The 72,089-nt window shown below is 38.3% G+C and overlaps 2 protein-coding genes across 2 annotated transcripts; both read left to right on the top strand.

Moving 5' to 3' along the window:
- Window positions 1–37,244: 37,244 nt before the first annotated feature.
- Window positions 37,245–52,953, top strand: LOC136609958 (protocadherin alpha-5-like). The gene is made up of 4 exons (XM_066589236.1): window positions 37,245–37,411; window positions 38,416–38,560; window positions 50,094–52,475; window positions 52,840–52,953. Exons 1-4 carry the CDS (start codon window positions 37,245–37,247, stop codon window positions 52,951–52,953), a joined length of 2,808 nt encoding a protein of 935 aa, XP_066445333.1.
- An 8,333-nt stretch (window positions 52,954–61,286) lies between these two features.
- LOC136609957 (protocadherin alpha-13-like) lies at window positions 61,287–63,362 on the top strand. The gene has a single exon (XM_066589235.1). It carries the CDS (start codon window positions 61,287–61,289, stop codon window positions 63,360–63,362), a length of 2,076 nt encoding a protein of 691 aa, XP_066445332.1.
- Window positions 63,363–72,089: the final 8,727 nt, after the last annotated feature.

The raw sequence follows: 72,089 nt of genomic DNA, 5'->3' as shown, positions 1-72,089 counted from the left end.
ATTGTTCATTAAGGAGAACAACCCACCAGGATCTCATATTTATACAGCATCCGCCTCTGACCCAGATATTGGGCAAAATTCTTTCATTACTTACTCAATCAGGGAGCGCACAATTGATGGGATCCCCATTTCTTCTTACATTTCTATTAATCCGGAGAATGGGAAGGTCTTTGCTTTAGTGTCATTTGACCATGAACAGATTGCATATTTCCAATGTCACATAAAAGCCACCGATGCTGGCCTACGAGCACTCAGCTCTAACCTTACCCTAAATATCTTTATTGAGGATATTAATGATAATGCTCCTACATTCACTCCACTTCATTCTGCATTAACAATTAAAGCTTCAAGGTCAGCAGAACCCGGACACCTGATAACTAAAGTAAAGGCCGTAGATCTGGATTCTGGATACAATGCTTGGACATTTTATAAGTTAAAGGATTTTGGAGGATCTGGAAAATCACCATTTACCATTGCACATCAAACGGGAGAAATTACTTTAAAGCGGTCATTTACAGACTCAGATAATGATGAGTACAGATTGCATGTTGTAGCTCAAGATCATGGTGAACCAGCCATGACAACAGAGGCACAAATTGTCATATATGTGGTGGAGTCTGGCGAAGAATTAAAGTTTGATAATCAAGAAACTAAAACGAATAGTTTTGAGTTTTCTGATGCAAATGTTTACTTGGTTGTTGCAATCTGCGTCATATCAAGTATTTTTCTGATCACCCTTATTGTGTTCAGTGTTTTAAGATGGCAAAAATACAGAGATGAAGTCAATGAACTGAAAGAAAATTACAAAATCTGCTCCAACACTGGAGGGAGCTGGATGTATTCCCAACACACTCAGTATCAAATAAGTTCCAATTCACTGCGACCTAAAAGTGACTTAATTGTTTTCACGCCAAATAACTCCCAGACACCAGGGACTGAAGAGCAGGTCAATCCACATGCGCTCTTATTAAACTCAGCCTATAAGGTAAGAATAAATAAATGTAACAAAAAAATTGATATCATGTATGAATCATCAAATACATAAACCATTTTATGAAATGTTAGCTGTGTTTGAAAACAAAACAAAACAAAAGTAAAATGTATAAGCTAAATAATACGAAAATAGATAAAGGACTAAGTCAATAAATACAAGGCTCGAAAATCTAAAAAAATCGATTTTTTAAAAATAATTTTTTACAAAAACAGTGTGGATATCATCAAGCAAAATCAACTTTGATTAAAGCCTTACGTATATGACAGTCAGCTCATATGGTTCTATGTTGTACTGTACTCTGTGCTATGTTCTTCTGTCTGTATTTTAGTACTGATTTTAAGGAATATGGCTTCTGATGGAATATAGCACATTTTTCTTTCGGATTCTGAATGATTCAAGTAGAGACTTATATTCTGCTGATAAATTTGCAGATCATCAATGGGGAATTTGATTTCGCCACTGATGTCTTAGTATTTTATTTGGTCACTCTCATAAATGGAGTCATTTTGATAATAGCAGTTTTTTAGATAACAATTTACGGGGTTAGCACAAAAACAGTGCTTGATTTTGTTTCTAGAATTAGAGTTTTTGTGCTCACCCGTTGCATGTAAAGACCTATGTGTGAATGCTCACTATTGACTCCCTAAATAATGTTCTATGATTTAAAAACCAGTGCCCAGAAAGCACCAGTTTTATATCATAACATCAGCAAATGTGGAGCCAGATTTATCAAAAATGTCCAATATTTTTCATTTTTCTAAAACAATTATCCAGAAATCAGCTTTGATTTCTTAAACTTTTGTGAATATGAAAGCTGTACTGTGATTTATTTCTATAGACACCATAATCAATCTTTCTTTTAGACAGGTTTGGGACTCAGAGGTGTTCCCAGCCAAAATAATGGTACCAAATTATTTACATATTTTATGGTGGTTTATAAAATGTTAAAATACATAGTGGAGAAAAGCAAACACAATCTGACAATGCTAGGTTGTTTCCTCCCTGGCATTGTAGTTTGCATTTTTTCACAGGCCATGATTAATATGATGAACTGATTATTAGCTGTTTTATAATGGTTTTTGTCTTAGGGCTTAGTCACATGGGCACCGATGCGCCCGTGTGACTGAGCCCTTACTGCAGGAAGAAGACTGCCGCACTTCAGGATGGACGACTCCCCGCAGCGCCGAAGAAAGAACACATGACCGTCAATGAAGCTGGTTATATGTATTTTATCTGGCGCTGCAGAGAGATGTCCATCCTGAAGTGCGGCTGTCTCCTTCCTCCAGTAACATGAGCGCCAATGCGCCCATGTGACTAAGCCCTTAGGCTGTGGTCAGACGAGTGATTTTTGTCACGGATGTATACGCATGATAAAAATCGGCTCTATTAGAACCAATGCTTTCCAATAGAAGTGGTCACATGTCCATTTTTTGAAGCGTAAAAAAACCACACCTGCAAAAGATAGGTCTTGTGAGTGCAAATGCACCTGATCACGCAATTTTTCTACATGCAACGTGTGATTTATTTTTTCCACGCCTATACATTACGTAAAAAACTCACTCGTCTGTCCAAGGCCTTACTGTTTTTTTTTTGTTTTGTTTCTTTTTTTCTAATGGAAAAATTGGTCAATTAATCTGTTCCATTCTGGCAATTAAATAGTAATAGAATCCAGATATACATCTTAGGCCTCATTCATACGAGCGTTGTTTTGCAAAAACATATACTCACCTCTCCAGCACTGTCAGGGCTGGGTGCGTCTTGATGCTTGGCTCACCGGCACTGTACTGAAGTTCTTTCAGCAGGCGGGGATTTTAAATCAGAGTCTTTTTTTATTAATTTTAATGAAAGGCTGAGCACTGCCTCTGATTGGCTGAGCGCTGTGACCAATCAAAGGCAGCAATCAGCTGTCATTCAATAAATGGCTGAGCGCTCAGCCAATCAGACACAGCCCTTTCAGGAGTTGGGGATTTAAAATCCCCGCCTACTAAAAGAGCTTCAGTACAGTGTCGGGGAGCCAAGGGTCAAGATGCACTGAGCCCCGACAGCGCTGGACAAGTGAGTATATATTTTTTTATTTTTTACACAAACTAGGGAATGGATGCTTTTATCATATTATTTATATTTAAAGTCCTTCCCTGAAAATCACTGTGGGGTTTGCCAGCATCCCATTGTTTTCAATGGGGATGCTGGCAGCACTGACAGCCCTATTGAAAGCAATGGGAGAACATTGTGGTCCTCTACCACAGCTGTCACAGTTGTGGCAGGGAATTCTTTACTCTCCACAGGAAGTCCCTTGTTACTGAACACTGTGACAGTGCTGTCACAGTGTTAAGTGATGAAGAAACTCAGCAGAAACTGCAGCATGGAACTTCCCTGTGCGCTGATGCCCTTTCTTCCACAGTTGCATGAATTTGCATGCATGCAAAAGACAGACATGTGAACACACCATTGGGAACCAATGGTTGTAATAGATGCGCTGTTTTGTGTGCACATAGGTGCGTGCAAAATAACACTCGTGTGAAAGAGGCCTTATAGATATATAGCGTGGCTAAGTGATAAAAGTTGCTTCTTGAATTTTCCCTGAGTGATGCCCAGTTGCTCATAGGACCCATAAATATTGAATGCAGTTTTTCATAAACTTCCATTATTTAATGTTTTAACTGCTATGGTTATGATTTTTCTGTTTTGATAACATGATTAACTATCATAGCATTTATTTTATTCGCTTGTATGAACATATATCTTTTCATCTCATCCTACTACTACTACCAATAGGTTTTATTTGAATAGTGCCAACATATTACCCAGAACTTTACAATTTAGTGTACACCTATACTATACAGTCAAAATCACGTACTACATAGTAACAAGAGCCCTGCTCAACAGAGCTGATATATGAGGGAACATAGTAACATAGTAGGTAAGGCAAAAAAAAGACATATGTCCATCCAATTCTGCCTATTAAACACCCCAATGTTGATCCAGAGGAAGGCAAAAAAAAAGCCCAAATGAGGTAGAAGCCAATTTTTTTTTTATTGAAGGGAAAAAATTTCTTCCTGATTTAAATCTGGCAATCGAAATAATCCTTGGATCAAAAACCCTATTGGTACAATTATAAATAGCGTGTGAAAGATTTTTAAATAATTTTTATCACTGGTTGAGTAATTGCCCTCTTACTTTTTTGAAGAGGACTGTACAGCTTTGAGTTAATGTGCCAGTTGTCTGCACAGCTGGGTGGCTGAAAGTGCTGTCCAGAAAAAACATAGAACGGGCCATAAACCTAAATTAGTGCTGTAGCCCCTTAATTCTTAAGACTTATGAAAGATCCAGAGATCAGACCCTCACTGATGATAAAGTGAAGGGATATTTTATTGATATGCTATCACTTCCAAAATAGGAATAACCCTTAAAATCTGCTGTTTTGAAGCAACTTATAGGATGTTGGTTTTAATGGGAGAAAGCTTCAGAATTTCTTGTAAGTAATGTGTGTTCTCTAAACAATAATTATTCTTATGTCTCAGCTGTATCAATTTAATTGATCATTATTTTGACAGGCTTCAAGGGTTTCATAATTATTTGAAATCTTTCCTGTGAAGATCCAACCTCTCAATATCTATGTTGTTAAATGCTGTACAATTTCTCCAGCTCTTGATGGAAAAAAGCTTTAGACTGAGCAAATCATTTCTAATGGGTACTTTTCAGGAACCCTTAAACAGTCTAAATAATATAGATAACCTGCTGATTTTAGGCCCAAAATAGAGCAATTTTCCCTGGTGTAAATCTAATCTTTCTTATAGTAATTTCTTAACAACTATCAGCACCTGAGGACCTGCTGAGGTTGGATGGGACTGCTGCCCTGTTTCTACTATAACTGTATACATTTTGTGGTAAACTAAACACATGGAAAAATCTGTAATTATAAAAAGACAACTAAAATATTTTATCAAATTGTGGATTTATAGTTCTGAAAAAAGGCTGAATCTTCTCTGCAGCATGAGTGCAAAATGAATGAGAAAAAATTGATCGGAGAAATCCATCAAAATTGTAGCTGAGGGCTAAGGTTTCATTCTCCAATCTTCAATACATCAAAGCTGCTATTAATCTCATAACCACCTGGTTAACACCATTACTTCATTACAATACAAATAGAAAATTTTCTAAAGAAAAAGTAGAAAGACAGGCTAAACTACATAAATGAACAAGCTGCCCAAAAGTGTAGTATGCAATTTTAGTGAATTTCAAATAGTATAGTATGGCTTTTCTAATATTACTGTACAGTAGTGTCCTGGGAAAGTTGGGAGATCAACTTAGAAATTGCCCTCTCTTAACCTCAAAGTAACATACAGTATATTAGACACCACATTTTAAATGTGACAGTCAAGCAATAAGAAAATGTATATTTATTTATTTAATGTAAGAAATTGGAGAATTAGGGTGATGCAAAAACATAAAATTTTAAAAATCTGAAGATATCAAAAATAGACGCAAGCAATCTATTTCCACATCACAAAAAGATAATTCTATCTTAGCCTCTGATGCTTATAGAGACTCAGTAAAATAGGTGTGAATACTTGTAAATCAGTTTTAAAAATATAAATATCATAGTACAGAATCTGCATCCTTAATTATAAGACTTGCAACAACAGAAGCAGAAGGGCAAAACATATTGCCTTAATTCAAAAAAGGGAAAGCATTTTGCTTAAGATTAAAATAAATACATAACATTAATAGAGCAAACTATGCGAAAGCAATCTGGTAATAGCTGGCATTGACAAATTATAATTATAATCATGAACATGCAATATCATCCAAACGAGTGATTTATCCTGACTGAACTTAAAAAGTGTCCAAAAATGTTTAGAAATGTTCCATGTGAATAAATCTTCTGGCCCTGATGTTTCCTTTCTTGAGTTCTTCAAGAACTTAGTTAGAACTTAGATATGTTGTTGTCAAATCACTGTGTATGCCAATGAAATAACTTCTAACTTTCAATGTATTGATGGCTAAAGAGCTAATGTTACTGTTTTTCTAAAAGGTGTAAAGGCAAAGTCTGACAACTTTAGGCCAGTAAGTTTAACAGACATACAGTAGCTAGAGATTAGTATGTTTTACAAAATGAAATACTGTTGTCACCATCAACCATCAAGGCTTTATGAAACAGAGATCTGTATAAACAGTTTACTACCTTTTTATGAGAGCAGAAATCTGCACATTAGGATTACAGAACATACTGTAGATGTTTCTAAAGTGATGCAGAAATGAAGGCATTCTTTGTAAAAGCAGATAATTTCAAGCTCTGTAGTGTTCATATGAGGACTTTGACAAAATTGCTGAATGGTCAGTTAAATGGCAAAAGAAGTTCACAGTTGACAGATGTAAGGTTCTATATTGTAAAGGAAAACATATGAATTCTGTTTCCTGAATGAATCATAACTGAATGGGTCTATAATAAGGGGGGAATTTAGGTGTAATTCACTGTAAACTTATTGATGCACAGTAGTTAAATAGGTTGTACAGTTGTAAATTATTGATGGCCTAACCATTAGCAGATCTGTGGGAGTCTGCCATTTGAGACCTCCAAAATCCAGCTATTCTTTGTGCAACGCACGTGTGCACTGAGCTTATTTCTGCAGTAAGCAGATAGCTTTATTCATACTGCTGTGTCCAGACCTTGTATTACAGGCAAAGTTGCCATTGAAGTGAATGGCCAGGAATACCAAACCTGGACACTGCAGTGAGAATGGAACTGTCTGCTTAGTACAGAAATCAAGTCAGTGTACAAGCAAATTGAACCAGTGAATAGTTGAAAGGTGGGGGCTTTTATTTAATTTTAGTTTACAAATCAGTGATATGACCAGTTCTTGAGTTATGATATATACATGTAAATATTGACATACATAAAAACATATGAAAAATACCCAACATTTTTGTGATAACCTATTGTACTTGCAGAGCACACAAACAGCACAAAGTAATTCATCCATTAAAAAAATTGCAATTTAAGAAAGAACTTATATTCTTAACGAGAAAGTGGCAGGGACAAGCAGAATATGGATTTAGGGATCGCTCATTTTTATTACAAATGTCAAGGAGGATTTTTTCCCTCTAAAGCAAAGTGTAACATAGTATTTTGGGCCAAAAAAAGACATAAGTTCATCTAGTTCAGCCTATTACCCCCTGCACCCCCATTTGATCCAGAGTAAGGCAAAAAAACCCAAATGAGGTAGAAGCCAATTTTCCTCATTTAAGGGATAAAATTCCTTCCTGACTCCAAGTCTGGCAATCAGTAAAATCCCTGAATCAACAACCCTTGTGAAGTAATTAGTGACTATAACATGTATTATTATTACACTCAAGAAAGGCATCCAGGACCTTTTAAAACTCTTATCGAATTCATCATCACCATGTTCTCAGACAAAAAGTTCATAGTCTCACTTCTCTTACAGTAAAGAACATCAATCTATGTTGGTTTAGAAATCCTCTGTTGCAACAGATTGTTGCCGGATTGACTAAGTCTGATGTGGGTTATAGATTTGGTTCTGCACCTTTTAGCTCAGTAGCTGTGATGTAAGGTAGTCACATCTGTGAGTAATTAGCCTGGTATTTACCTGGGCTGATACTGAGCTAAAGTGCTGTATATTCTCAGTTGCTCCCTGTCAGTCTTGACAGTGAGAACTACCTGAACATCTAAAGCTAAGTCCTGCGACCTTGTCATGTGACCTTTTTTCTCTTTTGATGCACCTCATTTTCCTATTTGCCTTGGCAGCAGCTGCCTGACACTGGTTGCTCCAGTTAAGTTTGCAGTTAACTAAAATCTAGTTAACTAAAGTTATTTTCCATGACAGTTTTTCCCAGTAGTCTAAGTAGGCTTTATTGCTCATTAATCTTTATTGTCTTTCATTTGATGTTATAAAGTTGAAGTGATTTGAAACAAAAGCACTGAATGTCTGTGATCCTCCAAAGTACTGCATGAGAAAATGTATAAAAAATAATAATACTTAATCTGCTGCATCAAATTTGTTGAGTAACAACTTTGTTTTAATTGCAAAGACATTGTATCACAGGAAAACTTAAAAGGCAGAGTCAGCTCAAGTTGTACATGAACACTTAGGTTATAGTTCTACAGTTGATTTGACAAGCCTAAAACATGCTCACAAAGACCTCCATGGACTTCTAAAGTTAAGTGAGCAATGATCTAACCAGCAGAAAACTAATGAATTCCATACAGAAATGATTAACTTTGAGTTATTTTTTTAAAGAGCAGCTCTTGTCAGAAATATAATATGTTTACTCCAATATATTTCCATGGTTCTCGTAAGGAAATTGTAGAATTCATTTTAAACCATTTACATGACTGGCAATCTTGGTTCAGAACTCTTTTTAAAATTCTGAGTTATAAAAAAGTATAAGTATAGTATGCATTATTGGTAAATGAACATAAAAAAAAGCAAAGTGATATATAAAATAAAAAATAAATTAGATAAATATATGAAGTTTCTAAGAATGATTTAAGGATGTTCAAAATACCATTAGATAGTGCTAGTCATAGTGATATTTAATAATACTATTCACATTTATATCAATAACTTGTTAAACTTTTAGGCTAACTTCACATGAGCGAGTGCGATAGCGGGCTGTGAATCACGGCGTGACATCACGCTCCCCAACATGTGATTTCCCTGTGGATGCAACGCGTTTTTAAGCTCACAATGGAGAAATAGTGAAGTAGGTATTCGATTGTTTTCAATGGGAAAACCTCGAATCGTGCCGTGTGCACTTAGCAGGTGGTGGGATGCTGCTGCCAGGCCCTATTGAAAACAATGGGAGATATGATGCGTTAGTACTCTCTAAGGTAAGATGTGCTACAATTTGTTTCACGAATTTGGTTTGAATAGGATGGCTATTCGTGCATTTCACATCGTACAAGTCACACATAATTAACTCGGCTGTGTGAAAATGGCCTTATGTGTACTTTGTTAAATGAGTGTGCTTATCATAATTGAAGTTGTTAGGGTTTGACTCTTAATTAATTTCAGTATAGTTTCTATATTTTTAGAGTGCAGTATACTTAAATATTATTATATTTTTATCCAACATAATATAAAATAATTTCAAAATTTGAAAATTTTAAATGTCTACGATTAAGAATTGATAATGTTGATAATGATGATGCTGTTGTTGTTGATGATGATTTAGCTTTTTCTTTTGCGATTCACTTGAAACTGTTAGGTTTGTTTTCTCCCCATAGCAATTTTTTCAGTTACTGTTCCTTAACAGATTTAGTAAAAGTTTGGTTTTTATTTTTATGAAAATAGTATTTATAATTCCTCTATATAGGTATGAATGAAATCAACAATAAGAAATGTAAAATGTTTGCTAATGAGCCATAAAACATATGTGGAGTTTCATATCTTTTATTTCTACTTAAAAAGTTGTATTTCCCAACTGACAAAGGTTTAATTTAAAGTTTTACACACTGTATGGTATATAAAAAATATTCAGTAATCCCTTGCCGCTGATCTTCACTTGTGTGTTTGCACTGTCATATTTTGATTTAATGACCTATACTGTGTTTTATGAATGAAAATGTTTCATGTATTTAGATGTTTAAGATTACTTTCACTAATTGCCCATTTTGCTAAACTAATGGCTTAGTTATTCATATTTAATGTCATACTGTTATTTCTGTAAACAGCTCACCAATCCTTGCTGTCTTTACTGTATACTTATAATCCAATCTAAAATCGAGCTGCAGATTATGGTAAAACAAGATGTCTGAAGATATTCTATAGCTAAAGTGTACTTTTAGATCATAGCTCTTCATGGAATTAAACTGTAGCCATCACCGAAAAATAATGGAATGTTGAGAGACTTATGATTTTAAAATAAGAAAGGGTCAAAAAATGTGCTTTTATGCATGGTTTGGAAAAAATTGAAAAAGCATTTTTTTTAATGTGCAGAAATTGCTATATTTAGAAAAGTATTTTATAATATTATATTACAATGAAAGATTATATAAGCCAAAATTGTAATATACATTTTGCAAGTTTTGGCATGAATTTTCTATAGTGACATATATAAATCCCAGAGTTAACATTACTGCAAATGATAATGAAATTGAAAAGAAAAAAAAAGCTTGATTATATTCCTCTGTAGCAGTATGCTGTGAGATTGGGCATGATAGATTTTTTTTTAACAAGTCCTGGATCTTCAGTCGGTGTTAGTGCCTTATTTTCTGGGAACATTATCATTTTAAGCCTTCATAAGTTTAAGCACTCCAAGTTTTTCAAAACATTATATGCAGCATTAAATAGTATAATTGAAGAATACAACTTGTCCCACAAAAGAAAAGCCCTCAGACAGCTATGTTGATGAATAAAAAAGCAGGATGTTTTGAAAGTGGGAAGGGAAAACATAAATGAAAGAAAAGAAAGGGCCGTATTCTTAAGGAGTTAAATGGTGCCTTTAAAAAATACAACTTCCAAAAACAAATCCTTATATTGCTATTTTGATGGCAAAAATAGAAAAATACTGAGTATAGAAAGAAGTAAAAATCACGAAAATGATATACTGAAAAATGAACAATCCTTAAGTGGCTATGGACTTCCAATATATATGGTACCAATGGCCTGGCAAAAGCTTTATTTCAATGATTGTGCTTAACAACTACAAGCGAGTATGTTTAAAAGTTAAAGTTGGACATTTATTTGAAAGTTTGATGTGAGATTATTGAACAATATATTTTAAAAAGTGATATACTTCCCAGCAGCCACCATAGCTTCATGAATAAGAGATCTTGGGAAATAAATGTAATTACTTTCTATTAAGTCTTGAGCAGCAATCTGGACGTTTCATACAGTAGATGTAATTTTTTGGACTTTTCTTTTTGTCATCAAAGGGTGACAAACATACAAGTTTTGCACACATTTGGATCCATTTGTCTGGTTCGCACTATTTTGTTATTGAACACAGCTAAAAAAGTGTCCAAGCATTATCATGAAAGCAAGGCCAACTTCAGATTCATGCAGGGCGTTGAGCAGCAAAGTCACAGTGGACTCTCTTATCCTCCTCTTTTTTTACTACCCAATATGCAACAGATCAGTATTGGTAACAGTGACATTTTCATCACTCTTTATGCTGAATATTTGAAAGCAGAGGGGATATGTTTATTTTATAAACATGACGTAAGTAAATTTCCTTTCATTTCTATTAACACAAAAAAGCACCATGTATAAACAGTGTTTTATTGGCTTAGTGGTTATCACTGTTTTCTTCAGCAAAGGAGTCCTGTATTCAATTATGACCAAGGGCAACATCTGCATAGAGTTTGTATGTTCTCATTTGGTATATGTGGGTTTTTTGCTACACTCTACTGATTAGTGAAATTGGGCAAACAGAACATGTGTTTGAGTAGATTATTTAGATTATGAACCTCATTTGCAGGGCTGGTCTGGGACTAAAAAGCAGCACAGGTGCATAAACCACACCAGCTCACATGCAAAATTTCCCAGACTATCAAAAAATAGCAGTGCACTATGCTTGCTGCAGCAAATTTTGAATTACTTGGTTAAGCCCCTTACAGCACTCTTAAAGGGGTTTCTCCTCTTTATCATTTTCAAAAAATACAGGAAACATTAATGTATTAGTGACTGTTTAAAAACACCTAAACCATACTATAAACACTAGAAGGAAACAAATATTGGAACATATAAACACCTTATCACAAAGTCAGGGACAAATATACACTACTATTATATCAATATAACCAATCATACTGCCATACAATGAACATATAGTGTTTAGATATCTACATATTGTTACTGAATAAAATGTGCTATTGAAAGCCCAACATTACCATTATACAAGACCCAAATATAACCACCACACTATGATCACATATTAACACCACATAGTGACTGAATTATATTACCATTATTTTGCTGGAACAAAAACACTGTTTACAGACCAACATTACCACTTAACAGCTACCATATAGTTGTAGATATCAGCTCTACACAGGCGCTTTGCAGATACAGTTATATTTAGTAACTCACCAGTGATGCCCTTTCTGGAACTATTCACTTTTCTCCATCTTATCCATCCAGCTATAATGACTTCTAGACATGATGAGCATCTACAAAGTTTGCAAAAGAGACATTATTGTTCCTTTCATTTTTCAATGTGTTTTTATTAAGCCACTTCTCATGGCTAAATTTTCAATTTGCAACAATGAGACTCAAACAGAACCTCAATATAGATTAGATAATAATCACAAGACATTGTAAGTCACATAAAGTCCCATAGCTACAATGTATGATAGAGTAGGTAGGACTAAATCAGTGGGATTTGATGGGGAAGTCCATAAAATGCATAAGAAGTGTCATGGATGTGTACTATATATTTACAGACAAAGGAAGCCATATTATTAACTCTAACATCACTTGAATAACTGAAGGAAAAAGCAGGAACACATTTGAGCATACATCAAAAGATATAGATAGAGAAGAAGAAGAGAAAAGAAGTGAAACAGAGCAAAATTTTCTGTGGATTTCTTAACCCTCCAAAAAACGTAAGCGCTAGTAAGGTATCAAACAGGGAGGGTTATCTCCAATTTGTTGTTTAAAGTATCAAAGAGTATCTTGGAAGTGGGATTTGATTCTAGTCTGTACTTTAGAAAGGGGAATGACAATAATGTTTTCCAATCTGTTAACTCAATTTTTCAGCCGTTTTTTCAAAATAGTGGTTTCAGCCCAATCCATTCTGAAAAGTTAAAGCAGTTTCTCCAAAATAATTTGTGAGCAGGAACTTGTGTGGAGATCCAAGTCTGAAGGATTACTTTTTCTTCAGCAGAAATCAGATGAAAGAGCTTTCTGGCCCCTAATCAACATTTTTTGAGTCTATCCAACCTAAAATGGCCCATTGCACATCATAGAGAACAAAGGTAGTAAAATGGCCAAGTGTAAAATGTTGAACAACCCTCCAGAATGTCTGACTTACCCCACAGTCAGTGAGCTATATCTGCCCTTATCTCCCTACATTTAAAACAGTGATTAGAGGAATAGGTGCTGCCAATCCTTTGGACTTTTGTCGGTGATATATGACATGCATTTACTGAGGCACAGGAATTAGTTATTTACTAAACAAATTCACTGATCTGATCCCTTTGGAATAGGAAGAATGTAAAAATAAAAAATAACTTTTTAAAATTATTGTTAAAAATTAGGAAACATCCCAGGGGGACAGACTAAGGGCTTAGTCACACGGGCGTTTATTGCCGCGATTTGCGCATGCGCATGCGTCCGTCGATTTTTTAAAACCATTGCTTTGCAATGGTATCGGACACATGAGCGCTTTTTATGCGCTCGTCCGATAAATTAGAGAACAGAAATCGCAGATCGCACCTATCTGCGATCTGCGATTCCTGTTCTCTTCTCTATATGCGCTCAATGGGGCCGGCGGCAGCAGCGCCGACCCCAATTAGAACATATAGAAGATAAATCATTCTTCTCTGCCACAGCTGGAACAGCTGTGGCAGAGAAGAACGATGTTTGCCCATTGAATTCAATGGAGCGGCAATACAGCCGCTCCATTGAAAGCAATGGGCTGCCGGCGTGCGCGGGGTTAATTGTCGGGAAGGGGTTAAATATATAACCCCTTTCCTGCAATGCATCCTGAAAAGTGAAAAAATAAAAAAAATGTATGTACTTACCTGCTCCCGGCAGCTGGAGATCCCGGCGGCCGGCCTGCAGTGGGTGTGAAGGGGGTGTGACTCAGGCTTGCCCCTGATTGGCTCAGCCTGAGCCAATCAGAGGCTGATCTCAGTCACACCCATTCATGAATTAATGAATGGGTGTGACTGAGACTTGCTTCTGATTGGCTCAGCGCTGAGCCAATCAGGGGCAAGCCTGAGTCACACCCCCTTCACACCCACTGCAGGCCGGCCGCCGGGATCTCCAGCTGCCGGAAGCAGGTAAGTACATACATTTTTTTTATTTTTTCACTTTTCAGGATGCATTGCAGGAAAGGGGTTATATATTTAACCCCTTCCCGACAATTCATCCCACACTCGCCCGCAGCGCTTGCATTCAATGGAGCCGCTGTATTGCCGTCTCCATTGAATGCAATGCGCTGGACAGCTCCGGCCCGTTTCTAATGAAACGCGGCTAGGAGCAGATTTTCGGGCGATTTTTGGGCCGATTTTTCGGCGCCGGTCACGCGATTTGCGCATGCGCATCCGTCATGCGATGCGCAAATCGCGTGAAAAAACGCCCGTGTGACTAAGGCCTAACACAACTAAATTTAAACCCACCGCCAGGTTACTCATAACCTAACTACGTAAGTTATATTTTCAACAATAATTAATAAAAGTTATTTTTTATTTTCTTCCTATTCTGAAGAGATCAGATCGGTGAACTTGTCAGTAATATATGAGATCTGTGTATGACTCTTAATGACATCTCCATTTATCTGAAGGAAGGGCTTTGAGGGCATACACTTTCATATTTAGAAAGTCTAAGGTAATGATATCCAATATAATTGCCTTCCAGCCCATGTGACATGTGGCCATAGTGTCATAGTTAAGTAAGGTGAAAAGGAAGTTGTCAGTATTTGGCCCTTGCTAGAGATTGAGGAACAAAGGGCAGTATGAAATGTTTGGTTTCACTCTGAAGGTTTTATTTTGTGAAGGCATCTATGACCATAATTCACAGTCTCCAGATATGCAAATATGGGAAATAAAGTATTAGAATGTTGGGCTTCCAGGGATTGTAATATACAGAGGATATACCATCTGTATGCTACTTTTTAAAGATAGGAGCCGGTTGTCTATCTTGAAAATTAGGATTTCCCAGTAGTGTTTTGTACAATAAATTAGCAGAGTGCAGACCTTTAATGGCTCTAATTTTCTTTTTACCAAGAGCACTAGGTGGACATGTGCAATATGTTGCCACGCAATTGGGTTGGGAGTACCGAATATAGAGTGTAGGGAAGAAAAAAAAATCACTGAGGCAGAACGAACACCAGTTGGCGAGTTAGGTTTGTCACTGTAGGGTTCGAGACATAACTAAAACATAACTTTTATTAAGTACCAATAAAAAAGAAACTTTGTAAAGCAAGTTTCAAAAAGGACACACACGTAATATAAAAGAATGCTCCTCATGCGGTAATCCCAGAACTGATCTATACAAGGAAATGGCCGTAGTACTGGGAGACACTATGAGAGTTTTAGGTAAAATACAGAACTTCAAGATGGTTCAATTGATCAAACAGCCGACCATAAGATTAGATAGTACAGCTGTGACCGTTTAATTGAAGGGTCAGCCAGACAGGAACGTTCAGATGGTTTAGAGGCATTAACCACCATATAGTTCCTGGTAATTGTGTTCTGAGGATAAAGAACTTTACATATTACCCCAGCCTAATTTTGTGCATGGGATGAATATCAATCCCGAATAGCACGCTCTGATAGAAGGCTAGAGGGCAATTTGGTGAACTTAATCTAATCCTCACGAGATTGATGCATGGGATATAAATCAATCCCTATATTGCATAATCTGCTAGTAATCGAAAGGCCCCTTAGAGAGAAAGGGGGTTTAGAGCCTTTCAAAAGTATGAACAGGATCGATAATGCAAAATTCGTGTCAAGCAAATTCAGCAGAACTTTGCTTCCAAGAATAGCGTGGATCGATAATGTATATTTCGTGTCGAGCAAATTCAACAGAACTTTGCTTCCAAAAATAGCGTGGTTCAACGCGTTTCTGCCACAAATAGCGTAGCGTCATCAGGAACCTAAATTTCATAGCAAAGCGTCAAGAAATTGACGTAACGATCCTCAACGAAAGATAGCAATCAATAAGCTGTAGCTAAAGCTCTAGACTTCAGAGGAGAGACAGACAATACTATCACTCAGAAGGATTTTAGAAACCCCAGAGATTCCCCCCATAAAGAAAAATATCAGAACAGAAAAGGTAGCAGCACCAGCCCCTGTGGTAGGCTGGCGGCTTATCAAAGTGTAGGGAAGGTTTGACAGAGACAGGATTGGTAAAAATACATGGCCAATGATGGGTTTGTGTGCTAGGAACTGTTGGGCTCCAGCCTTTTATAAGCTTAATTGCACCACCAGATACAGCATTTTTATATCAGGGAAGTTTAAACCTCCTCAGTATCTAGGTTGTTATAGGACACTAAACAATAGTCCGGACTGTTTCCGACCCCACATATATTGTCTGTAATGGAAATTAATTTTCCAGTTGTCTCTAGGGTGAAGCTAAATTGGTAATATGCACAGTAGATATAGAAATTTAGTTATTTCAATAGACTCTCAATATTCAGTAGACTCTCTTTACCCATGTAAGTAAGAAAAAGTTTTTTTCCAAGTTATTCAGCTTTTACTAATTTGTAATATAGCACAAAACATTTGTTGACTACACAGCTGTAGGTAATTTTGTACGTTCTACTCCTAGGTATTCAATACAGGATTTTCTTAATGTTAGGGGTGAGCAAAATGCCTAAATCAATGCCTTACATTTGGAGGAGCCAAGAAAGTAGCCACTTCTTCCTTGCTTTTCCAGAGCCCCAGCAGCCTTTTACCAACTTTTACAAACTGCCCATCCTGCTATTGTCCCCAATTATGTGCCTGTTACTGCCTTATCTGTCCCACTTCTATACCTGCTGTGTGATATGATATCCCCAAATATTGTATATCAGAAATAATGATGCTATAACTATAATTACTCCACAAAAGTAGTGCCACATAGACAGCTTCCCGGAAAACAATACTACTAGATAGTGCCAATAACAATAATAATTCCACACAGATAGCTCCACATATTAATGCTAATAGTGTGCCCCAGAGTAAAAGTGCCACCTTTCGCATCCCAAACAGTAATAGATCACTTCATAGTGGCCCACACAACAATACTGCAAATAGTGGTATAATATGCAGAATACACATAATAAGCCCCCACATAGTGATAATACCCATGGTAGTGAACCTATTAAGATAATAATGACCCTATGTGCTCCTAGAAAATAATTAACTCAATGTGCCCCCTAGACAGTGATAATGCCACATAGGTGCCCCGTTAAGAAGTTATAACTGCCTTGAGTGCCCCTTAATAATTAACACTGGCTGCTCCCAGCCTCATTGATGATTAACAGTGGCCCTTCATAGTGCCTTAACCATTATCAGTGGCCTATCACAGCCCTCTTAGTCATTAACAGTGGCTCGTCACAGCCCCCTTAACCATTAATTTTGGCCCCTCACAGCCCCACTAATATTAATACTGGCCCCTCGCAGTGTCCCACCGAAAAACAACATGTACTCACCCAACAGTTCTTCCTGGATGATGAGCATCTCTCTTCCTCCACTGTGTTCATGCGGTGCAGGCAACTTTATGTAGTAGCATTATTGCACCGGGACACAAATATCCTATCTGTGTGCAGCCTATGTCACTAAAGAATAGAGAGTGGTATTACAGGGAACGTCATCCTATGACTCTTTGCTCTACATGTTTCTCCACTGTGTTGATGTTCTGTAAATGCTTATACAGTTGATAGCAACCCACTGCAACGTGATCCACCCGGCATTTGCCTGGTTGGGCAGATTGTCAGTTCAGGCCTGTTTATGTGAGATAAAAGATTGATGTGAGTGATTTAAATATTTGTATAGCATTGCATAAAAAAGCTAGTGCTATATAATTCATATAAATAAATAATACTGAAATAGGAGAGCTAAGCTGTAAGCCTCAAAGATTGTTATTTAATCCTTTTACTATTTGATGTTGTACTTGTTCAGATGAAGAATTTTTGTTAATGTTGCCTTCCCACAGCCATTGTTTTAACAGCCAGAATGTACTTTAATTTTTGAGCCAACATACAGCAGTGAATGCTCTCTATCTCTCTCATTTGGCCTTGGCTCAAATTCTCTAGATTGTAAACCAAATAAGAAAAAGTGCTTAGTAAAGCTGCGTCCTGTACTCTAAACTGGGGAGGCTTATTTATGAAGATCTCCAGGCTAGAGTATCGAACCTATTAACACAGGCTATAATGATAACTAACCCAAGCCTTTATACCAAGCGAGTCCTCTAGTAGTAGCTCCCGGATGGGACACTTAGTCCTTATGCTTGATTTAAATATCACTGATCGCAGCTGTGACTCTACCGCTGAATAGGCCTCGACAAGAATCCACCAAGAACCATTTACATTAGACACTGTGTTGAATGTCTCCAGCACAGTAAGTGGTTTTCATTCTAGGCTTCTGCCAAAGATTCTGTGTTAGTGGAGCACGTACTTTACCATCATAGCCATAGGTTCTTACTTGCAGTTCGAGAGTTCCTGAGGAACTGCTAAATATGCAGGGAAACGCGTTGAACTTTGAATCTGAGCTTTTATAAATCATGAACCCCAATTTTGGCTCTGAATTAAAAACCATAATCCTCTGTCTCTCTGGTTGCAATCAGAGGATTTAATGGTATACCAAAAAATTGTACTTACATCAGCCTCATAATTGGTGAAAACCTAGTACTGTATGCACCAATATTTGGATATACAATGTCTGGGTAATCAGCTATTAAGTTCCAATTCTACATGTGGTTAAGGGCAAGTCACAACAGGCTGGCAATATTAGACACTCTCGTCCTTTCCCCCACCCCTTTGAAAGGATAGCTTTGATTCCGCTTGCCTGTGTTTAATTATACATGTGTCTATCTTAGACTACGTGTACCAAAACTCTAACCAAGATACAAAACATCTAAGTCTATTCATGTGCCCTGGTTTTTTAACAAGTTCATTAAAATGTATAGTTTTATATTACACGTCTATTCTGTGAAGGGCCCTCAAGATTTAATACACTTTCTCTGCCTCTGTGACGAGGACCCTACTATATAGGACTAAAAGTAGAGATATTCAAAATACTGATTTTATTGAATTATCATTTCATATGTTTATACTATTTATTTAGTACCTTGTTTCATAGCTAATCCTAATAGATTTTAAACTATTAAGGTTTGCCTTTTTTTATTATGGCATGATTCCCATATCTTTACCTCTAATATTTGGACCTTCTGGATGATTTTGGATTAAAGATAGATGTGAGCTTATTTTTATTAGATAGCAGATTATTGTCTTTTTCCAGTTTAGTCTTGCTCTATGTGGAAAAATAAACTAAATGTGAAATTATCTCATAAATATTCTAAATCAAACTGGTAGAGCAGAATTACATAAAGATTAAAAATGGCCTGCAATGATTTCACTAGGTTATAATGAGTACATTTTTGGGGGGAAAACTGGAAAGTTATGTAATTTTCTACATGCTTAGTCCAATGATGACATAAATACTGGGAGACTCCACTTCGAAATACCATCTAGCAATGTACATGATTAAAGTACAAAGAAATGTCTATGAAACAAACATTCAAAATCTAGAGGGTAGTCCACTTAAAGAAGTAGGGCTAATTCAAAGGTCTTGAAAAATTTCACATAAACATCTGTTCTAACTAGTAATATGTTACAAAGATGAAAGTGAATGATTTTTTTTAAACTGCAATATACGTTTTGTTAGATAATTATACATAGTGCATGCTAAAAGATAAACAATTTAAGCAAGGCTAGTACCAAGTATAATACAATTTTTCAATGTAGGTTATAATTATATGTCTAAAGATATACCTAAATATTTTAAATTTTAATATTGTTTCATAAAACTGGATTGTGAATTTAACATTTTAAAAACCTATATAAAATATTGCATAAATGATAAAATACATGAATACATTCCTGACCTGCAATCTCGAAATTGAGCACAAGATGGCAATCCACAACAACTAATAACAGCAAGGAAAGAAGAACTGCATTACTCCACCATTACATGAAATTTTTGCTGTAGGGATTCTGACCAGGATAGATTTTTCTATTTTTCTTATTCTTCCATCAGCTTGATTGTTTTACTTGGCAAATCTGCACCTTTATCTTCAGTATTCTGAGGAGATGCTTTATCAAAGACAGGATTATAAAGCAAGGAGAAGGCTGGTGCATTTCTTTCTGTTACAAATGTGTTGGGATGTGGTCCTGAGTCAGCTGCATTATCTCATCCCGGAGGAATCCAAGCATGGCACCTTTGTTGGGAAAATTGCTCAGGATCTTGGACTGGATATAGGTGAGATTAATTCCAGAATGTTACATATTGTCTCTAGAGATGAGAAGGAATATTTCCAGGTTAATCTGCAGAATGGAATCTTGTTTGTTAAGGAGACAATAGACAGAGAAGTGCAGTGTCCAAATACACCCTTCTGTATTATTCCTCTGCAGGTTATTGTAGATAGGCCTGTGCAGATGTATCGTGTAGATGTAGAAATAGAAGATATAAATGACAATAGTCCATTGTTCTCCTCCAGTGTCACTAATCTGGTTATATCAGAAGTCAGACCTGCAGGATCTCGTTTCAGACTAAAGGGAGCTGTAGATCCAGATCTTGGAACAAATTCTATAACAAACTATGAGCTCAGTGCAAGTGATTATTTTACTTTGGATTTCCAAAAATATGTAAATCAAATCAGATCACTGGAACTTGTGCTAAAGAAATCCTTAGACAGAGAGAAGCAGTCTGTTCACAATCTGACCCTTACAGCTTATGATGGAGGCAAACCAAGACTGAGTGGCACTACACATATTATTGTTAATGTGGAAGATTTTAATGACAATGCTCCTGTGTTTGATCAGCCATTCTACCAATGCAGTGTTAATGAAAATGCTGTGAATGGAACTTTGGTATTCAAGCTAAATGCCACAGATTTAGATGAAGGAAGAAATGGAGAAATTCTCTATGAATTTAGCAATATGGCTCTGACTGAGGCAAACAAACTTTTTAGCTTAAACCAGAACACAGGCGAAATTAAAGTAAATGGAGTGCTAGATTTTGAAACTAAACATATTTATGAAATTCAGGTTGATGCTATTGATAATGGAGATCTCAAGCTTGTGGGACATTGTAAAGTTTTAGTAACTGTTGTAGATGTCAATGACAATCCTCCAGAAATGATGGTGACTTCATTATCAGTTCCTGTATCAGAGGATGCCCCCCAAGGAACAACAGTAGCCATTATTAGTGTCCATGATAAAGATTCAGGATTAAATGGAAAAGTCCATTGCTCTATTTCTGAGCCTTCACCTTTTAAAGTAAATCCAGCTTTCATGGGTGATTTTTCTTTGACTGTGAATGGGCCTTTGGATCGAGAAATGAAAGATGAATATGAAGTTATAATTACTGCAAAAGATGAAGGTTCTCCATCCCTATCTACCTCAAAAACTCTGAAGATTGATATAAGTGATGCCAATGACAACGCTCCAAGATTTATCCAATCAGTAGAAACAATATTCATTAAGGAGAACAACCCACCAGGGTCCCATATTTATACAGCATCCGCCTCTGACCCAGATAGTGGGCAAAATTCTTTCATTACTTACTCAATCAGGGAGCGCACAATTGATGGGATCCCCATTTCTTCTTACATTTCTATTAATCCGGAGAATGGGAAGGTCTTTGCTTTAGTATCATTTGACCATGAACAGATTGCATATTTCCAATGTCACATAAAAGCCACCGATGCTGGCCTACGAGCACTCAGCTCTAACCTTACCCTAAATGTATTCATAGAAGATATTAATGATAATGCTCCTACATTCACCCCACTTCATTCTGCATTAACAATTAAAGCTTCAAGGTCAGCAGAACCCGGACACCTGATTACTAAAGTAAAGGCCGTAGATCTGGATTCTGGATACAATGCTTGGACATTTTATAAGTTAAAGGATTTTGGTGGATCTGGAAAATCTCCATTTACCATTGCACATCAAACGGGAGAAATTACTTTAAAGCGGTCATTTACAGACTCAGATAATGATGAGTACAGATTGCATGTTGTAGCTCAAGATCACGGGGAACCAGCCATGACAACGGAGGCACAAATTGTCATATATGTGGTGGAGTCTGGAGAAGAATTAAAGTTTGATAATCAAGAAACAAAAACGAATAGTTATGAGTTTTCTGATGCAAATGTTTACTTGGTTGTTGCAATCTGCGTCATATCAAGTATTTTTCTGATCACTCTAATTGTGTTCAGTGTTTTAAGATGGCAAAAATACAGAGATGAAGTCAATGAACTGAAAGAAAATTACAAAATCTGCTCCAACACTGGAGGGAGCTGGATGTATTCCCAACACACTCAGTATCAAATAAGTTCCAATTCACTGCGACCTAAAAGTGACTTAATTGTCTTCACTCCAAATAATTCCCAGGTAGCAGGGACTGAAGAGCAGGTCATTCCTCAAGGGGTTATATTAAACTCTGCATATAAGGTAAGAATAAATAAAAGTAAATAAAAAATTGTTATTCTGTATGAATCATCAAATACATAAACCATTTTATGAAATGTTAACTGTGTTTGAAAGCAAAACATAAGTAAAATGAATAAGCTCGAAAACCAAAAAATATATATATTTTAAAATAATTTTTTACAAAAACATTGTGAATATCATCAAGCAAAATCAACATTGATTAAAGACTTACATATATGACAACCAGCTCATATGGTTCTTTATTGTACTGTACTCCCTGTGCTGTTTTATATCTCCTGTTTGTATTTTAGTACTGATTTTAAGGAATATGGTTTCTGCTGGAATATAGCACATTTTTATTTCACTTTCTGAATGATTCAAGTAGAGACTTATATGCTGCTGATAAATTTGCAGATCATCAATGGGGAATTTAATTTCCCACTGATGTCTTAGTATTTTATTTGGTCACTCTCATAAATGAAGTCATTTTGATAATAACAGTTTCTTAGATAACTATTATGCAAGGTGAGCACAAAAACAGTTCTTGATTTTGATTTTATAACAACTTGAAACCAAGGGTTGTTTTGTGCTCACCCTTAAAGGGGTTGTCTTGCGAAAGCAAGTGGGGTTAAGCACTTCTGTATGGCCATATTAATGCACTTTGTAATATACATCATGCATTAAATATGAGCCATACAGAAGTTATTCACTTACCTTCCCTGCGCTGGCGTCCCCATCTCCATGGCTCCGTCTAACTTCAGCGTCTAATCGCCTGATTAGACGCGCTTGCGCAGAAGGGTCTTCTGCCTTCGGCTCGGTCTGGCACGAGCGGCGTTCTGGCTCCGCCCCCTTCTATGCATCATCGCGTAGCTCCGCCCCATCACGTGTGCCGATTCCAGCCAATCAGGAGGCTGGAATCGGCACATGTGACAGGGTGGGGCTACGCGATGACGCGTAGAAGGGGGTGGAGCCAGAACGCTGCTGCTGCCGGACTGACCCGAAGGCAGGAGACCCTTCTGCGCAAGCGCATCTAATCGGGCGATTGGACGCTGAAGTTAGACGGAGCCATTGAGACGGGGACGCCAGCGCAGGGAAGGTAAGTGAATAACTTCTGTATGGCTCATATTTAATGCACGATGTATATTACAAAGTGCATTAATATGGCCATACAGAAGTGCTGAACCCCACTTGCTTTCGCGAGACAACCCCTTTAATATGTAAAGTCCTATCTGTGTATGCTCACTATTAACTCCCTAAATAATGTTCTATGTTTTAAAAAACAGTGCCCAGAAATAACTAGTTTTATATCATAACATCAGCAAATGAAGAGCAACATTTATCAAAAGTGTCTAATATTTTTTCTTTTTTTCTATAAAAATTACCCAGAATTCAGCTTTAATTTTTTAAACTTTTGTGGAACTAATAAAGCTGTGCTGTGGTTTATTTCTATGGACAGTATAATCAATCTTTCTCTTAGATAGTTTAGGGACTCAAAGGTGTTTCCAGCAAAAATAATGGTACCAAATCATTTACATATTTCATGACTGTTTATATAAAGTTAAAATACATGGTGGAGAAAAGCAAACACAATATCTCAATGCTAGGTTGCTTTCTCCCTGGTATTGTAGCTTGTATTTTTTTACAGACCGTGAGTTGATTGAGCATGGATATTTTAGAGAGCATAAGTTTTTGTTTTCAAGCTACTTACAGGATGTTGATTTTAAAGGAAAAAAAGCTTCTAAACTTCTTGGAAACAATGTGTTTTGTTTTAAGTTCTGTTTTTATTACATGTACAGTAATGTAACAGATCAATGCATGTTTAAAACATTTACCATAACGTTTTGCATTATATTAAATAAACACTAGACTGCTCTTAGTGGGAAGTGGGGAAGGGAGTAGGAAGGGTTCACGTGTTAAAGCAGAAAGGATTAGATTTTCTAGGAAGGAATCCTACTATGGGGTACACCTTGATGAATCAATACGTATAATGTACACAGGACTGCATGTATACGAACTTAGAGATTGTTTACCAAAAAGCCTTTTTTTTACTTCTAAAAAATTATACAGGAATAGATTAGTTTAGACCATGGGTCCCAGGTAACTCTGAATTTTTCATGGGTTCAATTAGCCCAACTTGTTATTTCTTCAGGTCTCCTAATTTCATTTACTTTAGCCTCCCACTGGTTATTTGTAGTTGCTTCTGTCTGCTTCCACATGATAGGGATCACGGATATTGCAGCAAAGATTCAGTGGGTTACAAGATTAGACTTTGAGGGTATATAATTTGAAGAGGGTTTAGATAATATCACATATTCTGGGAAAAGCCTGAAGGTATCATTTGATATGTTATGTATGGCTTTTTCGATCTGTTCCCAGAGTGGCTGCGTGATTGGAAAGTGCTTTTTAAGGGTTTTATAATTATTCAAAGTCTCTATTGTGGAAATTCAACCTTTCAATATCCATGTTCTTAAATGCTGTACAATTTCTCCAGCTCTTGATAGAAAAAGCTTTTGACTGAGCAAATCATGTCTTATAGGTACTTTTCAGAAACCCTAAACAGTCAGGACCTGCTGATTTAGGCCCAACATAGAGCAATTTTCCCTAGTGTAAGTCTAATCCTATTTCATTTTTTAACAACTATCTGCAACTGAGGACCTGCTGAAGTTGGACAGGAGTGCTGTCCTTTTTCAACCATAAGGCCTCGGTCACACGGGCGTTTTTTGCCACGATTTGCGGATCACATGACGGATGCGCATCCGCAAATCGCGTGACCTGGGCCGAAAAATTGCCCGAAAAATCTGCTCCTAGCTGCGTTTCATTAGAAACGGGCCAGAGCAGTGCAGCGCTGTCCAGCATATTGAATTCAATGGAGCCGGCAATACAGCCGGCTCCATTGAAAGCAATGGGCTGCGGGCGATCTCAGGATGAATTTTCGGGAAGGGCTTAAAAATATAAGCCCTTCCCTGAAAATCATCCAAAACTGTGTAAAAAGTAAAAAAAAAAATATACTCACCTTGTCCCGGCAGACGGAGTTCAGCCGCGGCCGGCCGGCAGTTCTCCTGTCATTCAGCTGAGAGCTGCCCCTGATTGGTCCCTGCGCTGAGCCAAATCAGAGGCAGCACTCACTCACCCATTCATGAATTCATGAATGGGTGAGTGAGAGCTGCCTCTGATTGGTGAGGGCTGTGATCAATCAGAGGCAGCTCATTCAGCAGGCGGGGATTTTAAATCCCCGGCCGCTGAATACTACTCAGAGCAGTTCAGGAGAACTGCCGGCCGGCCGCGGCTGAACTCCGTCTGCCGGGACAAGGTGAGTATATTTTTTTTTTTACTTTTTACACAGTTTTGGATGATTTTCAGGGAAGGGCTTATATTTTTAAGCCCTTCCCGAAAATTCATCCCGCGCTCGCCGGCAGCCCATTGCTTTCAATGGAGCCGGCTGTATTGCCGGCTCCATTGAATTCAATAGGCAAACATCATTCTTCTCTGCCACAGCTGTTACAGCTGTGGCTGAGGAGAATGATGTGCTTAGTATATGTTCTCAATGGGGTCGGCGCTGCTGCCGCCGGCCCCATTGAGCGCATATAGAGAACAGGAATTGCAGATAGGTGCGATCTGCGATTTCTGTTCTATAATTAATCAGACGAGCGCATAAAAAGCGCTCATGTGTCCGATACCATTGCAAAGCAATGGTTCTATAAAATCGCCGGACGCATACGCATGCGCAAATCGCGCGAAAAAACGCCCGTCTGACCGAGACCTAACTCTATACATTTTGTGGTAAACTAACCACATGGAAGAATCTATAAGTATAAAAAGAAAACTAGAATTTGGTGGTCAAATTGCTGTTTCATAGTTGTGAAAAAAAAGCTGAATCTTCTCTGTAACATGAGTGCATAATGAATGAGAAAAATCTTAAATATCAAAGCTTCTACTAATCTCATCCATCTGGTTAGCACCATTAGGCTTTGGTCAACTGAGTGATTTTTTAGCGCATGAACAGCTGCATTAAAAAAAATGTGAACATCGTGTCTAGAAAAATATGGGTGAGTTTGCAACGCATGTCCTATCTTTTGCAGCTGCAATTTTTTAGCACTTCTAAAAAACGTACATGTGAACGCTTTCATTGTCAAGCATTGGTTCTAATAGAGCTGCTTTTTTAAGCGCTGCTATTCATGCACTAAAAAAAAATCACTTGTCTGACCGAGCCCTTACTTTACTAAGAATTCCCATTAAAAGTTTTCTGAAGAGAAAGTGGAAAGATAAAGGTTAAACCACAAAAATAAAAATGAACAAACTACTCAAAAGTGTAGTGCGCAATTTTAGGTTATTTCAAATGCCATAATTTTCAGTAGAAAAGGATGTTACTAGTACAGTATGCTCTTTTCTAAAATGATTGTACAGTAGTGTCCTGGAAAGTTAGTAGAAGATCCACCTAGAAATTGCCATTTCTTAACCTCAGAGTAACACACAGTCAAGAAATAATAAAACATATACTTATTTGATGTAAGAAATTAGAGAATCTTGGTTTTTGCAGAAACATAACATTTAAAAAATCTGAAGATATCAAAAACAGACACAAGCAATTTATTCCGGCAACACTAAAAGATAATTCAATATTAGGCTATGAGGCATATAGAGAGTTTTAAAAATATTAATATAATACTAAATAATCTGTATCTTTTAATTACAAGACGTGCAAACACAGAAGCAGAAGGACAAAACATATTGACTAATATAACAAAAAAGGGGAAGAATTTTGCTTAAGATTAAAATAAATACATAACACCAATAGAGCAAACTATGCGAAAGGCAATCTGGTAACAGCTGACATTGACAAATCATAATTATAATCATAACACTGGGGAACAAAAATTTTGTTGCATCCATAAAAACACTTGTTCTTACTTAATTTGAGTGTGCTGATCTCAAATCTGAAATTATTTTTCTTGCTGAGCATATAATAATTTATATAATACAGTAAATACACTTATACACTAAAGCATATGATTGCATCAGAATTTCTCTACAATTTTGAAATAGAACAAATTAAAAACAATTATTTTAAGCATAAAATTTGCGCAAAACTCACTCAGATTCTATTTAGGGAAGAATTTGCATTTGTAGCTCTTGTGTTTGTGTACTTGCTGAGGACAATCTTGTTTGATGCTTCAGCAGTAGTCTGCCATCATATTCCTGTCCCATCGCCCCTGATAACGCTCTTCCATCGTCTTCAGGTCTTGATGAAATCGTTCTCCCTGCTCATTACTAACAGCTCCAAGGTGACTGTTCAGGAAGTGAATCTTGATGCTCATGTTACATCCAACATCGCGGAAAGCCAACAGCATCCTTTGAACCAGAAGTTCATAGTTTTCTGCTTTTTTGTTGCCAAGGAAGTTCTTTGTAACTGTCACAAAAAACAGCCATGCTACTTTCTCCTCCTTATTCATCTTCCTGGCAAATTTTTATCACGTATGAGGGTTCAATTTTGAGGTCCATCGAAGACACCTGCTTTTATCTTCTCGAAAGATAAGGCAGGAAAAGCAGAAACAATATGTTGAAAGCACTCACTTTCTCTATTCAAAACTTTAACAAACTGCTTCATTAAGCCAAGTTTAATGTGAAGCAGGGGAAAATGATCCTGTCTCGACTTACTATAGGTTCATTCACAATATTTGGCATCCCTACTTCAAGAGCTTTACATTTTGACCACTCCTTCTGTGTCCAGTGTTTCTCCTGAGCTGTCCCACAAAAACAGAAAGCAAGGATACTTTGTGAAACCTCTCTATTGTCCAAGGAGGAAATTTACCATTTTAAAATTCACACAAATGATCCAGTTATGATCCTGATAGTTCCGTAAGTCAAGGACAATTTTTATGTCATTATAATCTTCTCACGGATAAACTAAATGATCAAATGGAACTGCAGCATAACCATTCCAATTGTGTAAGAGAACACGTTTCAGACTCAGTTTAGAGCTATCAACAAATAGCCACCATTCTGTTGGACTATTAGTGGTAACACCTAACTGGCTGAGAAGACTACTGATATCATGACCATAAACAAGGTGTTTGTCTTTGGGAAAGAAGTCCACAAAAATGTGTTCACGCGTCCTCAAATGGGATACTTTAGCTGACCGGTGAAGTACATTCTTTTCTTGAAGCCTGGAGGCTAATAACTCAGCTGCTTTCTTTGATAGGCCCAAATCCCTTACTAAGTCATTCAATTCTGGTTGGCTTAACTGCTGAGAGGGTAATGATTGCTTGGCATCAGAAGAAGATCCTTCAGATTCTACAACCATTTCCTCATGCATCTTATCAAAATCCCCTCGATTACCATATTCACTTTCTTCATCCATAGAATAGATAAAACCATTGAAAACTGGTTCTGGGAGTGTCTCAGAGTGTGGGATAGGTCGTATTGCTGAAGGAATGTTAGGATATGTAATCATATGCAATTTTTTCTTGCCGATGCCCTTTGTATTGGTCAGGCAGAAATAACAGTCTATGGTCCTTGGGTTCACGCCACACCATGGGAATACCAAATGGCATGCCTTTGCATTTTCCTTTTGTCCAGTCACAAAGCATTTTCTCACAATTATGACACACAATATAAGGAGTCCAATTCTTGTCTTGATCGCCAAGGGGAACTTGAAAATAGGCAATATATGCACGTGTCACAAATGATGAAATATTGCGCCTTTGACATAGAAATGTGTAGCAGCCACATATAGAACAGAAGGTGCCAGGCCTACTCTTAAATTTATGCCTACTCAAAGAAGCCATGATCTAAAAAAAAAAAAATAACAGGGTGCTTTTATCAGATAATAATTTTTTACATTTAAAAACAACTACAATTATGTAAAAGTGATATTTGTAAAACATTAATTACATTGTAGTTATGTTCAATCTAAGCCTTGTTGCCCTTTAACTCCAATTTAAAAACCATTGAGTGCCAATAACTGTAACAAAAAGAAATTAAAACTGCATGAAAACGAGAGCAGGCACAAAAAAATGGATTTCAGATTTGGAATCACCAATGTAGAAATATATACAAATAGTTCTAAAACCTCATGCAACTAAGGCCTTAGTCAGACGGGTGTTTTTTCGCGCGATTTGCGGATCGCATGACTGATGCGCATCTGCAAATCGCGTGACTGGTGCCCAAAAATCTGCTCCTAGCAGCGTTTCATTAGAAACGGGCCGGAGCTGTCCAGCGCATTGCATTCAATGGAGCCGGCAATACAGCCGGCTCCATTGAAAGCAATGCGCTGCGGGCGAGTGTGGGATGAATTGTCGGGAAGGGCTTAAATATATAAGCCCTTCCCTGCAATTCATCCAGAAAAGTGTTAAAATAAAAAAAATATATATGCTTACCTTGTCCCGGCAGCCGGAGTTCAGCGCGGCCGACCTGCACTGGGTGTGAAGGGGGTGTGAGTTAGACCTGCCCCCTTATTGGCTCAGCCTGAGGCAATCAGAGGCAGGACTCACTCACACCCATTCATGAATTCACTGCACCCACTGCAGGCCGGCCGCGCTGAACTCCGGCTGCCGGGACAAGGTAACTATATATATTTTTTATTTTAACACATTTCTGGATGAATTGCAGGGAAGGGCTTATATATTTAAGCCCTTCCCGACAATTCATCCCACACTCGCCCGCAGCGCATTGCTTTCAATGGAGCCGGCTGTATTGCTGGCTCCATTGAATGCAATGCGCTGGACAGCTCCGGCCCGTTTCTAATGAAACGCGGCTAGGAGCAGATTTTCGGGCGATTTTTGGGCACCGGTCACGCGATTTGCGGATGCACATCCGTCATGCGATCCGCAAATCGCGCGAAAAAACGCCCGTCTGACTAAGGCCTAAAAATGAAAAAAAAATGTTCCCCAATAATCCAATATCATCCAAATAAGTGATTTTTCCTGACTGAATTTAATAAGTCTCCAAAAATGTTTAGAAATAATCCATGTGAATAGATCCTCTGGCCCTGATGTTCCTTCCTTGAGTTCTTCGAGAACCTGTTTAGAACATAAATATGTTGTTGTCAAACTGCTGTTTATGTCAATTAAATAACTTCTAACTTTCAATGTACTGATGGTATGGCTAAAAAGCTAATGTTACTGCTTTTTCTAAAAGGCGTAAAGGCAAAGCCTGACAATATTGGGGCAGTATGTTTAACAAACATACAGTAGCTAGAGATTTAATTGTAAGGCTAGCCAATTGATTAGTATGTTTTACATAATGAAATACTGTAGTCAACATCAACCATCAAGGCTTGATGAAACAGAGATCTGTATAAATAGGTTACTAGCTTTTTATGAAAGAGCAGAAATCTAGACAGAAGGATTACAGTACATACTGTACACTTTTCTAAAGTGGTGCAGAAACCAAGGCATTTTTTTGTAAAAGCAGATAATGTCAAGCTCAGTAGTCATATAGTGTTCATATCCCAATGGGAGGACTTTGACAAAATTGCTGAGTGGCCATTTAAATGTCAAAGGAGTTTTTTTCACAGTTGACAAATGTAAGGTTATGTATTGTAAAGCAAAACATATGCATGCCATTTGTCCCCTGAATGGATAACTGAATGGTTCTACAATGAAGGAGGATTTAGGTGTAATTATTTATTGCAAACTTCTAACAGAATATTGATTTAAGGATTACTCATTTTTATTACAAATGTCAAGGAGGATTTTTTTTCCTCTAAAGCAAAGTGTAACATGGCATGTTAGGCTAAAAAACACATATGTTTATCTAGCCTATTATCCCCCATCCTCCATATGATCCAGAGTAAGGCAAAAAAAAACCAATGAGGTAAAAGCCAATTTTCCTCATTTAAGGGATAAAATTCCTTCCTGACTCCAAGTCTGACAATCAGTAAAATCCCTGGATCAACAACCCTTCTGGAGTAATTAGTCACTATAACATGTAATATTATTACACTCAAGAAAGCCATCCAGGCCCTTTTAAACTCTTTTATCAAATTCGTCATCACCATGTTCTCAAAGATTTATAGTCTCACTTCTTACAGTAAAGAACCTCATTCTATGTTTGTTCAGAAACCTTCTTTCCTGTAAACATAGAGGATGCCCCCTTGTTACAGTCATAGTCCTAGGTATAAATAGATAGTGGGAAAGATCCTCATATTGAACCCTGAAATATACATAGTTGTTAGGTCAAAATTGAATAACCCTAATTTTGATAACCTCTCTCTTGATTATTGTAGTCTGCCTATTCTGTTTATTATTTTAGTTGCCCACCTTTGTGCCCGCTGAAGCTCTGATATGTCCTTCTTGCCCTTATCAGTGCCCAAAACTGTACACAATATTCTATGTGTGGTCTGACCAGTGGTTTGTAAAGCATAAGGCCTTAGTCAGACAGGCGTTTTTAGCCGCGATTTGCGCATGCGCATGCGTCCGGCGATTTTTTAAAACCATTGCTTTGCAATGGTATCGGACACATGAGCGCTTTTTATGCGCTCGTCCGATAAATTATAGAACAAAAAATCGCAGATCGCACCTATCTGCGATCTGCGATTCCTGTTCTCTTCTGTATATGCGCTCAATGGGGCCGGCGGCAGCAGCGCCGACCCCATTGAGAACATATAGAAGACAAATCATTCTTCTCTGCCACAGCTGTAACAGCTGTGGCAGAGAAGAACGATGTTTGCCCATTGAATTCAATGGAGCGGCAATACAGCCGCTCCATTGAAAGCAATGGGCTGCCGGCGTGCGCGGGGTGAATTGTTTTTGAAGGGGTTAAATATATAAGCCCTTCCCTGCAATTCATCCTAAAATGTGTTAAAATAAAAAAAAATTGTATACTCACCTTTCCGCTGCAGCCGGAGTCCAGCCGCGGCCGCTGTCAGTTCTCCTGAACTGCTTCTTGGCACTATTCAGCCGGCGGGGCTTTAAAATCCCCGCCTGCTGAATGATCTGCCTCTGATTGGTCACAGCCCTGACCAATCAGAGGCTGAAAACACTCACACCCATTCATGAATTCATGAATGGGTGAGTGACTGCTGCCTCTCAGCGCTGAGCCAATCAGGGGCAGGTCTGACTCACATCCATTCATGAATTCATGAATGGGTGTGAGTGAGGCATGCCTCTGATTGGCTCAGCACTGAGCCAATCAGGGGGCAGGTCTGACTCACACCCCCTTCACACCCACTGCAGGACAGCCGAGCGGAGCTCCAGCTGCCGGCAGAAGGTGAGTATACAATTTTTTTTTATTTTAACACATTTTAGGATGGATTGCAGGGAAGGGCTTATATATTTAAGCCCTTACCGACAATTCATCCCGGGCTCGCCCGCAGCGCATTGCTTTCAATGGAGACGGCTGTATTGCCATCTCCATTGAATGCAATGCGCTGGACAGCTCCGGCCCGTTTCTAATGAAACGCGGCTAGGAGCAGATTTTCGGGCGATTTGCGGGCGACTTGCGCGCACCGGTCACGCGATTTACGGATGCGCATCCGTCATGCGATCCGCAAATCGCGCGAAAAATCGCCCATCTGACTAAGGCCTAAGAACAATATTCTTGTCATGTGCCCTTTTTCCTCTTTTGATGCACCCAATTTTCTGATTGGCCCTGGCAGCAGCTGCTTGACACTGTTTACTCTAGTTAAGTTTTCAGTTAACTAAAATCCCCAAGTACTTTTCCATGGCAGTTTTACCCAGTAGTCTAAGTAGGCTTTACTGTGTATGAATCTTTATTGTTTTTCAATTGATGTTATCGCTATAAAGATGAAGTGATTTTAAAACAAAAGCACTGAATATGTGTGTTCCTCCAAAGTACTGCATGAAAAAAATGCATAAAAAAAATAATACAAAACCCCAAACCTGCTGCATCAAATTAGTTTAGTAACAACTTTGTTTTAATGGCAAAGACATTGTATCACTGGAAAACTTAAAATGTAGGGTCAGCTCAAGTTGTACATGAACACTTAGATGATAGTTCCACAGTTGATTTGACAAGCTTAGAACATGCTCACAAAGACCTACATAGACGTTTAAAGTTAAAGGGGTTGTCCCGCGCCGAAACGGGTTTTTTTTTTTTAACCCCCCCCCGTTCGGCGCGCGACAACCCCGATGCAGGGGTTAAAAAAACAAACCGCTCAGCGCTTACCTGAATCCCGGCGGTCCGGCGTCTTCATACTTACCTGCTGAAGATGGCCGCCGGGGTCTGCTCCCTCCGTGGACCGCAGCTCTTCTGTGCGGTCCATTGCCGATTCCAGCCTCCTGATTGGCTGGAATCGGCACGTGACGGGGCGGAGCTACACGGAGCCGGCATTCTGCACGAGCAGCTCCATTGAAGAGAGCAGAAGACCCGGACTGCGCAAGCGCGGCTAATTTGGCCATCGGAGGGCGAAAATTAGTCGGCTCCATGGGAACGAGGACGCTAGCAACGGAGCAGGTAAGTAAAAAACTTTTTATAACTTCTGTATGGCTCATAATTAATGCACAATGTACATTACAAAGTGCATTAATATGGCCATACAGAAGTGTATAGACCCACTTGCTGCCGCGGGACAACCCCTTTAAATGAGCTCTGACCTAACCAGCAAACAACTAATAAATCCATACAGAAATGATTATTATTTTGAGTTATTTTTTTGAAAAGAACAGCTTCTTTCAGAAGTACGATATCTTTATCCCCATATATTTGCATATAAGCTTCTATAAAATATGTTTTCATAAAGATTTTCAACTTTTTTAGTTTATAAGGAAATAGTTACATTGGGTATTAAATAGAGATGAGCGAACGTACTCGTCCGAGCTTGATGCTCGGGCGAATATTAGGGTGTTCGGGATGTTCGTTATTCGTAACGAACACCACACGATGTTCGGATGTTCGGGTTACTCTCCTGCCCCTGAGCCAATCAGAGGCAGCCCTCACTCACCCATTCATGAATTCATGAATGGGTGTGAGTGAGGGCTGGCCTCTGATTGGTCAGGCTGTGACCATTCAGAGGCATCTTATTCAGCAGGCGGGGATTTTAAATCCCCGGCTGCTGAATACTACTAACAGCTGTTCAGAGCAGTTCAGGAGAACTGCAGCCTGCCGCGCTGAACTCCGTCTGTCGGCACCAGGTGAGTATATATATATTTTTTATTTTTACACATTTCTGGATGAATTGCAGGAAAGGGCTTATATATTTAACCCCTTTCCGACAATTCATCCCGCGATCGCCGGCAGCCCATTTCATTCAGTGGAGTCGGCTGTATTGACGGCTCCATTGAATTCAATGGGCTAACATCGTTCTTCTCTGCCACAGCTGTTACAGCTGTGGCAGAGGAGAACGTGCTGTGTCGTTCCCATCATTTTCTTGAATTGCCAAGATTTTCACACATGAAAACCTTAGCGAGCATCGGCGAAATACAAAAATGTTCCGGTCGCCCATTGACTTCAATGGGGTTCGTTATTCGAAACGAACACCCGAACATCGCGGGAAGTTCGTTTCGAATAACGCGAACCCGAACATTTTGGTGTTCGCTCATCTTTAGTATTAAACAATTTACATAACTGGCTATCTTGGTTTAGCACTCTTTTTAAGATTCTGAGTTATGAGAAAGTATTAGTATAGTATCTTTTATTGGTAATGGTAAATGAACATAGAAAAAAGTGATATATAAAATAAAATAAATCAATTAGATAAATATAAAACCCAGGTAAAGTTCAGGAAAAAGGAATAATAAATACAATTGCCTAAATTGCATGATTTGTGGTCAAGCTCTGCAGCACAATAAGTTTCAAAGCAATAATTCACAGTGATAGTTTGGCTGATTATAGTGCTTGTGACTCTGCTTTCTTGGAAGATTCTAAAAATGATTTAAAGATGTTCAAAATAGCATTAGATAGTGCCAGTCATTGGTATATTTAATAACACTATTCAAACTTATATCAATAACTTGTTTAACTTTTAGGCTAACTTCACACAGGCGAATGCGATGTCGGTCTGCGAATCACGGCCCAATACTGCGCTTGCCGACATGAGATTTCCTCACGGATGCGAAGCAGTTTTAAGATCACAATGGTGAAGTAGCAAAGTAGTTTCTCCTATTGCTTTCTATGGGGAAACCTCGCATCACAGCATGTGCACCTAGCATGTGGTGCAATGCTGCTGCCGATCCATTGAAAACAATGGGAGATATGATGTGTGACCACACTCAAAGAAAGGACATTCCGCAATTTGTATCCGGATTTACGATACAATGCAGGTAAACATCACTCATGCGTATGACCCTATTGAGAGGAATGGAGTTCCTATTCATGCGTCTTGCAACACACAAATCATGTACAATTTTCTCGACTATGTGTAAACAGCCTTATGTGTGCTTTGTTAAATGAGTGTACATATCATAATTGAAGTTGTTAGAGCTTGACTCTTCATTTGTTTCACTATAATTTCTACATTTTTAGAGTGCAGTATCCACCGTGATATAAAATAATTCCAACAATTAAAAATTTTAAATGTCTACAATTAAGAATTGATAATGTTGATGATGGTGATGCTGTTGCTGATAATGATGATTTCAGCTTCTTTTCTTGCAATTTACTTTGAACTGTCAGTTGTTTGTTTTTTTCCCAGAGCAATTTTTTCAGTTCATTACTTACTATTCCTTAACGTATTAAAAAAAAACAAGATTTTTATTTTTATCAAATTAGTATTTCTAATTCCTCTATATAGGCATGAATGAAATCAACATTAAGAAATGTGAAATGTTTGCAAAGGAGCAGGAAAAAATATTTGGATTATCCTGATTGATATCTATTATTTCTACCTAAACAGTTGTATTTCCCAATTGACAACATATTAATTTATAGTTTTACAAACTATACAGTATATAAAAAATATTCAGCAACCACTTGGCGCTGGTTTTTACTTTTGTGTATTTTGATTTAGTCACCTATACTGTGTTATATGAATTAAAAGGTTTCATGTATTTAGAGCTTCAAAATTCCTCTCACTAATTGCCCATTTTGCTAAACTGATGCTTAGTTATTCATATTTAATGTCATACTGTTATTTCTGTAAGCAACTCTCCAATCCTTGTTGTCTTGACTATATACTTATGATCCAATCTAAAACCAAGCTGCAGATTATGGTAAAACAAGATGTCCAAAGACTTCCTCTATATTCTATAGCTAAAGTGTACTTTTATATCATAGCTCTTCATGGAGTTAAACTGTAGCCATCATTGAAAAATAGCAAGATGGAAAGTTGAGAGTCTTGTGATTTTAAAATAGCAAAGGGTCAAAAAAAGTTAACCAATACATATTTCCGAGTGCCTTTCTTCTTTGCTTTTATGCGTATTCTGGAAAAAATTGCAAAAGCAATTTTTTTATATGTGAAGATATTGCTATATTGATGCAAGTATTTTTATAGTATTATTAGAGTTGAGCGAACGTACTCTGTCGAGCTTGATGCTCATTTGAGCACCATCGAGTATTAGCGTACTCGATGGTGCTCGTTACTCTGGCAGGCAGGGGAGAGAGAGAGAGAGAGAGAGAGAGAGAGAAAGAGAAAGAGAGAGAGAACAAAAGCTCGGGACCCGGCATCCCACATACAAAAATGCTTGAGTCTCCCATTGTAGCCAATGGGGTTCGTTACTCGAGTAGAGCTCTCGAATTTTACAAAAAGCTTGACTCGAATAAAGCGGACCCGAGCATTTGTAAGTTATACATTTTGTACGTTTTGGCATGAATTTTCTGTAGTGACATATATAAATCACAGAGTTGGCACTATTGCAAATAGCAAGAACATTAAGAGAAAAAAAGCTTGATTATATTCCTCTATAGCTGTATGCTGTGAGATCAGCTATGATAGATTTTTTTTAACAAGCCCTGGATCTTCAGTCAGTGTGAGTGCCTTATTTTCTGGTAAAATTATCATTTTTAGCTTTCATAAGCTTAAGCAATGATCACTCAAAAAGAAAAATGCAACGAGGAGTCTAACTCATTGTTTGTTGTTCCAAATATCCTGGAATGTGGTTTTAAGTCAGCTGCATTATATCATCCCAGAGGAATCCGAGCATGGCACTTTTGTGGGGAGGATTATTGCACTGGATCTTGGACTGGATATAGGTGAGATTAATTCCAGAATGTTACATATTGTCTCTAGAGATGAGAAGGAATATTTCCAGGTTAATCTGCAGAATGGAATTCTGTTTGGTAAGGAGACAATCGACAGAATAGTGCCTTGTCTACGGATGCAGATTTGTATTATTCCTCTGTAGGTTATATAGAAAAGCCTATGCAGATGTATCATGTGGGTGTAGAAATAGAAGTTATGACTGACAATAGACCTTCTGCTGCCTCACGTGGTGCAGAATGTTAGGCAGCAGAAATGCAGTCCTAAGCTCTCGCTCATGACCTGAAGGTTGCAATTTCAATCCCTGCATGATTCATCAAGGATCTTGTTTTCATTTAGAAGGAGCTGTGGATTCAGAGCTTGGAACAACTTCTAAAATAAATTATGAGTTTAGTAGAAGTTATTATTTTGCTTTGGATTTTCAGAAATATATGAATCAAATCAGATTAGAATTTGTACTAAAGAAATCTTTAGGAAGAGAGAACTCTATTCACAATCTGAAACTAACAGCCTATGATGGAGGCAAACCAAAATTAAGCGGTGTAATATAGTCAACAATGTAGAATATTTCAATGATAATGCTTTTATGTTTGATCATCCATTTTATCAATGCACTGTAGTTGAAAATGCTGCAGAAGGAACATTAGTAATAAAGTTGAATGCAATGGATTTTGATGGAGGGAAGAATAATGAAATATTATATGCATTTAGGGCTCAGTCATATCAGTGCATCAGGGCGCCGATGCGCCCATCTTCCTGCAGGATAAGATGGTCGCACTGCAGGTACGGATGACTCACCGCACCGCTAGGAGAAAGAACGCATGACTGGCTCCATTGCCGGTCATGTGTTCTTTCTTCCGTCGCTGCGGAGAGTCGTCCGCACTGCAGGTGTGGCCATCTTCTCCGTGCAGGAAGACGGGTGCATCGGTGCGCGGATGCGCCCATGTGACTGAGCCCTTAGTAAAACTATAAAGAAAGACATACTTAATGTTTTCAGTCTAGACAAACATACAGGAGAAATAAGAGTCAATGGTGAAGTGAACTTTGAAATATCTAAATTGTATGAAATTCAGGCTGATGTCGTTGATAATGGAAATCCTCAGCTTATTGGTCATTGTAAAGTTCTAGTGAATGTTGTTGATGTAAATGACAACCCGCTAGTAATGGTAGGGACATCATTATCTGTAGATAGGTGGGAGGTTCCTAGGTACTGCTCTTTAGTATTAAAGGCCTTACTATGATATTGGCATCTTTTTTTTTTAACTATTATTGCTGCAACCAGTTGTTTAGAGCCCATGGGGATATGTGTATGGGGTTGGGTGTGGCGGGGGTGCTTTTTATGTTGTTATTTTTATTCACTTTTTACTCTTTCTCCTCCTCTGCCATGCAATGAGGACGGCATTTTAAATTATATGTCGCAAACATAAATAATGAATATAATTTACCATGACTCAAGAGGTTAATATACTTTTGTGGAATGTAAAGGGCATAGGGGAGAAAACTGAAAGATATGCTGTTTTTTCATCTATTCAACTATTTCAACCAGCTATTGTTTATCTATTAGACACCCATTTAATAAAAGATACTGAACACTTAATTCACCATTTTGTATGAGCACATTCTTTTCATTATGTGTGCTCGAGTTATTCGTGCAAAGTGTAATGATTTATAAAATTATTTCTTTTGAGGCCTTAGTCAGACGGGCGTTTTTTCGTGCGATTTGCGCATGCGCATGCGTCTCGTGATTTTATAAAACCATTGCTTTGCAATGGTATCGGACACATGAGCGCTTTTTATGTGCTCGTCCGATAAATTATAGAACAGAAATCGCAGATCGCACCTATCTGCGATTCCTGTTCTCTTCTCTATACGCGCTCAATGGGGCCGGCGGCAACAGCGCCGACCCCATTGAGAGCATATACTAGACAAATCATTCTTCTCTGCCACAGCTGTAACACAGCTGGCTCCATTGAAAGCAATGGGCTGCCGGCGATCGCGGTATGAATTGTCGGGAAGGGCTTAAATATATAAGCCCTTCCCTGCAATTCATCCAGAAATGTGTAAAAATAAAAAAAATATATACACTCACCTTGTCCCGGCAGACGGAGTTCAGCGCGGCCGCCCGGCAGTGGGTGGGAGTGGGTGTGAGTGAGAGCTGCCCCTGATTGGTCCCTGCGCTGAGCCAATCAGAGGCAGCTCTCACTCACACCCATTCATGAATTCATGAATGCCTAAATTATAGAAGCGAAAAACTACCGCCTTCTTCCCCTTCCTCAAATATCTTCCGCATTCATAAAATGACACTTATGTTCTGCAACACCTCTCAGAAGATCCGCAAGTTGAGACTGTGCATCCTTTCAATTAATTTCGCCCTAATAAGTGGGAGAATATGTATATATATATATATATATATATATATATATATAGACTTATGTAGGTTAATTTCCAGTATATAATGATCACATATAAATACATACATAGCATCCAACATTATAGACACTGAGGAGAACCCAATATAATCATCAAAAATCCTAGTAAAGCCTTCTCAATTCTAGTATTACTATCAAGCAGGTTCAACCAAAAGATATTTAACCTCCAATTTCCATTTTAACTAAATCCCCCACCATTCATAATCAATGACAAACAGAGTGGATAGTGATGAGACACAGCTTGTGGTGGCTATTTCACTCTATAATTTAGGCACAGGAATGAACATCTTCAGACCCTACTACACAGAACAATTATCATTAAAACATTTTCTTCAAACAAGCGAAAATGAATGATAATCATTAAATATAAATGTAGCCAGCATTTGAATGATGAACAATAAATTGTTCGCTTTTTGTTCATTTTATGCAGGCATAAAAATCATGGTTGTCTTGTTTACTAATCGTTCAGTTTAAATACCAATCCTTCAGTCATTTTCATTCACTTATTCAGTTTGTAGGAGCAGAGCTGTTTTTTCACTTGATGCTGCCCAAGAGAAGGGAACAAGGCAAAGGTGTCCCTGTCCCCCTTTCTCTTTGCCTTGTCAATCAAGGCTTTAGCTAGTTTCATAAGACAATAACATGATATAGTTGGATTGTACTACAGAGAAATTGAGGAACGTATCTCACTATATGCACATGAGCTGTTATTGTATACAGGGGATGTGAGTTGTTCAATGAATCCTATTATGTTCATTTTTTATATTTGGTAAGATGTCTCTCTCTAGTGACTGGGGAAAATCTTTAATTCTTACTTTAGATCCCTTGTCAGTGGACTATTCATTGGAACATAGACAATTACAAATAGAGAAGGAATTCAAATATTTGGGAGTTATGGTATCTTCTAAGACTTAAGACAATATTTCTGCTAATCTGCTTCCAATAGTATGAAACTTAGAGAATAAGGTCAAGGTCTTAAATAATTTCCCATTGTCTATGATTGGCAGAAGAAATCTTATGAAAATGGTTTTGATGCCACAATTTCTTTATAGACTTCAAAACTCTCGGGCTTGAATACCATCACAATAGTTTTTAGACTCCATATGATATTTAGGATTTCATTATGGAAAAAAAATATGCTAGATATAAATTAGAAACTCTTAAAGGGATAAACAGTCTGGAGGGTTGGCAATTCCAAGTGCTTGAATATATTTTCTAGCATCTCAATTGTAGCAGTTGAAGGGGTTGGGAGAAAAAAATGGAGTGGGGTTGAATGGCATATTGGTTTCTAAAATGACAGCTTGTAGCCTCCTCAAATAATGACATGGGAAAGAGGGATGAAAGAAGGAAAAAAGGGACAATATCCAACAATTATTTTAATAATAAAAATATGGAATAATTTAGGCAGATTTTGCAATTAGACTGATTTACTATATATTCCCCCACCAGGAAGAAACCTAAATTGCCAGAGTTTTTTTTAAGTTGGAAGGATTTTTACCATGGAAGAAGAGAGGGGTATTTTTTTTGGAACAGCTGCATTCTGGGGGTCTTTTTTAGAAAGCCTTATGATGTTTCTCAGTTATTTTTTCCAGTTCCTTGAGTTACAACATGCATTTTCTACTCAGGCCCAGTGACTATATGTGCTTATGTTTCAACACCCTTTAGTAAATTTTCTTGGGTGTTCTGGAACGATGATGGGTGTAATATCTTATTTATAAAAAGAAATGCTTTCTAACTATGTACAGCAATTCCCAATAAGGCCTTAGTCAGACGGGCATTTTTTCGCGCGATTTGCGCATGCGCATGCGTCTGGCGATTTTATAAAACCATTGCTTTGCAATGGTATCGGACACATGAGCGCTTTTTATGCGCTCGTCCGATAAATTATAGAACAGAAATCGCAGATCGCACCTATCTGCGATCTGCGATTCCTGTTCTCTTTTCTATATGCGCTCATTGGGGTCGGCGGCAGCAGCGCCGACCCCATTGAGAACATATAGAAGACAAATCATTCTTCTCTGCCACAGCTGTAACAGCTGTGACAGAGAAGAACGATGTTTACCCATTGAATTCAATGGAGCCGGCAATACAGCCGGCTCCATTAAAAGCAATGGGCTGCCGGCGTGCGCGGGATGAATTGTCGGGAAGGGCTTAAATATATAAGCCCTTCCCTGCAATTCATCCAGAAAAGTGTTAAAATAAAATATATATATATACTCACCTGCTCCCGGCAGCCGGAGCGCTGAGCCGATCAGGTCAGACTCACACCCCCTTCACACCCACTGCAGGCCGGCCGCGCGGAACTCCGGCTGCCGGGAGCAGGTGAGTATATATATATTTTTTATTTTAACACTTTTCTGGATGAATTGCAGGGAAGGGCTTATATATTTAAGCCCTTCCCGACAATTCTTCCCACACTCGCTCGCAGCGCATTGCTTTCAATGGAGCCAGCTGTATTGCCGGCTCCATTGAATGCAATGCGCTGGACAGCTCCGGCCCGTTTCTAATGAAACGCGGCTAGGAGCAGATTTTCGGGCGATTTTCGGGCACCGGTCATGCGATTTGCGGATGTGCATCCGTCATGCGATCCGCAAATCGCGCGAGAAAACGCCCGTCTGACTAAGGCCTAAAGGTGAAAGAAAATTAGATAAAGATTTAGTTCATATTAGTGAAGATAAATGGATGGCAGTGTTGAACATGATTCCAATGATATTTCTATTTGAAAGTTAGTGAGTATGCCAATTGTATTTAGTGCATAGAGTTTATTGTACTCCATTAAAGTTGTTTAACATGGGAATTAGTTAAAACTCAGACTTTCTGAAATGTTACATGGATGGTGCAAATTTAATGCATATGCTCTGGGACTGTACAAAATTGTGTGAATTTTAGAATGGTGTAATAGGGATAAGTAAAAAATATATCTTGTCAATATTACTCCTAATTAGAGATGAGCGAACGTACTCGTCCGAACTTGATACTCGTTCGAGTATTAGCGTGTTCGAGATGCTCGTTACTCGAGGCGAGCACCACGTGATGTTCGGGTTACTTTCACTTTCATCTCTGAGACGTTAGCGCGCTTTTCTGGCCAATAGAAAGACAGGGAAGGCATTACAACTTCCCCCTGCGACGTTCAAGCCCTATACCACCCCCCTGCAGTGAGTGGCTGGGGAGATCAGGTGTCACCCGAGTATTTAAATCTGCCCCGCCCGCGGCTCGCCACAGGTGCATTCTGACATAGATCAGGGAAAGTGCTGCTGGTGCCGGAGCTGCTATAGGGAGAGCGTTAGGAGTTATTTTAGGCTTCAAGAACCCCAACGGTCCTTCTTAGGGCCACATCTGACCATGTGCAGTACTGTTGAGGCTGCTTTTAGCAGTGTTGCACTTTTTTTTTTTTGCCGTGCAGAGCATTGCGTCCTCAGTCTGCAGTAATTTTACATAGTATAGGGCCAGTAGTGGTGAGGCAGGGACAGTGGGAAAGGTGAAAGAGATATACTGTCTATATAGGCAGTGGGCTTTTTCAAAAAAATTTGGGAAAAAAAAATATATTTGGGCTGCCTGTGACTGTCCTCAGTGTACTGCGTCTCTGCTGGGGGTAGTAGTCCTAATTAATACGCAGCTAAGTGTTACAGCAGGCTTGCGCAAAATTCTTTCCTAGCTCTGTGTTGCCCGTTACATCACCGCCGTCATCCCGTTCAGAGGGAAACAGTATACATATATACGCTGCCTACAGTATCTGTCTGCTGTCTCAGCTCAGCCTTTAAAAAAATAGAAGCAAAACACTTAAGGCCTACTAGTGGCCTTTGGGCACTTGACTGCTTCTGCGCTGTGAATTCCACTAGCTCAGTCATATGCACCTACGCCTCACTACAGGCTTGCGCAAAATTCTTTCCTGGCTCTGCTGTGCAATCCGTAAGCGAAGTCAGCCTCCAACCACAGGCCAATAAGCGGCACATTTAATTACAGCGTTCTGTTTCTGCTGTGGGTGCACACGGAATTCCCATTGCGGAGTTGTACCTGCCTGTGACTATTTATAAAAAAACGCGATCTGACTGGGGCATGCAGACACCTTGACAGAATGAATAGTGTGTGGCACATAGGTTCCCCATTGCTATGCCCACGTGTGCAGCTCCTGATGGCGGTGGCACAGGATTCTATTTCTCATTGCTTCTGTACAGCATTGTGGGCTATCGCCCCACCCCTTTTAAAGAGGGTCGCTGCCTAGCCGTGCCAACCCTCTGCAGTGTGTGCCTGCGGTTCCTCCTCATGGCAGACGCACTTATAAATAGACATGAGGGTGGTGTGGCATGAGGGCAGCTGAAGGCTGCGCAGGGACCATTTGGTGTGCGCTGTGGACACTGGGTCGTGCGGGGGGGGGGGGGGGGGTTGGGCAGCATGTAACCCAGGAGAAGTGGCAGCGGAGTGTCATGCAGGCAGTGATTGTGCTTTGTTGGAGGTATGCTTAGCTAAGGTATGCATTGCTAATGAGGGTTTTTCAGAAGCAAAAATTGTTGGGAGGGGGGGGCACTCTTGCCGCTATTGTGGCTTAATAGTGGGACCTGGGAACTTGAGATGCAGCCCAACATGTAGCCCCTCGCCTGCCCTATCCATTGCTGTGTCATTCCCATCACTTTCTTGAATTGCCCAGATTTTCACAAATGGAAACCTTAGCGAGCATCGGCGAAATACAAAAATGCTCGAGTCGCCCATTGACTTCAATGGGGTTCGTTACTCGAAACGAACCCTCGAGCATCGCGAAATTTTCATCCCGAGTAACAAGCACCCGAGCATTTTGGTGCTCGCTCATCTCTACTCTTAATCCCAGAACTTGTATACTGGGTGTTGTTGATGGGCTTGATGGACATACTATTATTGCCAATTGAAAAGAGGATATATAAAATAAAAGAGGCTGTTCGACTAAGTTTGAGAAAATTTAGGGAATATGGTCTGATATTTAGGTATATATAGTAAATAGTTCATATTGAGTGCTAGTTGCATTGAGGTATCGTAGAATAGTTTATGGGATTTGGAGGGGATGAGGGAGACAAGTGAAAAGGTGGAGGAGTGTTTTTTTAGGAGGTGATTATTATATTCTTAACCTCTTAACACCACAGGACAAAAGTTTCTATCATGGGCACATAATATTTTGTGAAACTGAATGCAAACTTATGTCCTATGTTTAAAGTGTTGCTGCAGTGGCAATTGCAGAGACATTGTAGTGATAAGGGCTCAGTCACACGGGCGCATCGGCACCCGTTCACAGGCGCCGATGCGCCTGTGTGACTGAGCCCTCACTGCAGAAGGAAGACGGCCGCACCTCAAGATGGACGTCTCTCTGCAGCGCTGAAGAAAGAACACATGACCGGCAATGGAGCCGGTCACATGATCTTTCTCCCAGTGCAGCAGAGAGACGTCCGTCTTGATGTACGGCCGCCTCCTTCCTGCAGTAACACGGGTGCCGATGCGCCCGTGTGACTGAGTCCTAACTGTTAACATACAACTGTTTAGGGAACTAATCCTACCCCCCAAATGCTGTGATTGGTCAGTCAGCACTAACTGGGCAATCAGAGTACAGCAGCCCGGGTTTAGGCTACTTACAATGCTCTTTTACTCTCCAAGCACCACAGCATGTTTTAGTATAGCTAGTGTAAGTGTAATTTTAGTGAAGGTCAGTATATTAGTATATTAGTAAAGTGTGATTAGTCAGTCTAGTTTTAGTTTAGTGTGACCTGTCAGTATATGTCAAGCGATGCGGAATAAGTTGGCGCTATGCAAATAAAGATTATTATTATATTAGTGTAGTTAGTAAAGTGTGATCAATGTGTCGGTGTAGTGTTAGTTTAGTCAATTTATTTAGTGTAGTGTCTGATGCTGTTAGTGTGAAAATCAAAATAAAACACAAAAACAAATTCCTTCCGTTTTCCTATTCCCATCTCCCTGTCCCATAGTCACCCATCCCGTGGTCAGCCAATGTAGTGTAGTGTGTGATTAGTAAGTGTAGTGTCAGCATATCTATCTATAGTCACCCATCCCGTCATTAGTCAGTGTAGTGTTTGGTTAGTTAGCGTAATTTTTGCGTATCCATCAGTGTAAGAAACCCCCCACAAAAACCAAAGTTCCTTCTGTGTTCCCAACCTCGTCCCATGGTCCCCCCATCCTAGTAATCACCTAGTGTCCTGTGGTCACCCACCCAATAATTGTTTTTGTGCTTTTTTTGGATCCATAATACATTTATATATCTATAGTATGACCTGCAGGAGGTTTATTACAAAAGAGGCTTATGCAATAATTTCATCTTAGTCAAACTCAGCTAGTCCTCTTCATCATCAAGTGAGTCTGAACCCCCTGTGCCCAAGAAGTCATCCAAGAACTGCTACTTCGGAGACCACAGATCCCTGACTTTACTGGGAACTGAAATACAATTTAAGGCCTTGGTCAGACGGGCGTTTTTTCGCGCGATTTGCGCATGCGTCCGGCGATTTTATAAAACCATTGCTTTGCAATGGTATCAGACACATGAGCGCTTTTTATGCGCTCGTCCTATAAATTATAGAACATAAATCGCAGATCGCACCTATCTGCGATTTGCAATTCCTGTTCTCTTCTCTAAATGCGCTCAATGGGGCCGGCGGCAGCAGCGCCGACCCTATTGAGAACATATAGTAGACAAATCATTCTCCTCTGCCACAGCTGTAACAGCTGTGGCAGAGAAGAATGATGTTTGCCCATTGAATTCAATGGAGCCGGCAATACAGCCGGCTCCATTGAAAGCAATGGGCTGCCGGCGATCTCATGATGAATTTTCGGGAAGGGCTTAAAAATATAAGCCCTTCCCTGAAATTCATCCAGAAATGTGTAAAAACAAAAAAATATATATACTCACCTGGTCCCGGCAGACGGAGTCCTGAACTGCTCTGAGTAGTATTCAGCAGCCGGGGATTTAAAATCCCCGCCTGCTGAATGAGCTGCCTCTGATTGGTCACAGCCTCACCAATCAGAGGCAGCTCTCACTTACCCATTCATGAATTCATGAATGGGTGAGTGAGTGCTGCCTCTGATTGGCTCAGCGCAGGGACCAATGAGGGGCAGCTCTCAGCCAAAACCGTACCAAATACGCGACAAAAACTAAAAAAGCGCTGCGGAAAAAAATGCGTGCGGATTTTTCCGCACGAAAATCCGCAGCAAAATCTGCAAGCCCAAATTAACCTTTGAAGCGGTTTTGCCGCAGAAGCAGTTCTTCTGTGGAAATACCACAACGGAAAAACCGCGGCAAATCTGCCCTGTGTGAACCCAGCCTAATAAGGAATCAGGTAACATGAGCATTCAGGATATTTTGGACTCATTAATAAATAAAAAGTGTAGAAACTTTCAGAGGAAGAGCTCACCTCACTTCTGGAAAAACCTAGGAGTTCTTGTGGACTTTGATCTATGTTATTTTACTTATAAAATAAAGAAGTAATTTTATTTGTGGAGTGAGGGTGCTGGACTTCTGACTTTCTCAATAATAGAGCTTACGGCTCAGTCACACGGGCGTTTTGATGCACAAATTTTTGAACGCATCAATTATGTTAGGCTGTCACATCCAGGGGTTTCATCTGTGGTCAATGGGGCATGCGGCAGCTACAGTGGCCCCATTGACATACAGAGAAAATCGCACTCCTCTGCTACAGCTGTGATAGCTGTGGCAGAGGATTCTTTCATCGGAGAGACCCATTGTCACTGGACACTGTAACAGCATTTCCTGCTAAGATAAAGAAATCCTCTGCCACAGCTGTCACAGCTGTGACAGCAGGGAGTGATGTTCTCCTATTAAATTCAATGGAGTCGGCAGTACATTCAATAGCTGAGAGCTGCCTCTGATTGGTTACAGTGCTCAGCCAATCAGAGGCAGCCCATTCAGCAGGCGGATATTTTAAATCCCCACCTGCTGAATACGCCTCAGAGCAGTGCAGGAGAAGAGCCGGCTGGACGCGGCTGAGCTCTGGAAGCTGCAGAGAGGTGAGTATAGATTTTTTTTTATTTTTTACACATTTTTAGGAAGGTTTTCAGGAAAGGGCTTATATTTTACACCTTTCTCCAAAAATCACTGCAGCGCTTGCTTGCAACCTATTGCTTTCAATGGAGCCAGCTGTATTGCCGGTTCCATTGAATTCAATAGGAAAACATCGTTCTCCTTTGCCACACTATATGTTCTCAATGGGGTTGGTGCTGCTGCCGCTGACCACATTGAGCACAAGGTGAAACCCCTGGATACGACACACACAGAACACTGGTTTGCTACAGAACATAGTTACATGTATTTTGCGAACCGGTGTCCTATAATTTTCACCCCAGGCATTTTTTTGCATGTAAAATTCGCACATGTGACTGCTGCTATTGGAAAGCATTGGTTTTTTACATGCGGAAAAACGCTGGTTACAAACGCCCGTGTGACTGAGCCCTTAGTGTGATTGTCTATCAATCAGTTTTAAATGAAGAAGCCTTCTACTGGCTTTTTCAGACCAATTACTGTGTCAGAGCCTGGGCCTCTGCCTCTGGTATTCTTTTGGGCCAGTCTCACAGTGAAAGTAGCATTGTCATATGTCAAAGAGTTTCTCCAAAGTTTTTTTTTTTCTACTTGTAATCATCTTTCTGCACACTCCTTGGCTATATCAAAATGCTGAGAAGAATACAATTTGTGTAATATGGAATAAAATTAAAAGAAATACATAGAGATATAAATTAAACCATAACAAACAGCAGTAACCTCAGCGAGTAAATGTATATTATCTATTAATAGATGATGGATAGAGTTCTTTGCTGTAATTGTTTTTTCTTGTATAGTTGATGTTACTATGATTATTTCAGAAATAAATTATACAGTGATACCTTGGGTTAAGAGTGCCTCAGCTTACAAGCTTTGAGGGCAGGCTCTCTCCCAAATTTTTGCTCTGATTTAAGAGCAAAAACTTGGATTAAGAGCCTTGCTCTCAATGGGGCCGCTGCTGCTGCTGATGGCCCCATTGAAAGCAATAGCCTGCCGGCAACCCCTGCAGTGATTTTCGGGGAAAGGCTTTAAATATAAGCCCTTCCCTGAAAATCTTCCCTAGCTGTAGTTAAAAACATATACTCATCTGTCCGCCGGAGCTCAGGCGTGTCTAGCTGCTGCTTGTTTTCCCTGTCTTTTTAATCCCCGCCTGCTGAAAACCTTCAGAGCAGTGCAGGGAGAACAAGTGGCGGCTTGACGCGCCTGAGCCCTGTCAGGCAGGTAAGTATATATTTATTTTATTTTTTTACTACAGCTAGTGATGATTTTAAGGGAAATGCTTGTATTTAAAGCCCTTCGCTGAAAAATCACTGCATGGGTGCCGGCATCCTATTGCTTTCAATGGTGCAATGCCATCTTTATTGAAATAAATGGCAGAGCTTCGCGATCTGGAACAGATTAATGGCTTTTCCATTCATTTCAATAGAGAAAATTGATTTTTGTCCTATTAGTGTTTTGGGTTAAGAGCTCCATCATGGAACAAATTAAACTCTTAACCCAAGGCACCCCTGTATTTTAGATTTTTTTAGATTTTAGAATTTTTTAAATTATTCATTTTTTTCCAATTAGTAAAAGTATTTTTTTTAGTTTATTACAGGAAGTCTACTATGACTAAACTTGGAGGAGAATTCTACAAGTTAATGAGACTGAAGGTTTAGCATTTACACCCAAGCCCTAATATATGAAGGGGCCCAAAGCCCTTTCGCAATGTTAGAAAAAAGTATTGTACATGACACATGGAGGGCCTTATTATACAATTTGCATAGGGGTCCATAAGCTATAACCTCTGTTCTCTATACAGTACCTCCCATTGAATATACCCAACTTTATTGTTATTTTATTAATTTTATAGCTCTTTAATCTGACAGTTGCATTTGCACTTTGCTTTGAATTTATATTCTATGTAATTCACTTAAGTAGCAAACATGCTTCTAGCTAATTATATTTTAAGCTGAAATGGTTATTGCTTATTTAATAGTATTGCATCATTCAAATATGTTGATAAAAAGAATGATTCTCCATAAAAAATTAAATCACAAAGAAAGTCTCAAGAGCAGCAATATCAAAATTAGACACTAGATGACACTCCACAACAAGTTATAGCATCAACGTGCTGATTTTCTCTACTATAGATGAGTGAACATCCTGCTACAGGATGATCGGCCATGCTAGAATTTTTCTTCCGTGTTAAGAAAATTCATACCGAATGAATGTGTTATTTACCAGACCAATTATCTCCATCACACTATTCAAGAAATGGGCTGTGCAAGAGAGGATTATCAAGGAAAGAGAGGCTTATTTAATATCTTATTGCTGCAAATGTCCTGGGATGTGGTCTTGAGTCAGCTGCATTATATCATTCCGGAGGAATCTAAGCATGGCACCTTTGTGGGAAGAATTGCCCAGGATCTTGGACTGGATATAGGTGAGATTAATTCCAGAATGTTACATATTGTCTCTAGAGATGAGAAGGAATATTTCCAGGTTAATCTGCAGAATGGAATCTTGTTTGTTAAGGAGACAATAGACAGAGAAGTGCAGTGTCCAAATACACCCTTCTGTATTATTCCTCTGCAGGTTATTGTAGATAAGCCTGTGCAGATGTATCGTGTAGATGTAGAAATAGAAGATATAAATGACAACAGTCCAATATTCTCCTCCAGTGTCACTAATCTTGTCATATCAGAAGTCAGACCTGCAGGATCTCGTTTCCCACTGGAGGGAGCTGCAGATCCAGATCTTGGAACAAATTCTATAACAAACTATGAGCTCAGTGCAAGTGATTATTTTGCTTTGGATTTCCAAAAATATATGAATCAAATCAGATCATTGGAACTTGTGCTAAAGAAATCCTTAGACAGAGAGATGCAGTCTATTTACAACCTGACACTTACTGCTTATGATGGAGGCAAACCAAGACTGAGTGGTAAAACGTATATTGTAGTAAATGTTGAAGACTTGAATGATAATGCTCCCTTTTTTAACCAACCATTTTATCAGTGTAGTGTGACTGAAAATGCTTTAAAAGGAACCTTGGTTATCAAGCTGAATGCAACAGATTTGGATGAAGGGAAAAATGGAGAAATAACATATTTATATAGCAAAATGGTAAAGGAAGATGTAAGAAGTATATTTAGTCTTAACAAGCACACAGGGGAAATTAGAGTCATCGGAGAAGTGGACTTTGAAACAATTAATATGTATGAAATTCAGATTGATGCTGTTGATAATGGAGATCACCCAATGATTGGACATTGTAAAGTTCTAGTGACTGTTGTAGACATCAATGACAACCCTCCCGAAATGAAGGTGACATCATTATTAGTTCCTGTTCCAGAGGATTCACCACAGGGAACAACGGTTGCCATTATCAGTGTCCATGATAAAGACTCAGGTTCCAATGGAAAGGTTGCTTGCTATATTCCTGAGCTTTCACCTTTTAAAATTAATCCAGCTTTTTCGGGGGATTTTTCCCTGACTGTGAACAGTAAACTAGACAGAGAAACTAAACCTAAACATGAAATTGTTCTAATTGCTAGAGATGAGGGATCACCTCCTTTGTCTACTTCAAAAACTTTTATATTTGATGTAAGTGACGTCAATGACAATGCCCCCAGCTTTCACCAGCCTGTTGATACTATTTTTATCAGGGAAAACAACCCACCGGGTTCTCACGTCTACACCGCATTAGCATCAGACCCTGATGTAGGTCAAAATTCCTTTATTTCATATTCAATTAGTGATAGCTCTATTGATAGCATTCCCATCTCATCTTATATCTCAATTAATCCAGAGAATGGAAAGGTTTTTGCATTGGTTTCATTTGATCGTGAACAACTCACCTATTTCCAGTGTCATATAATCGCTACTGATGCTGGTCTTCACCCACTCAACTCAAGTCTTATACTAAATGTTTTTATTGAAGACATTAATGATAACGCACCTTCATTTTCACCTCTTTTTACTGATGTCATGATCAAGACTTCAAAAATGGCCCAACCTGGTCACTTTGTCACCCAGGTGAGAGCAGTAGACCTAGATTCTGGATACAATGCTTGGATAACTTACAGTTTTAAAGATCCATCAACAAAAATACCTTTTGTAATTTCTCATCAAAATGGAGAGATCAGTTTGAAGCGTTCATTTGTGGATTTGGATAATGAAGATTACAGACTTATTGTCATGGCACAAGACCATGGGGAACCAGTTATGACAGCAGTGACACAAATTATCATCTCTGTTGTGGAGGCAGGAGAAGACATTTTGGCAGATAATCCTCAGACAAAAAATTACAGTGATGACTTGTTTGATGGAAATATTTATTTAGTTGTCGCCATTTGCATAATTTCAAGTATATTTCTTATAACTTTAATTACCTTCAGCATTTTAAAATGGCAAAAATACAGAGATGAAGTCAATGAACTGAAAGAAAATTACAAAATCTGCTCCAACACTGGAGGGAGCTGGATGTATTCCCAACACACTCAATATCAAATAAGTTCCAATTCATTCCAACCTAAAAGTGACTTAATTGTCTTCACTCCAAATAACTCTCAAACACCAAATAATGAAGGTCCAACAAGCCAACAGGGAGAATTTATTTTTAAGGTAAGAAAAATCATAATTAAAGGAACACTATAATTGGAATGCATCATTTCCATTGCATTTTTAATATATATTTCTATTTTTTTCAGCATTCATTTTTATTGTCATGTCTGCAGGGGAAAAAAAGTTTGTAAAATATTGCAGCTTACAAGGTTGCTGATATCTAGTGCCCAAATGAATTACAGATGTTTCTATTCTTACTTTACTTTGAATTTATTAAAGACTCCAATTTACCATGGAACACTTTTAATACTATATTGTAGTATTAAATTCTCGCAAAACCCTTTGCAGTCTACGACCCACATTACAACAGACTCAAGTAGCATAGACATGTTCTAATAAAGTATCCCAAAATCATGTTTCTAAGCTGTTCATGTCATGTCACATGTCTTGGGATATATTGAGCCTAAAAGAAAGTGAGGACACATTTGTAAATCGTATGGAAGAAGCTTCTCGTTTAACAACCGACATTGAAATTTAATGTTTTGCTTCATTACAACTAGTAGCCAAAAGATTAATAACAGAATGTCTCTTGTCTACTTGACAGCATACACAGAGCATAGGAGATGGATCAGCAGCGTTATCTGCTGAGGGATTGCAATGCTCATTATAATCTCCAGACTCAGTTGACTAAACTGTAAAGAATCTCTTTCTCACTATAAAGAGGCTGCTGGGGGAAGTTTTCCTCTAATGACCGTCTTCACAGAATATAAATCAAAACAAATTACAGAATGAATTAATAGAAAAATGATATTCCATAAAGTCCATACACTAATAAAGTTCAATTCCTTTAAATGAGTTTTAAAAAGTGTTGATGAATGTGTCCTTCAGAAAAGAATATGACTTTTTTTCTACTATGAATTGAGTACTATATTCAATAGTATGCCAAAAAACTGAGTTGGAATGTTGTAAAAAATGTTAATTAATGGTACTGTAAATTAGCAGAATGAATGCCAAACAATTAAAATGTAATGTCTACATTAAAAAAGAAAAAATCTTTTTATATAGTCATTTTATTTCAAGTATAGTGTAGTTATGATATCTACCAATTTCTAAAGGCTTTGTATATTTACACAAAAATAAAAATAAACTTTTATAATTATTATACTGTACACTCACATTTGTATTATAAAACAAAAAATAAGTCTTGAAGTATAAGTTTAATTATTTATTTGTCTCAAATTGGCCTATGATAAAAATGGATGACAAAGTAATACTAACTGATAATCATGTCTGATGTGCTGTTTTAATTTGTACAGGTTCTGCTCTTTAACTAAGGGCAGTTTGAATCAACTTAGAATTTTTTTGTCATTGGTTTATAACAGTGTACTCTTTCCATTCATGTTTGTTCAATAAGCATGATTTTTTTTATTATGCTATAAAGCTTTATCAGTAGATAGTTTTCTCTTTGGTGATGGATTTCTTCATTACAACAAAATTATATATTGTTTTAATTTGAGATTACTTAATTTTAAATAAATATATATTTTTTTTTGGCTTTTTATTTTGTGATGTAAAACACCCATATACATCTTAATCCTACATTTCATGTGTAAAGATAGATTAAATATATGTTAACTTGAAATGATTCAAAGATTACATCAAACTACATCACCACTTCATTGCAATATAAATTTGTAAAGAAGGAAACATGGGAAAAGTTATGTAATTAAGTTGTTACGAGTTACGACTTAACTTTTATCATCTAAAATAAAATAATTTGTCTCAGCAATATTAATGAAATAGAAAATGTCCAACCACTTTGCAGGTGCTATATTAGGTGTGCTTTTACACAGAATGATCATCGTTCAAAAATTTGCTGAATTGTTCAAATTAGAATGATAATCACTCAGTGTAAACCCAGCTAATGATGAACGATAATTCATTCGCTTATCGTTTATCATTCATTTCATGCAAGCATGAAAATCATTGTTGGCTCATTGGCTAATCGTTCAGTTTAAATATTGTTCTCATTCACTGGTACACAGAACTGAATGACTGAACTATCCTGCAAAAAAGAAACAATTTATGTGTGTGTTTAAACTGAACACCCAAATGAATGAGCAAACTGTGACATTGCTTACTCGTTCACTTGGGCAAGGATTTCTCGCTCCATCTAAAAGTGCCCCAACAGTCCAGGAAAAAGGGCCAGAGTCCCTAGAAAATTGTGGGATTGGCCTAACTTCCTGGAAGCAGAGCTCTAAGGTGTTACTAAATGCTTATAATTATTGTATTATTCATGAGTTAATACTATGTATTACTGTACTGTATATCACTACTATTTTCATTCATATCATATATGGATCTTTTTACTTCCATTACCATAGCAAACAATCTATAATTTTTTTTTGTTAAATCACTTTTTATTCGGATTGTTCACTTTAAATGTTTACAGACAATAAATCATACTTTTCCATTTTCATGCATCAAGCATTTGCAAACCATATGAATTTACATTGCCATTCTTGTCAACTAGTGGTATATTGTTTTCCATGCAGCCATACTTAATCATAGAAAAAAGTGATGAGAAAAGGAGGAACGGGGGGAGGGACGGTGGGGGGGAAATTGCATATCCATAATAAATACACTTGCACCTCACAGGAACATTCAAGATCTGCACCTTGCACATCTTTCAGGGATCTTAGATTTTAAAAAACAGCATGTATCTTAGAGACCCTTAACAGATTTTGAAAAACTAATTAGCAATAAAAATAAAAACGCCAGAAGGATGGCACTTTTAGCAAAAAAAACTCACCTGTTCCCATTCCACTGGCAGACTGGCGTATATCTCCTCTTGGAAAAAAACTGGGTACCAAGATAACGGATGCACAATATTTAAATTTCCATATGAAATCTCCCCATGCATACGTCTCCAAGACAATCACTACAAATTATTAGCTAGATGGTACAAAACCCCAGAGTGGTTATATGCATATAAACTCTCAGAGATGGACAAATGCTGGAGATGTCAGGAGAAAACTGGTTCATATCTACATATATGGGGCAACTGTGATATCAGTGTAATTGTTTAGTATTGTTTTTAAGAGGCATGTGCGAAGTATTGCTTCCAAGGGGACCACAATTTGTGAAATGTCAGATGAGATTGATTTGTCCAGCTCAATAGTTCTTCAAAGCCACAAATTTGGTTCACCTTCTCTCTCCACAAATCTATAGTTGGGTGGTTTGGTTTTCCCAAGAAGAGGGTAATCAAGGCTTTTGCTGCAGCTAACAAGTGCGAGGCTAACCTGTCCTTTGTAGGCTATAAAGAAGCTTTGGGTCTGCCTAAGATAATTAGATCAGGTGACAGCTATATACTTTCTTTAGTATAATTCCCATTTCCTTCGTAACCTCTGCCCAGAATTTCACAGTAAGTTTTAATCTTCTAATTCAACAGTATTTATTGGTTTTCTTATGGAGCATGTTAAATGTTTATCCTCAAAGTGATGTTTTACAGCTGTGACTTCAACTGAACTCATTGCAAAATAACTCAATTCCAGAAACCTAAATCAATTTTGTTACTAATTCCTGATCTTTTACATAATTGCAAAAAAGGCAAAGTAATGCACAGTTATACTTCCATTTGACCAGAGAAGGTATTGAGCACAGTATTGTCCACAATGTCAGTGAAAGAAAGGCACTTTGTTAGACTGAACATAGAGACAAAACAGCTTAGGCCAGAAGATTGTATTTTTGGGAGGAAAGATTGGTTCTTAAGGCTGTGCTTGCTATCTTTTGGATTTGGATGGGTATCATATCATCCTTGAACAAGGTTGCATGGCTGGAATCCACTTTAAAAATATGATATATATATATATATATATATATATATATATATATATATATATATATATATATAAAGCTAAATAATATTTATAGTAATAATTATTGAGAGACGTGATATATTTGTGTATTTGGATTCTGGTATTAATGTGGATTCTTAGTGTTGACTGAAATATGATCAAGAATAAGATGTGGTTTCATGCTCAGTTATTTTCTTTCTTCCTCTGGATCAAGCAGGGTTTGTAACTATAAAACTTGAGCTGGGTGGATTTTCATATTAAAAGATTCTAGAATTCTAGAAACACTGCTTCTCACACTTATAATTCAAATGTTAATTTGAAACATGAGTAGTAAATATAATGTAGTAATCTAGTGCTGTGATTCTTGGGATATTTTACTAGATTGGATCTATATTCCATTTTCACCTTTATAATAAGTGTGTGCAATGTGAATCTTCTAGCAAAGGTTTCTGGGTGATTTTTGGGTACATTTCAACATGGTATGAAAACATAATAAGGGCTTAGTCAGACGGGCGTTTTTTCGCGCGATTTGCGCATGCGTCCAGCGATTTTATAAAACCATTGCTTTGCAATGGTATCGGACACATGAGCGCTTTTTATGTGCTCGTCCGATAAATTATAGAACAGAAAACGCAGATCGCACCTATCTGCGATCTGCGATTCCTGTTCTCCTCTCTATATGCGCTCAATGGGGCCAGCGGCAGCAGCGCCGACCCCATTGAGAACATATAGTAGACAAATCATTCTCCTCTGCCACAGCTGTAACAGCTGTGGCAGAGAAGAACGATGTTTGCCCATTGAATTCAATGGAGCCGGCAATACAGCCGGCTCCATTGAAAGCAATGGGCTGCCGGCGAGCGCGGGATGAATTGTCGGGAAGGGCTTAAAAATATAAGCCCTTCCCTGCAATTCATCCAGAAATGTGTAGAAATAAAAAAAATATATATACTCACCTTGTTCCGGCAGACGGAGTTCAGCGCGGCCGGCCGGCAGTTCTCCTGAACTGCTCTCTGAAGTATTCAGCAGCCAGGGATTTAAAATCCCCGCCTGCTGAATGAACTGCCTCTGATTGGTCACAGCCTGACCAATCAGAGGCAGCTCTCACTCACACCCATTCATGAATTCATGAATCGGTGAGTGAGTGCTGCCTCTGATTGGCTCAGCGCAGGGACCAATCAGGGGCAGCTCTCACTCACACCCATTCATTAATTCATGAATGGGTGTGAGTGAGAGCTGCCTCTGATTGGTCAGGCTGTGACCAATCAGAGGCAGTTCATTCAGCAGTTGGGGATTTTAAATCCCTGGCTGCTGAATACTTCAGAGAGCAGTTCAGGAGAGCTGCCGGGACCGGGTGAGTATATATATATTTTTTTACACATTTCTGGATGAATTTCAGGGAAGGGCTTATATTTTTAAGCCCTTCCCGACAATTCATCGTGCGATCGCCCGCAGCGCATTGCTTTCAATGGAGCCGGCTGTATTGCCGGCTCCATTGAATTCAATGCGCTGGACAGCTCCGGCCTGTTTCTATTGAAACGCGGCTAGGAACAGTTTTTTCGGGCGATTTTTCAGCCCCGGTCACGCGATTTGTGGATGCGCATCCGTCATGCGATCCTCAAATCGCGGCAAAAAACGCCCGTGTGACTAAGGCCTCAAACTGTAAGATGGAGTTGGTAAAGTTGAAGAATATTATTTACTGAGGACTTTTTGATTTTTTTATACAAATAAATACCATAGTGTGCAAATAATACCATTTATGATATATAAATAAGCCATATTTTGGCAAAATTATTATATGCAGCAAAATAGTATTAATAGTAAAACTAGGAGTATCATTTATTCCTGAAGATTGAAACATTTTTAATCAGTTCCTCTAACATTAGTCTATACAATGGTTACCTGTTTCCAACAAAATTGATTTATGGAAAAAGGGGTTGGATTAGAATTAGAAAAACAGGACAGCACAAATAGTCTCAGAAAACATTGCTAAAATACATATCAACCCATTAACCCAAAAAGCATTGTACATTTAGGCCTCAGTCAGATAAGCGTGTTTTTTGCATGCCTACAGGCAAAAAAGTGCGCATGTGCTGAAAACATGTGAACGGGTAATGTTTAATATGCGCATCATATGAAACATTGCCTATTCACTGTAGCTACTGTGCTTGGAGAAGTGCAGCTGCTCCAGGAGGAGAGAGAAGAAGATGTTCTATCATTCTTAGGTGCATGGGATTTTGCGCCGCTAATTCCGCACCTATGGACGCTTCTATTGGTTCTTTTAGAAGCGTTCATTTCGCCTGTGCAAAAAGCATGCTCGTCTGACCGCAGCCATATGGTGCAATAGGCTGGTAGATCTTGTAACAGCTCAGAAGCTGAGCCTCCAGTAGTCAGAGCAGGATTGCGGCTGTAACAAAAAATTATTCAAATCAAAAATCTGCAAAAATAATGACCTATTCAAATTTTTCCACTAAGCATGAGTCTGTGTGAAACACCTAGAGAGTTAACAGAATTTGTAAATGCTATTTTGGAAACTTTGAAGGGTGCAATTTTTTAAATGGGGTAAGTTATAGGAGTTTCAAATATAGGCTTCTAAAAATCACTTCAGAACTGAATTGATCCATAAAAAAATCGATTTTATATAATTTTAACAAAATTACTAAAATTTCCCCTCTATATACACACTTAAATCTAAGGTAAAGAAAAGGATGCTTTGAAAATGGCATTGATATACAGTGCACATATGGTGAATGTTATTTATTAGCTATTTTGCATGATATAAATATCTATCTGACAACAGAAAAAATTCAGTTTTAAAATTGCTAATTTTTCAAATATTTATGTAAATTTAGGACATATTTATAAATAAATGTAAAATGTATCAATGAAAGTTCACCACTAACATATAGTACAATGTGACATGAAAAATACAACCTTGGAATCAACTGCATAAGTAAAAACACTTTTTTAAACTTAATAAGTGACACATGTCAGATTTGAAAAATGGGGCCTGGTCAGGAAGGTCGAAAATGACTGCAAGGTACAGGAGTTAAGAGGGTATAAATATTATTGTATCTTATATTTTTTAACATATTCATTTGTATAATCTTTATTTTGTGATGATATATTTTCATTTCATTTTCTAAATCTAGTTTGAGCTGCAGCTCTGGATTGTGAAAATATTGCGTGCTACAGTCTGATAGGTGAATGTACATAGTGAACCCCCTCGGAGACAGGGCCCAATGTGATGAGTGATGCTACAGAATTGGTTTATGCTATATAAATGATCAAAATATATAAATAGCAAAATAAAAGCAATGGTATAATGAAATATTAGTAAGTGTTAGCAAAAAAAACCCTGTCTTCCTTGGTTGCAAGGAGAATGCATGATCTTAGAAAAACAACTTGTTGACGAAAGGGGAGGATGTCACAAATCATTCTGATTAGCAAATGGTGCACAGTCAGTCAAATTGCAGGTAAATGCAATGTTGTTGCTCCAACTGGCATTTCTGAATGCAAAACTCATCATTCCTTAGCACAGATAGACTATAACAACATGTGACCTGTTTCAGTGCCATTGCTAAGAGAGAGAGAGTAAAAAAGACTCCAGTGGGCAAAAGAGTGCAAAAATTGGATGCACTGAAATCAGGACTCATCTGAACATTGCTTGTTCAGATGAGTCCTGATTTCTATTGCACCATGCTGCTGGTAGCATCTGAATTTGGCACAAACAGCATGGATTGATAAACCCTTCCTATCAAATGTTAACAATTCAGGTTGGTGAAAGTAGAGCTATGATGCGGGAGATATTTTATTGGCCGCCCTGACTCCTCTGATACCTGTGGATGGTTGCCACAATGTACTGCGTAGGTTTTGAAGGCCAAATGAGGTCCAATGTTCTGTTAGATGAGTGTCTCTAATAATGTAGCCATTCAGTGTACATTTATGTACTGCATAAATGTATGCTCATCTCACTGTGATAAAATGTGATAATTACTTGTTTATTATCCAATAGTTGTATAAATCTCAGGTGCAACTCATACACACATGTAAATTAGCCCTTAGGCCTGATTCAGACGAGTGCACTTTTAGGGTGCATTCACATGACCGTATATTGGCTTGGTTTTCACGCCGAGCTGATATACGTCGTCCTCATCTGCAGGGGGGGAAGGATGGAAGAGCCAGGAGCAGGAACTGAGCTCCCGCCCCCTCTCTGCCTCCTCTCCGCCCCTCCACACTATTTGCAATGAAAGGAGGCGGGATGGGGGCGGGACTAAGTTCTGAGAATTAGCCCCAACCCTGTCCCACCTCTCCCCATTGCAAATAGTGCAGAGGGGCGGAGAGGAGGCAGAGAGGGGGCGGGAGCTCAGTTCCTGCTCCTGGCTCTTCCATCCTCCCCCCTTGCAGATGAGAACGACGTATATCGGCTCGGCGTGAAAACCGAGCCGATATACGTTCGCGTGAATTCAGCCTTAGCGCCAGTAGCAGTGAGAAAATCTCATTGCTATCAGCGCTAAAAGATTGTGTAAATGGGCTGCTTCAAGCTCCATGCAAGCTCTTAAGTACTGCTAAAAAACGTTCATCTGAGGCCTTACACTACATACAGTGTATAAACTTCCACTGGTTGTCTAATAAAGGTTAGCAATTGTAAACATGAAATATTTTTTTTCTAATGTAACATATTGACATTAACTTTATTTTAAAACTTATCTATTTATTCAACATTCATGTGATTTGTGCCTACTTCCAGAAAAAAACATTTATGTGTCTTATAATTGTAACTAGTCAAATTATCAAGATTAAGCACTAGATGTCACTCCACACCAATTAATGCTGATGAAGCCTTAGCCTGACTTGGAGTATTGCAGCCATGATTGGTTTTCTTTATATTATGGACTCTTATTTGAATGCCTTGTGAACAGAGGAATTGCCTAATTCATCCTTTGCAAATTTAAAAAATACTCAAATACAGGATTTTCAGGCAAGGAACACATGGGATTATTTCTTATTGCTGTACATGTCCTGTGATGTGGTTGTGAGTCAGCTGCATTATATCATCCTAGAGGAATCCAAGCATGGCACCTTTGTTGGGAGAATTGCCCAGGATCTTGGACTGGATATAGGTGAGATTAATTCCAGAATGTTACATATTGTCTCTAGAGATCAGAAGGAATATTTCCAGGTTAATCTGCAGAATGGAATCTTGTTTGTTAAGGAGACAATAGACAGAGAAGTGCAGTGTCCAAATACACCCTTCTGTATTATTCCTCTGCAGGTTATTGTAGATAAGCCTGTGCAGATGTATCGTGTAGATGTAGAAATAGAAGATATAAATGACAATAGTCCAGGATTCCCCTCAGGAGTGTTCAGTCTTTTGATATCAGAGCTCAGACCTGCAGGATCCCGCTTTCTTCTAGATGGAGCTGTGGATGCTGATATTGGTACAAATTCTGTTATTAATTATGAACTCAGTCCAAGTGATTATTTTGCTTTAGATTTTCAAAAATATATGAATCAGATAAGATCCGTAGAAGTTGTACTGAAAAAACCCTTAGACAGAGAAAAGCAATCTCTTCATAATCTGACACTTACTGCTTATGATGGAGGCAAACCAAGACTAAGTGGCACAACTAATCTTATCATTACGGTAGAAGATGTCAATGATGAGGCCCCCTCTTTTTATCAGTCATTCTACCAATGTAGTGTCACTGAGAATGCAGTTGTAGGAGGTTTAGTCATCAGGTTAAATGCCACTGATTTAGACCAGGGAAAGAACAGAGAAATATTATATAAATTTGGAAAGCAGGTCACAGAAGAAATCCGCAACATTTTTACCTTGAACATGCACACAGAAGAAATAAGAGTAAAAGGAGAAGTGGACTTTGAAAGTTTTACAATGTATGAAATTCTAGTTGATTCAATTGATAATGGGGAACACCCTATGGTAGGACATTGTAAAGTTCTAGTGACTGTTGTAGATGTTAATGACAACCCACCAGAGATGGCAGTAACGTCCCTTTCTGTTCCTGTTCCTGAGAACTCTCCACAAGGCACAACTGTAGCAATAATCAGCATCCATGACAAAGATTCAGGATTAAATGGGAAAGTATACTGTTACATTTCAGAGATGACACCCTTCAAGATCAACCCTGCGTTTATGTTCGACATTTCCCTCACTGTGAATGGACAACTGGACAAAGAGACTAAGTCTCAATATACAGTTGTTATCATGGCAAAGGATGAAGGACCTCCACCTCTATCAATATCCACAACCCTTACAATTGATATAAGTGATGTAAATGACAATGCTCCTCAATTTCAACAATCTTATGATACAATATTTATCAGGGAAAACAATCCTCCAGGTTCTCCTATCTATACAGCATCAGCCTTCGACCCAGATGTTGGTCAAAATTCCTTCATTACATATTCAATCAGCGATAGCACCATTGACGGGATTCCCATATCTTCTTACATCTCTATTAATCCTGAAAACAGGAAGGCATTTGCTTTAGTGACCTTTGATCTTGAGCAAATTACAAATTCCCAGTGTTACATAAGAGCCACTGATGCTGGTCTACCACCACTCAGCTCAAATCTGACACTGTCTATTTTTATTGAAGACATTAATGATAATGCTCCTACCTTTGCTCCATTGTATGCAACATCTATAATTAAAACTCCAAAGTCAGCTCAACCAGGATATCTGGTTACAAAAATGAAAGCAATTGACCAAGATTCTGGATACAATGCTTTGATATCTCATCATTTCAGTAACTTATTAGGCAAAATACCATTTGCCATTTCTCAGCAAACTGGAGAAATCACTTTAAAACCTCAGTACATGGATTTAGCCAATGATGAATTTAGTTTAATTGTCCTTACTCAGGACCATAGAGAACCAGCTATGACAGCAATATCACAAGTTAATATCTTCTTTGTTGACTCTAAAGAGGAGATGAAGCTCAAAAATCATGAATTTAGAAGTAATATTGATGAATTTTCTGATGCAAATGTCTATTTTGTCACTGCCATCTGTATAATTTCAAGTATAGATCTTCTTACCTTAATTGTATTCACTGTCTTAAAATGACAGAAATACAGGGAGGGATGAGATCAATGACCTCAAAGAAAGTTACAAAATCTGCTCTAACATGGGAGGGAGCTGGATGTATTCTCAACAAACTCAATATAAGGTATACCCAAACTCTCAACAAACAAATAATGATTTGATCATTGTCACTCCCAATCTATTTCAATCATCACAAAGTGAAAATCAAGAACTCATCTTGAGTCAAGTAAGGAAATTACCCCAAATAATTTTCTACAATTATTAGATGCCATGTTTATTATATGCCAGCTGTTGCATACGTAGTTATACCATAATTATAATTCAGCATTTTTCCACATAATCCAGTAGAAATATTTGTCCTATGTTTACTAAAAGACAATAATAAAACAGACAGACACAAAGTCCACAGCCATCAGTATCAATTTGAGGTTCCTAAGACACCATAAAATAATGATTTTGAGGGTTACCAACTTTTTTTTACAATGGAAAGGAGGGGCTTACTGACGTCTATGCAAGACTTTTCTACACATGCTCTGTGAGCTGTGCAGAGGTCACTGTGTAGGGATGTGAGCTGTGACCATCACTTATTGTGAATGGAGGATCCTGTGTTATCTATATATAGATGTTCCCCTTCATTGCAATCCTGTCTGTGGTGATAATGAGATGACTGCTGAAAACCTTTCTTTATAGAACAGGATGCGTCAGACTATTGTGAGACTTAGTAGTCACTGTGAAAACTGCAGGATTTTAGTATTTATTTTTAAATGTACACTGTGACATCAAAAATTACAAAGAAAATAAAAACAACATATTTTTAACATAAAAACTTGATTTGTCCTCACCTCCCATATTCCATCCTAATACCTTCCTCCTTCTCCCCTTCTAATCTGCAAGTTGGTCCTGGCCAGGCCACTGAGGTTTTTGAACCACTTCTATGCCAAACCCCCCCAAAACAATGAAAGGTGGAGAAAAACCTGGCTATAACAGATTACAATTATTCTGCTACCACTAACCCAGCCAGGTCGTATATCTCGATAATTTTCTCAACCATGTACGCCTACATACATTAGCTCAATGTTGTATTCCTTTGTAAAATGGAAAATTTTCAATAAAAATTTTTGTTATAAAAAACAAAACTTGACTTATACAATCGGGCATTTTCGAATGACATGTTTCCTTTAACCCCTTAACGACAAATGACGTACCGGTACGTCATGGAGCGTCGGGGTATGTATGAAGAGAGGTTGCGTGGCAACCTCTCTTCATACAGTGCGGGCATCAGCTGTTTATAACAGCTGACGCTATTAACCATTTAAATGCCGCTGTCAATTCTGACAGCGGCATTTAAATCGTTCGGGGGTCCCGCGCGGCCCCCCCCGCGGTGAGATCGGGGGAGCCATGCACGTATCATGGCAGCCGGGGGCCTAATGAAAGGCCCCAGGGCTGCCTTAGCAGACTGCCTATCAAGCCGTCCCCGTGGGGTGGCTTCATAGGCTGCCTGTCAAAAAGCAGTATGACGTAATGCTATAGCATTACGTCATACTGCAGGAGCGATCAAAGCATCGCATCTTAAAGTCCCCCAGGGGGACTTCAAAGTAAAGTAAAAAAAAGAATCAATAAAGTTTTTTTTTAATTGAAAAAAAAAAAAAGTTGTAAAAGTTTAAATCACCCCCCTTTTGCCATATCTATTATTAAAAAATCTAAATAATAAATTAAAAATATGTATTTGATATCGCCGCGTCCGTAAAAGTCAGATCTATCAAAGTAGCACATAATTTTTCCCGCACGGTGAACATCGTCCGAAAAAAAAAATGAAGAACGCCAGAAATGCACTTTTTTAGTTACCCTGTCTCCCAGAAAAAACGCAATAAAAAGCGATCAAAAAGTCATATGTATTCCAAAATGGTATTATCAGAAACTACAGGACATCCCGCAAAAAATGAGACCTTGCTCAACTACGTCGACGGAAAAATAAAAAAGTTATTGCGCGCACAAAATGACGACAGAAAATAATTGAAAAATTTTTTATGTCTTTTAAAAAAAAAAAGAGGAGTATAGTTAAAAAAAAGCTAAACAAGTTTGGCATCGTAGTAATCGTACCGACCCATAGAATAAAGTTATCATGTCGTTTTTGTTGCCATTTGTGCGCCGTAGAAGCAAGACGCACTAAAAGATGGCAAAATGTAGTTTTTTTTTCACTTTACTCCACTTAGAATTTTTTAAAAGTTTTTCAGTACATTATATGGTACTTTAAATAGCACCATTGAAAAATACAACTCATCCCGCAAAAAACAAGCCCTCATACAGTGACGTGGATGGATAAATAAAGGAGTTATGATTTTTTTAAAGGGGGGAGGAAAAAACGAAAATGGAAAAAGAAAAATGGCCGCGTCATTAAGGGGTTAAACAGCACTGTTAGAAAATAACTCAATCTAAATTACTTCATGAAGAATAACATTATGATGTAGTTTACTTTGATTCACTTTAGGTCTCTTATCTAAATGAATAAATAAGTGAATGAATCAATAAATAAATAAGTAAATAAATTAAAAGTGTTTTAAATAGGTTCTCAGTATATATATTTTTTTCATAAAAATGTGAATAATTCTACAATTATAGAAAATAGAATATTATTCGATTTTTTATCATTGTATATGAGAGATGAGCGAGAATGATGAGAATGATGACTCATGCTGGCTATAAAAATCAATGGAGAGCAAAGGTGAGGGCGAGGAAATAGGAGACATTTTCAGAACTAATACTAAGTGATTTGTTGTAATTTGTTCACATCTCCCCGCTGCTCAGTACTTTTCTAATGCCCTCCATGAGTATGTAATTTCTCATTATGTGTGTTAAAGCGAGTTAAGGAACAGAATCTGCAAATGACTCTGTGCACAGTGTATAGAACACAGCATAACTTTTCTCATCAGTTCAATGAAAACTGAAAATCTGAGGTACAGACTGCAGAGATGGAAAATGATGATAAAGGCAGGATATAACTCATATAATGAACAGAAATAGTGTTATTATTTGTGTACACACACACAGCAACATATGCAAAGTTAACTGAAAAATCAAGTACGCTGTAAAGTAGGCTTTGCAAAATTTAATATTTACCTATAATGTTTTGGTAATACAATTGTAGCAATTGCTATAATGGCTGGTGCATCATGATACCTTCATTTAAACCTTTGTAATAAGTTGTAGTCAAGTTATCACAAAGCATTAAATGTCAAGTTAACTTCTGATACATGTAAAATAAAATATGATGATATGGTGACAGTTAAGATAATGTATTGTGGATATTGTATTTTATAACAAAGCATACAAATGAATGACTATATATCATATTACCATTTGAAGCTTGTCCTAGCAGGACGTGCTCTTTCTTAATCACACCCTGCACTGGCTGATATAACATTTAAATTATAAATTCTGTCTGCAGCAACCACCAAGTGGTTTGCAATGGATCCATTATGGAAGATGTATTTATATTCAGGGTGGGTTTTGTATTAGTTCTTTAGTCAACATCATTATTACTACTCCACAGGATGATTGGTTCATAAAATAACATCTAATTTGGGAATTTGTGTTATCTTTTTCTAAGCGTGCCAAATGTGAAAAAATAATATCATGGTGTTAATGGTCTTTTCTCTATTTGCCAATCTTGCTATGTAAGTTCAAAGTATTTGTAGGATGAGTTTTGATGTTTCACTTTCCATAAATTTTGAAATTAACAAATGTGCATTTGCATTAATGAATAATCATGGCTCATAGGGTCTGAGCTTGAAACTGCTTAAAGCTAATTTCTTCTGTATGTTAAACACATTAAACGTACATGTTATACCATTTAATGTGTGGAATAACTCATGGCTATTTGGTTGCAAAAATTGTAATTGAAAACAAATTCCCTTGTTTACTCAAATTGGATTATTTTTGCAAATATGATACTAAAAAGACATTGGGTTACGATAGGTATTTAAATGGAAACCAAACTCTAACTCACTTCTACATAAGTCTTTCATTCTTATGTCCAATGGATTTGTAGTTGATTAAAAAACAAATATCAGCATGATATTAACGGTGTGTATTTTAAAGGACAAGTTACAAGCGGTGACCACAAGGGTCTCTCCTGCACCCCATTCTTTTCAATATATTTGTAGGTGACATAGAAGGTTTGGTAGGTAAGGCTTGTTGGTTTTTTGATGACACAAAACTGTGCAATAAGGCAGATATTCCTGGTGATGTCTGTAATATGGAAAGCAATTTAGCTTTACTGGATAAATGGTCAAAACAATGGAGAATACAGCTCAATGTTTGCAAATGTAATACAATGCATTTGGCCACAATGAATCCTCAGCCTGAGTATTGAAGGATTTAGGGGTTCTGATTTCTGACAGCTTCAAAATGAATAAAGTGTGGTCAAGCAGTAATGAAAGCGAGTAGCATTCTTGTCTACATTGCTAGAGGTGAAATTAGTGTTCACTTCTGGAGACCTCATCCACAGAAAGGCATTGATAAAATAGAAAGGCAGGCTACAAATGGTGGAAGAACTTAAGAACAAAACATATTGGGAAAGACTTAAATCATTTCTGCAGCCTGGAGAACAGGATCGACTGATAGATTATTTTAAACATGTTAGGGGCTTAAATAAGATTAAAATAATCTAACATAAAAATAATCTCCCAATCCACCTATGGATGTTTCAAATTAAGTAATTCACACATTCCTTGTCCTTTGACATAGCCAATGCAGGCCAGAACAAAGATTTCGATAAGGGCTCATTCACATGGGCGTATTTTCACTGAGTATTACGCACAAGTATATCGTGCACATAATAGGCAGTGAATAGAGTCAATGAAAGTTAATGGATTTTCATTGATCCCTTCATACTTGCATATAGTAATTACGTATGTCACACGCGTGAGAAAAATTGCAGCATGCTCTATTTTATCACGTATTACGAATGTAAGAGCCCTATTGTTCTCTATGTGTGCGTATGATACGCAATGCCAACACAAGTACTAGAGTAGCAGTTGTGTTTTTCATGCATGCTGCTAGGAAATATGCTAATGAATTATAAAAAACTGGAACAACATCATTCTAGGCTTTTTTCCCTGCTTGCATTTTTTTCCCTGCTTGTAACATACGCTGTAGATGTGCAGGTATACGAGCAATAAAATACACATATACGCAATCATATGCATGTGCTCATGTGAAAGAAACTTTTGTACCCCTGCACACGGGTGGAAATTCTGCAGCAAGATTTCCTGCAGAATTTCCGCCCATGGAAGCTGCCATAGGATTGCATTAAAAAACGCAACCCTTGGCAGACCGCCGCAATTTGTCCGCCTAAAATTACATGCGGAAAACAAACCGCAGCATGCTCTATTTTTGTGCGGGTCTCGAGAGGCCCTCACAGAAATGTCACTCCCGGGCCACCAGCTCCGCTCTGCGCATGCGCCGGCTGGCCGGTAGCCGGCACATCAAAGAGCCGGAGCCGCGGGAGAGGTGAGCACCGCACTGGTCCCTGCAGGGGCTCCGGTCGGGTCCCGCAGCGAGAATTCTCGCAGCGGCATCTGACCCGGCCATCAGCAGGTGGCCTTAGAGAAGATCTGTTATCATTCTCAATATGTCTGTTTTAGAAAATACTTGCATTTATCATGTAGTATTTCTGGAGCATTTTTGCTCATTACTCTATGTTGTGCCATTTCTCTAGAACTCTTTTTATAAGTTTTTGAATAAATTGACAACTGGGTGTTAGCATTTGTTTTGTCAAAGGGATGTGTCGCTATACAGTTATAACGAAAAATGTTTGGCACCGTGTTAGCCAGTAGTGCAAAATGTGATTATTCTCAGGGCTCAGTAACACAGGCGCATCGGCGCCCGTGTTACTGCAGCCAGCAGACGGCCATACCTGAAGACGGACGGGAGGAAGAACATGTGACCGGCTTCATTGCCGGTCATGTGTTCTTATATCAGCGCTGGAGAGACGGCCGTCTTCTAACTGTCAGTCACACGGGCGCATCGGCGCCGGTGTACGGGTGCCGATGCGCCCGTGTGACTGAGCCTTCAGTGAGAGAAACCAAGTAATCTTGTAGATATGATACCTTTTAATAGTTAACAAAACTGATGTCATAGCGAGCTTTCGAATCTCTCAGGCATAATGAAATAGATTCAAAGAGGCATTAGTATATATATAGTTGAAAATGTAATTTTCCCAATTTTGGCACCTCTAACTTCTAGCGGTCTATTTTTACCACTTAAATGAAATACAATATGTGGCAAAAAAACAACGTCTGAATTACTTGAATATGCAAAACCTTTACGGAGTTATTCCATGTTAAAGTGACACATGTCACAGTTTCAAATTGTGGCTCGGTCATTAGGGCGCAAACAGGTTTGGTCACTAATGGGTTGAAGCATTGCACAAAATGGCATACTTTCGCATATATTTGGCCTATAATAAACAGTGGGATACTTTATGTATACAGTATGACAATATAAGAAAAAAACAAAAGGAACATAGTTTAATTAAAAATAATGATGAGTGAACTTCTCAAAAGTCCATTTTGGACATTTTACCAAATTTAGACAAAAAGTTTGGTTTGATCTGAATTAGTTTAAACTAAACCAAAACTTCACCAATACCCCTAAAGCTGTTGTATAACACAATCTAAGAGCCATAACTAGCTGTGTATAACTTAAGTACTTTTATGCAGTTTTTAAGACAAAGTTAACGTCAAGATTACGATATCTTGTATATACGTAAATGGATCGTACTGAATGGTAACTAACAGCTTGCTTAAAAACACACAGCACTAGCATGTTTTTTATGTTTTAAAAGTTAAAAAAAGGTCCAAAAGCTAACCTTTTTTGGTGGAAGATGCCTGCTGGTGTTTATACATACTTGGTAGTAAAGGAAGAAACTATGGCTTTTTCCTAGCAGTCCAAAATCTATCCTGTTTGGGAGTAGCAACATGTTTTGTGCCCGCAAAGGGATCAAGCAATGGCTTTTTACAAGCTGTCAAAAAATTACCCTATTTTGGGGAGTAGCAACAAGATTTGCATTGTGGAAAGTGAAGAAGAAATAGTATTTCTTCAAAATTAAAAACTGAAAAAAACTATCCTTTTCTTGGGATCATCTGGTTGATGTGTTCTGTGGTTGGCTAGGCCTGAAATTACTAGCAGCAGGTGGTAGTGGTAGAAGTAGCTTCATCAGCAGTGGCATAGTATTATATAGACAACAAGATGGAAATCTTGGATCATCTGGTTGATCTGCAGTTGTGTAGACCTGGTAGTAGAAGCTGCAGGTGTGGTGGTAGATGTCGCTGCATTAGAAGCGGCACAGTATTAAACAATAGACACGACAGGAGATCTGTGGTTGTGTAGGCCTGGTAGTAGCAGGTAGCTACAGGTGTTGTGGACTGGTGGTAGTAGCCAGTTGACAGCAGATCTAGTCAGTGGTATCAGGAATAGGGTTTTTTTTAATCCTTAGGGATCCATGCCTGATTTATTTTCATAAACGTGAGTTTTTCCAAGCTTGTGGTGGACAATTTTGTTCGCATAGGAGTGACAACACCATCTGCTCCCTGCTCAGTACTGGTCCTCTCCTTTCTTTAATTTTTGTGTACTGTAACACTACTATTGCTCACACTGCCCCTCAGAGATATTTTCTTACATTTCTATCCATTGCTGAAATGGCTAATGAAGCTATCGTGCATAGCCTTATATAATGACTCTGACCTTGTGCTGGATCATATTTTCCTCCAGCAGGTTTCAGGGTATTCTGTAGCTTCCTAATTGTATAGTGTGCACACATAATGAAAGAAACCAATCGGACACAAGTCATCAGCCTTGAATCTCAACCAGCTCTTCTGAGTTATAATCCGCAGAGCCCTAATTTATTGAAACACATAATACCTGCCCTTTATGGGCGTTTAACAGATTACATCAGTAACGTATACATTTTCTTATTCGCTGGGTCATATAGAATTTCCCGCCTCCCTCTCCACCTTCTCTCAAGTCCAGTGTAGTGTGGACTTTGTCCTCTAAGCATGCAGTCAAGCTAAAGAAATTTCAGTGTACGTGGCAGTCTTTGTTCGAGAAGTTTCTGTGTGTGTGTGGGGGGGGGGGAAGTTTCGGTGTAGGGGAGGTAGAGCTGGGGAAACACACAATAATGAATACAAGTATACTTATAATATTGTGACTTTAACTCTTAGAGGCTGCTGCGGAACTTTGTATTAGGCTGAAGTTATAAAACACACATCTTTCACCATGCCATTGTCCAGCAATTACCATAATGAAATTATACAGCCATTAGCCTCTATAGAGTTAAATCACGACAGCTGCGCAATGCTTCTAGTTTATTACAAACCAATAGACATTTTACGCTAACTAATCATCATGTCTACTACAACCTCACCTCTATACTGTCTCCTGATTGCCTAGGAGAGCTGATTGCAAAAAATTTAGGGATACCCTGAGGTCATGTGATCCTTCCTCCTTCTCCTTTATGCCATGTGGTAGATGCTATTTTAGAGGGTTGGCTGAGAAGAAGCACCCGAGGTTCAGGTTCATGCTGAGGGAACCTTTAGCAAAGTGTGAACTGAAACAACAGTTGGACTGTTTCAGCTTGCTCAGTGCTATTTAAAAGAGGATTAATAGGGAAAAGACAGGTTTATTTGCATTTCTTTTTTTGGTGAATTTACACGTTGATTTGTTTGTAAACACACATGGAAGGTGTAT

This window comes from Eleutherodactylus coqui, chromosome 2 (assembly GCF_035609145.1).
Source record: "Eleutherodactylus coqui strain aEleCoq1 chromosome 2, aEleCoq1.hap1, whole genome shotgun sequence".
Lineage (NCBI taxonomy): Eukaryota > Metazoa > Chordata > Amphibia > Anura > Eleutherodactylidae > Eleutherodactylus > Eleutherodactylus coqui.
This window is presented reverse-complemented; position numbering and strand designations above follow the sequence as displayed.

Coding starts and splice junctions, on each gene's coding strand:
- LOC136609958 (XM_066589236.1), top strand. CDS start 37,245: ATGATCACTCAAAAAGAAAAATGCAACGAGGAGTCTAACTCATTGTTT. Junction 37,412..38,415: donor GGATCTTGGACTGGATATAG/GTGAGATTAATT, acceptor TAATGTTTTCAG/TCTAGACAAACATACAGGAG. Junction 38,561..50,093: donor TTCTAGTGAATGTTGTTGAT/GTAAATGACAAC, acceptor GTTATTTACCAG/ACCAATTATCTCCATCACAC.
- LOC136609957 (XM_066589235.1), top strand. CDS start 61,287: ATGTCCTGTGATGTGGTTGTGAGTCAGCTGCATTATATCATCCTAGAG.